Below are 72,089 nucleotides of genomic sequence, written 5' to 3'. Positions count from 1 at the left end.
CACACTGAATCTTAGCATAGGCAAATTGTTTTCAGGAATTACTAGGTCTAAAAATGGATCACAATGTATCATATCACAATGAGCACAGGCATATTTGTATCCCTTCAGAAATATTATGAAAGACTTCCAGTTGAGAATAAAGAATTTACAAAGGAAATATCTGGGCTATAGAAATGCCAGTTAGCTTGGATCTGTGTAACAGAAAAAAATGCCTTTTTTTTTTCTTTTTTCTTTTTTCTTTTTTTTTTTACATTTTATAATTGGTTTGCATAGTGTTTTGGTACATCACAATTTGGGAACAAGAGCAAAGAGAAATGAAGAGATTAAATCTTAAGACATGAGAAATTAATTGAAAAGAGAAGTAAGGTCATCTTTGAAGGTTATTGACCTAACATTCATCATCTGTCGTCACATTTTCCATCGTTCCATGTATGCCTTATGGACAGCTTTCACTCAAGTTCACAGAGCATATAATGACTAGCCATCAATTAAGCATTATGGAGTGGACTTCAGGTCTAATAAGACTCAGTTCATGCATTTGAATGATGCATTTTAGGACATGTTTGTCATAGAGTGAGCCCTTCTTAAATATACAAGACACAGAAGTCTATTTTTCAGACAGACTAAGATAGTCCACTGGGGAAAAACATTTATTCAAAAGCCTAAAAAGTAAGGAATGTAAAGGACAGATTTTATTCAGTTCCTTTTCTACTTGCTTTCTATACCTCATGTAATTCAACTTGATTTCCTTCAGTTTCTGGTTAAGTGGAAAGTGCCATTTTCATTATTTTAAGTTTCCAGCACAATGAAATATTTTGTTTTTACATGAACTGTATCATAACTGAAAGTTAGGAAGAGTGTCCTATATCACATTTATTGTTCAACAAAACATTGCTTCTTGGGTTAAATTCAATTTAAAGAAAGAGAATTTATTGAACACATAACACATACATAAAAGGCAATAAAGAAAATGGAAAGAAGGCAGGATCTTGAGTTATACAGACTTTAATGCTGAGTTCTCTCTGTTGGTAAGCTACTTTGCCCTACAGAGGCTAAATTTCTTCCTATCTGAGATAAGGATCCTAATGGGTATTATATGGGTGTATTATAAATATAAATTTGATATTAAGGTAACTCTACAAAGCTTCGTAAGAGCCAGGAAATAGTAGGTATAATATCAATAAGCAGCTTTTTGCATTTGCACACTACATGCTGAGCAAAGGAAGCGAGACGTACAGCCACTGTGGTGCATTGGCACCATACTTTAATATTTAATATTTAAATAGAAAACAAAACTATGCATAATTAAATGCGTCAAAATGAATTTTCTATGAGTAGGCCTGTGCTCCTTGCACAGAAATTTTTCTTAGGTATTTGGGTTTTTTTTTTTTAAGTTTTATATGAGGTATCATATTTAAACTTCATTTTTCCAACTGTGTCTCTAAAGTGCGTTTTCAATAGAAGGAAATTATCCCATATGGAATCTCAGAGGTTCAGGGACAAATGATGGAAATTGATGAATGTGTGTGAAAATCTAAATGAATACGGACTGAATAAAGCCATAAGATGATGCTTTCTTGTCATCTATTATCTATCACCTGTCCGTCTATCCACCATATATCCACCACATAATTAAAATAGACTACATTTAGAGCACAGAAGACAGAATGGAAGTAAGAAAATTTAAAGTTTTAATATTCTCAGGTGGTCTTCTATCATTATTATAAGAATGGAAATTTGTGGGCCAGTAACTCTTATAAACATAGACACAATAATTCTAAAGATACAATTCAAGTATATTGACTTACAGAATGAATAATATGTCCCAATCAAGTTGAAAAATTAGGTTTATTTTATTGCAGGAATGCAAAAAAGCACATTTTGTTTAACAATAGAAATCAATACATATGGTGAATATATATGTATATATATGTGTGTGTGTGTATAGAGAAAAAGTTATAAATATATTATTAATATATATATTAAGTTATATACAATATATATACAGTTATATAACATATAACTTAATGAACATATAACATATATAACTTAATGAACAGAATTTAAAAAATAAAATATAATGTATATGTAATTAAAAAAAAAACAGAATTTGTCCAGGCCAAATATTTATAATAAAATAAAATTGCAAATAATATTACTAAATGATACTCTCCTAATAATTGTGGTGTTGAATAAGAAATAAAAATTAAAATTTCAGATAAATTAAGGCAATCTCTCTGATATTTAAACATTTTATTCTGGGGGCTCCTGGGTGACTCTATAGGTTGTCTGACTCTTGATCTCATCTCAGGCCATCATCTTGTGGTTCATGAGATTAAGCCCCACGTCAGGCTCTATGCTGACAATGCAGAGCCGGTTTGGGATTCTCTCTCTCCCTCTCTCCTTGCCCCTCCCCCACTTGCTTCTGCTTGCTCTCTCTCTCTCAAAAAAAAACTTTAAAGTAAAATAAGATAAAATAAAATAAAATTTTATTCTGTTCAATCATATTGTTTGTTATTGTTTCCATTTTATTTCTTCAAGGTTTCTGTCCTGAAATACATACAGTTCAAAACTTTGGTCTCTGCTTTCTTTACTCAGGGAATAAATCTTTATATACCTTTATCTGATATTTTAATTTAGTTATACTTCCTTTCTGTATTATTGGAATTTTCAAGTTGGTACTCAACCACTTTTGAGTCCCCACATTATCAGTTCAGCTTTTTATCTCCTTAATATTTGAAGATTCTTTTCCCTATAATCATTTGTGCCAACCCGATTTCCTTTCCATCTTGCCTAAGTGCCTGCGTTTCTTCTGGTTTTCTTTCATGAACCACCTTTCTTCCTATTTTAAGCTCTTCTCTTCTATATTTTATCTTGTTTTGTAAAGACTATACCTCCTTGCATTTTACAGAAGAGGTCAAAAAGCTTGTTGAAATTTTTATTTATTTTGAGAGAGAGAGAGAGACAGAGAGAGGGGAAGTGGGGGAGGGGAAGAGAGGGAAAGTGAATACTAAGCAGGCTCCTCATCGTTAGCTCAGAACCTGACCTGGGGCTAGAACCTACAAACCGTGAGATCATGACCTGAACTGAAATCAAGAGTCAGAGGCTTAACCACCCCAGCCACTCAGGTGCCTCAAAAAATTTTCTGAAATTTTTAAACGATGCACCGGATTATGTTACTTTCATAAATTTTCTTAACTGAGCCAATCGTCTCCTTTTCAGTGCTGTCCAGTGTTGGTCATACCACCCAAATCAGTTTTTATTTCTTTATACATTAGCAGTAAGAAGGTATTTGTCTGGACTCTTGCTTTGGTTAAGTTACTTTGGCACTTTCCTATGGCTGTGTTCAAATAACGCAGGGTGGTCAAATAGGGTGATCAAATCTCCTTTTGCGCGATAAAGGTGGGAGTTTACCGTCCTCTATTCTTGTGTTTTATGTCTGAGCCAATGCAGTGAATGAGAGGGAATGATCTTGGGCTGATCAGCATACATGGTCTGTGTACTCATCAGTCAGATGATGGGGTGTGTTCATGGGGATGTCCCACTCGAACTTAATTTGTGTTCTGATTTCTGCAAATCATCTCTTGGCAATAGCAGTGCTGTGAAATTATTAAAATAGAGCATCCACGTGATGAAGAGATTTGCAGAGTATGGGACTTCATTCAGGTGACAAACTGGATAAGTAGAAAATAGAGACTTGGGATTGCTCCGCTCTTTCTTGAGTATATTTGCTGTTTTCGTGACTTTGAAATAATTTTACCAATCTGAGCTGTTTTTGATGTGGTACAAAATGATAATACTAATTTTCATCTGAGATTTGTACAACATATTTGCCCTGACAGGCCATGGCTAGCAACTCACTTCGCAGCAATTTGTAGCATATCTACAATAAATTGAATTATTTTTAAATAGATTGCCTTTGCCTTAATAAAAATGTAGAAAAGCAATAGCCTTTTGTTAATTAGGTTCAAAAGTTGACATTTTCTTTCCTGGAATGGATAATAATGTAAAACATTGCAACACCTTGTCTGCTTTTGCAAACACACACACACACACACACACACACACACACACACACCATAATATTCAAAGTTTATTCTATTCTATAACTTCATTTGTCTTACACAAAATAAGATGATCACAATATATACTGAGTACCAAATTTTCCGTATGAATAATTATAGATCCTTTCTTTTCAAAATATTGGAGTGCTTTGGGGGTTCTTTTTTTAGATTTTTTAAAATGTTTTTATTCAACAGAGAGAGACCGAGTGCTAGCAGGGAGAGGGGCAGAGAGAAAGGGAGACACAGAATCTGAAGCAGGCTTCAGGCTCTGAGCTGGGCTTGAACCCACATACCATGAGCTCATGACCTGAGCTGAAGTCATACACTTAACCAAATGAGCCACCCAGGCACCCCTGGGAGTTCTTTCTGTATTGATTTGGAAATTACCTGAACATAGGACATAGGAAACAGGTAGACTTTAATCTATAATATGTTACCATCAGAATAGAAGACTGGTTCCCTGTAGTCCACACTGCCAACATGAAGAAGAGTAGTAAGGATTCTCCAGTGAATGAACATGGAGACCCACCCAGAACTGGCTGATGAAAAGCTGGATGAGATTGAGAATCTTGTCTTCCTTCCATTATGAGAGGCTATGCTTCTCACAAGCTATCTCTCCACAACAGCTGTTTCTGACCTTCAAGGTCTCCAGGTGCTGGAATTTCTCCACTAATAATACATCAAACAACACACGGCCTTGAATTTGACTGTCTGGTCTCACAAGGTCACGCTCTGTTCACCACATAAAACAAGAGAGCAGGAACAGGAGCATTTAGCTTCACCCTGACTCAAACCTGTCTTTTCACGGGATGCTAAGAAATGGCACCAGTGCACCTGCAACTTTCTATTCCTGGGTTCTTGTCTGATACAAAGGATGTTGATATCATCTCCAAAGAGCCTCCTTAGATCCACAGTCCAAGAACATATATATAGCATCTCTATGCACTTTATATATGTGAGCCTTGAAAACCTAATTTATACATGTATATATGCTTATCTATCTTTATGCACCTATCAATTAACCTATCATCTACCTATTCAAAAAAAGGACTGCCATCATATATTTTTTTAATTTTAATGTTTATTTATTTTTGAGAGAGAGAGAGAGAGAGAATGAGCAGGGAGGGGCAGAGAGAGAAAGAGAGAGAGACACAGAATATGAAGAAGGCTCCAGGTTCCAAGCTGTCAGCACACAGCCCAATGGCCCAATGTGGGGCTTGGACTCATGAACAGCAAGATCATGACCTGAGCTGAAGTCAGACGCTTAACCAACTGAGTCACCCAACCGCCCCAGGACTGCCATCACGTTGACAGTGAAATATTTGGGGGCATGTTTACAACAATCTTATATTCAATTTTGTGAAAAATTTTAAAGAACTGCTATCATTCTGGCTTTTTATGTTAATTATATTAGCATTATACAAATAATATATTGTTATTATTTTTATATTATAATAACTTTACTAATATCAAGTAATAATTTAAAGTTTGTAGCAGAAAAGCTGTGATGCCTTGTGATATGTGTACTCTTATGGATTAGAGAGATTGTACAGGTATCAATGCTATTTAAAATTATACAAGGCTATTGGAAATAGATATACAGATGTAAAAGCATGTAGACATAGATATATAGATATATGTATGTATTTGAGTAACCAAATGTAAGATCACTTGCCTTACAAGACATCCAATCCATTCAAATTGATTTCTAATATCAAGAATATTTCTTAATTAGTAACAAAAAAGAAAAGTTTGAAATGCTTACTTATATTTGGTTATTTGCTTTTTTTGGCCTTTTAAGTTTTTATTTTAATTCCAGTTAGTTAACAATGTTATATTATTTTTAGGTGCACAGTACAGTGATTCAACAATTTGATACATCACCTGGTGGTTATCATCACAAGTGTTCCCCTTCACCCCCATTACCTATTTAACTCATCCCTTTACCCCCTCCATTCTGGTAGCCATCAGTTGGTTCTCCATAATTAAGAGTCTATTTCTTGGTTTGTATCTCTGCTTCTCTCTTGTTTTCCAATGTGCTCATTTCTTTTGTTTCTCAAATTCCATATATGAGTGAAATTATATGGCATTTATCTTTCTCTGACTGACTGACTTTGCTTAGCATTATATTCTCTAGCTCCATTGATGTTGCAAATGGCAAGATTTCATTCTTTTTATGGCTGAATAATATTCCAATATGTATATAACATCCCATGTATGTATTCCATATATAATTTCTTTGATTTCCTAGTTGACCCATTCATTGTTTACTGCATGCTATTTAACCTCCATGTATTTGTGGCCTTTCCAGACATATTCTCATGGTTGACTTCTAGTTTTGTAGAATTATGGTCAGAAATGATGCATTGTATGATTTTGATCTTCTTGAATTTTGTTTAAGCTAGTTTTTTAGTCTAATATATGATATATTCTGGAGAATGTTTCATGTGCACTTGAAAAGCATGTATATTCTGCTGTTTTAAGATGGGATGTTCTGAATGTATCTGTTAAGTCCATCTAGTCCAGAGTGTCATTCAAAGGAATTATTTCCTTGTTGGTTTTTTGTTTAGATGATCTTTCCACTGGTGTCAACAGAGTGTTAAAGTCCCCTACTATTATTTTGTTATTATTGATTAATTCCTTTATGTTTATTATTAATTTTTTATGTAGTTGAGATGGGTGCAAAATTTTTACATTTTATCTTCTTGTATCTAAAAATATTGTCCCCTTTCATTATTATATAGTGTCTTTCTTTTTTTCCTGTTACAGTCTTTGTTTTAAAGTCTATTTTGTCTGACATAAATATCACTACTTTAGCTTTCTTTTGACATCCATTTGCATGACGTATGTTTCTCCATTCTCTTATTTTCACTCTACAGGCAACTTTAGGTCTCAAATGTGTCTCTTGTAGTCACCATTTAGATGGGTCTTGCTTTTTAATCCATTCTGACACCTTATGTCTTTTCTTTTAAGTTTTTGTTTATTATTTATTTTGAAAGACAGAGTGCATGGCAGAAGAGTAGGCATAGAGAAAGAGGGGGACAGAGAATTCCAAGCAGACTCTGTGCTGTCAGAGTAGAGCCCAATGTGGGGCTAGAACTCATGAACCCATGAGATCATAACCTGAGCTGAAATCAAGAGTTGGGCACTCAACCAACTGAGCCACCCAGGCACCCCACCTTATGTCTTTTGATTGGAGGGCTTAGGAACTTAATAATAATTATTGATAGATATTTATTTATTGCCATTCTCTCACTGGTTTTGTGGTTGTTTATGGCAATCTTATCTGATCCTTTCTTGTCCTTCTCTCTTTCCTTTTTTCCTCTCCATGTTTTAGGTATATGTTGTTATATTTTACATCTTTTTATTCTATGTATTCCTTGACTGTTTATTTACAGAAATACTCACTTTTATTTCTTTTGTGTTTCCTGCCTTTATATTGCCATTTTGGTCTCTCCTTTCCACTTGAAGTGTCCCCTTTAATATTTCTTGCAGAGCTGACTTAGTAACCATGAACTCCTTTAGTTTTTGTTTATCTGGGAAATTCTCTATCTCTTCTTCTATTCTGAATGTTAGCCTTGCTGGAAAGAGTATTGTTGACTGAATATTTTTCCCACTCAGCACTTCAAATATCATGCCACTCCATTCTGGGAAGTTTTTACTGAAAATTCCTTTCCTAGATTTATGGCTTTCCTTATGTATACGACTGTGTTCTTTTGTCTTGCTGCTTTAATTTTTTTTTTTATTTATTACTATATGTTACCAATTTAATTATAATGTGTCTTGGTGTGGATCTCCTTTCGCTGCTTTCTGATGGGGGTTCTTTGTGTGTCCTGAATCTGAAAGTCTGTTTCTTTCTCCAAATTAGGTGAGTTTTTAGCTATCATTTCTTTAAATTACTTTTCTGCCTCCCTTTCCCTCTCTTCTTCTTCTGGGAATCCTATAATGTTATTATGTTTGGCAGAATCATTGAGTTCCCTAAGTCTATTGACATTTTGCATAATTCTTTCTTTTGTTCAGCTTGATTGCTTTTCATTACCTGTCTTCTAGGTCACTTATTCCTTCTGCTGCTTCTTCCAGCCTGCTGCTCATTTCATCAAGTGTGTTTCTCATTTCATTTATTGAGCCCTTTATCTCTACTATGTCATTCCTTATCTTTGTGTTAAGAGGCTTACTCATGTCTTCCACTTTTATCTCAAGTTCATTGAGTATCCTTATGATCATTGCTTTAAATTCTGTCAGGTGTGTTACTTATATTTTGCTTAGATCCCTGGCCATGGCCTTGTCTTGTTCTTTCAATTAGGACAAATTTCTCTATCTTCTCATTTTGTTTAAGTCTCTGTGCCTATTTCTCTGTGTTAGGCAAATCAGCTATGTTTCCTGTTCTTGAGCGTAATGTCTTTCTAGAGAAGAAGTCCTTTGGTGCCCTGATGTGCAGTCTTCCTTATTTTCCAGGACCTGGTGCTTCCAGGAGTGCCTCCAGTGTGTGTTTTGTGTCCTCTGCTGTTTTGTCTTAGCCACTTATCCTTTAAACCAGTCATCTGCAGAAGCTCTTTGTGTGCTGTGAGCAGTGTTTGGTTCCTAACCAGAATGTGGCATGATTTGACAAGGTGTGCTTGGGTCTGTTTGTGAAGTAAGACCTGTCATCACTGCTGCCAGAACCAATGCTCCACAGTTTGAGCAGAGGTTTGGGCTGGTCTTCTGGGGGAGAGGGCCCACCACATTGGGACTGGGCCAAATGTGGCTGGGAGAAGCAGTTCCAACAGAGCATAGAGGGGATGGGGCTTGGTAAAAGCAAATCAGGTAGCAAGTGTAGTCACAGTGCTGGTTCCCACAGGTGGCTTTGTGCATGTGCTGAGGGACAGGAGAGGGAAATGGTGCTAGCCAGCCAGTCCCTTTGTTCCTGGAGGGGTGACTTTGTGAAAGCTGTCTCTCAGGGACATGCCCTGAGATGAGTGAATAACCTTCCCACTCTGTTCCCCAGACATTCTTCAGATTAATGTTTCCATGTTGTAAGTCTGCAGGTTGTTTGACTGTCTTTGCATCAAGGAAAGTGCAATCCCATACAGGCTCTACCTAAGCCATGCCCATTGACCTTTAAGTTTTTAGGCTTTTAAGCCGTACTGGTTGCAAGAACTCACAAAATTTGGTCCTTCTTGCTTTCCAAGCCAATTGCTGTGGAGATTCGTTTTCCCTATTCATGCTTCCCTGTGTGCTAGTCTGTCTCTCACCCTTCTCTGTGACTGTGGCTCCCTCCCTACCACAGTGGTCACTATTTCTGTATCTCATACACTGCATTTTTGCACTTCCTACCTTCTTTGATGTGGCCTTTTCTCTTTTAGTTCTGGAATTTTTTTCATCAGTCTTTTGGCCAATTTTGGGGTTATTTAGGATGATTTGATAGTTAGCTAGTTGTATTCATGGGACAAGGTGAGCCTAGGGTCATTCTATTCCACTGCCATCTTCCTAGATGTATATTTGGTTATTAGTTATAAGCTTACGTCCAATGTGTTCAGAAATCATCCTGAAATAAGTACTTATCTGTATAACTACATTTATTTAGACCTACATTGATAGATAGGTGTATTGGTTTTGTTAACCTAGCTGTTAAATCTCACTGTTCAATCATGCTAATCATGCTAATCTTCTAGATCCTTATTGATTTTTTTTTCTGTTAACTCTATCAGTGACTCAGAGAGCTGAATTCAAAATTTCCTGTAGGATTATTTGTTTATTTTTCCTTTTAGTTTCTCAACTTTTTTCTTAGTACAATTTAAAATATTTCATTAACATATATCAAACATACAAAAAAGTACATTGATCAAACATGTTTAGCGAACCCAGCAAACCTCAAAAATAAACCCATTCATTTGTCCATAAGCCATAGATGGAAATAGAACCTTACTGAAAATTAATACTTCTCCTGCTTCTTCCCAAGTACAAATCACCCAAAGGCAATTTATCCTCGAAGAATATTTTTCTTTCTTTTCAAAATTGATTAAATGAAATAGAATATCGATGTTTTCAGGCTATGTCTTCTTCTGTTCATTTATTTCTTTTTAAAGTTTATTTATTTATTTTTGAGAGAGAATGAGTGGGGGAGGGACAAAGAGAGTGGGGTGGGGGGAGATCTGAAGCAGGCTCTGTGCTGACAGCAGAAAACTCAACGTGGCACTTGAACCAACAAACTGCGAGACCATGACCTGAACCAAAGTCGGACAGTTAACCAACTGAGTCACCCAGGCATGCCTGTGTATTTATTTCTATTGAGGTTATTTTACATATATTATTTATCTGTTCTACTGAGAATGGTCTTTTTAAATTAAATATGGTTGCATATACTTTTAAAGTTAATGTACTTTTTGAGCAGCTATAGATTTAAAGAATATTTGAGCAGAAGGTGCAAAGAATTTCCAAAAAACCACTTCATGCTTTCCAGTTTCCCTTATTAATATAATATATAATATAATATATTATATTATATTATATATTATATTATATTATATTATATTATATATTATATATATTATATTAATTATATTATATTATATTATATTATATATAATATATATAATTATATTTTATATATATATTTTTTATATATATATTATATAATTATATTATATTATATTATATATAATTAATTATATTATATTATATTATATTATATTATATTATATTATATTATATATATAATATATATATAATATAATATATATAATATATATGATATAATATAATATAATATATATTATATTATATATATATTATATTATATATTATATATATTATATATATAATTATATATATATATTTATATATATTATATTATATTAATTTATTTATTTATATTTATATATGTATATATTACAATTGATTAACCAATATTAACGCATTGTTATTAATGTCAATAGTTTATATAAGAATTCAGCCTTTGTGCTATATATTCCATGGGTTTTGACAAAGACAAACACAATACCATATATCCACCATCACAGTATTTTTTTTATCAAATAAAAATTTTTAATGTTTATTTATCTTTACAAAGAGAGAGAGAGAGAGAGAGAGAGAGAGCGCACGAGCAGGGGAGGTGCAGAGGGAGAGGAAGACCGAGAATCCAAAGCAGGGTCCAGACTCTAAGCTGTCAGCACAGAGTGGGACGCGGGGCTCGAACTCACAAACCATGAGATCATGACCTGAGCTGAAGTCGGATACTTAACCGACAGAGCTACCCAGGCGCCCCTCCATCTTCACAGTACCATATGCAATAGCTTCTCTGCCTTAAAATCACCTGGTGCTTCACCTGTTCATTTCTCTCCACCTATCCCCAACTACTGATCATTATACTGTCTCCATAGTTTTGCCTCTTTGATAATGGTGTATATTTGGAATCATCGGGTTTGCAGCTTTTTCAGATTGGCTTCTTACGCTTATCAATGGGCATTTAGAGTTCCTCCATGTCTTTTATGGCTTGATGGTTTATTTATTTATTTTTTTATCATTGAATAATGTCTCCTTATCTGTATGTGCCACAGTACATTCACCTATTGAAGGAGGCCTTGATTATTTGCCAGTTTTGTCCATTTTGAATCAAGCTGCTACAAACATTCACGTATGGGTTTGTTGTGGCCAAAGTTTTATACTCATTTGAATAAATACCTGGGAACACAATTGCTGAATGGTGTAGTGGGACTATGTTCATCTTCATAAGAAGCTGCCAAACTGTCTTTTGAAGTGTCTATGTCAGTTTTGCATTCTAACTGGCAGTGGACTGGCCTCCAGCAAAGAGGGACTCTCATCCCTGTTCCTCCAAATCCTCACCAGCCATTTTAATAGACATGTAGTGATATTGCATTATGGCTTTAATTTGCAATTTCTTAATGACATGGGGTGTTGAACACCTTTTCATATGCGTATTTGCCATTGGTATATCTTCTTGATGAGGTGGTACCTCTTTCACCCATTTTTAAAGTGTGTTATTTATCTTCTTATCGTTGAGTTTTAACAGTTCTGTGTATGTTTAGGATACCTATCTGATATGTGCTTTGCAAATATTTTTTTTCCCACTCAGTGGCTTATCTTCTAAATATTTTACTAATGTCTTTTGTGGAGCAGAAAATCATACTTCTGATATCCCTGACTCATGGAGAGATAGTATCTTTCTTTCTTTCTTTTTGCGTTTTGAGAACTCTTTTGTTCTTGGACTAATAGAATATGGAAATGTGAAGCTGGAACAATTTTTTTTTCCAATCCCAGGTGTTAAAAGACACATAGCATATTCTCTTCCTATCTTTTCAGACACTCTCTCTCAGTGCCCTGAATTGCCATAGAAGACATCTGATTATATTGTCATGTAACCACTGTGATATAGAGGTCACATGTAGGTGCACAGGTTAACAGTCCAGCTGATACACACTTCGGATGTGCCCACTAATGGGCATGCAGTGAAGCCATGTTAAACTCTCTAGAATGACCCTTCCACCAACTAAATATTGTACAGTGACTTCAGTTGACAGCACTTGGAGAAGAATTGCTTAGATGATCCTATTCCAAATACCTTACCAACAAAATATTGTGGTTAAATAAAGATGTGGCCTTAACACATTCAGTTTTATAGTGGTTTCTTATGGAGGAATAGATAAGGAGAAAAATGGAAATCTGGATCATTTCCAGTTAGGGGTTAACTTGTATGTAGTATGTGTGTGTGTGTGTGTGTGTGTGTGTGCATACGTGTCTATCACACACAGTCATTCTGTTTGTGTATAGACTGCCAAATATTTATCCCAAGTGTTTTTTTTTTACCATTTTATTTTCCATATATAAAATATACAATTGATCCACATCTTTGCCAAGACTTAGTATTAATTCTAGCCTTTTTTTTTATATCACCAGTATAGGGAATAAATAATATAGAGGTTTTAATTTCCATTCCCTTATGTCTCATCAGATTGAACATTTTCCACTAGGCAGTTAGACATGTACTTTTGTGAAGTACTTATGAAAACTTGTCATTTTTTTCAGATATCAGTGAAGTCTTTTGCCTGAAATGATGCATAGTAACCTAGGGAAACCATTTTGTTCAGAAAATAATCAAATACGGATACTTGTTTTGAACTTATGTTTGAAGCCGTCAGAAAGTTGACATGGCAGAGAGGAATTAAATGTCCCAAATTAGAAAAAAAAAATTAAAAAAAAGGAATTCCAGAGAAAGAGATCAGAATCTAGAACTAAATTTTGCTCGAATTTATTTCCTATATTCTGTCTGACATGGCCGGCAACCTGAGAAGAACTTTAAATGTAATTATAAATTGAGAAGGATGTGGAGAGACAGGACTGGATCACAAGGCTTGCCAAGGAGGAGGACACATTAGGAATTACTTCAAGCTTTACACTGTACTGAATTAGCTGGTCTATAAATAAGAGGAAGCAGTAAATAGGGCAGCTTTTGCAGGGGCTTAAGAATTAGCTTTAAATATCTCATTCTTGGATTACTTGTAGAAAAATGGTGATTGTCAGTCTTAGCTGCCTGTAGAAAGCAAATATAAATCCAATCAGGAGGAAGTTAGCATCAATCTAGGTCTCGAATTGGACCTGAAATTATTCATGATAAATATGCGGCCTTCCAGTGGAAAATATCCAGGCAAAGGAGAAGATACCAGAACATGAGTAAAAACAAATAAAAATGAGGGGCTCCTGGGTTGCCCAGTTGAGCGTCGAACTCAATTTCAGCTCAGGTCGTGATCTCAAGATTTGTGAGAATGAGCCCCCTGTGGGCTCTGTGCTGACAATGTGGAGCCTGCTTGGGATTCTCTCTCTCTCTCTCTCTCTCTCTCTCTCCCTTTATTTCTCTCTCTCTCTCTTTCTTTCTCTCTTAAAATAAATAAATAAGACTTTTTTTTTAAAAAAAGAAACATAAGAAAATGGCAGATACCATAAACACATAGGATCCAAAAAGCAAATTTATTAAAACTGACTTTCAAATAATTTATATTATAGCAGAAGACAAGACTGAGAATTTCAGCAAAAATTTAAGTGTTATAAATTTTGAAAAAGAGAAATTTTCTGGATCTGAAAAGCACAATGATGAAAATTTAGACAAGAGGTCACTCATTTGAGAGTGTATTAGAAAAAGAAGAGTGACATGTAAAGTAAGTCAGAAAACGTGTTCAGACAAATGCAAAGAATATTAAAGAAAGGACAACTGGGAAAATTTTGTGATAGAAGTAAAGATATGCATGCATTTCACTGGTGATGAGTGATATTGAACATCTTTTCAGGTGCCCATTAGTCATCTGTGTGTCTTCTTTGAAAAAAAAAATGTTTGTTCATGTCTTCTGCCTATTTTTAGAGTATTTTTTTCTGTTTTTGGTGTTGAGCTGTATAAGTTCTTTATATATTTTGGATATTAACCGTCTATCAAATCAAATATTTGCAAATGTCTCCTCTGATTCAGTAAGTTGCTTTTTGTCTTGTTGATGGTTTTCTGGATTGTGCAAGTGTTTTATTTTTATGTGGTCCCAATAGTTTCTTTTTCTTTCTTATTCCCTTGCCTTGAAAGATATATCTAGAAAAATGTTACTACTGCTAATGTCAAATAAATTACTGTTAACATACGTTCTCTTCAAGAAAGGTTATGGTTCCAGGTCTCACATTTAGGTCTTTAATATAGTTTCAATTTATTTTTGTGTACAGTATTTAAAAATGGTCCATTTTCATTGTTTTGAATGTATCTGTCCAGTTTTCTCTTTGGTCTATGTCTCTATCTTGGTGCCAGTGCCATAGTATTTTGATTACTACAGCATTATAATATATCTTGAGATCTGGAATTATGATATCTTCAGCTTGGTTCTTTCTCAAAATTGCTTTGGCTCTTTGGGGTCCTTTGTGCTTTCATACAAATTGAGTATTATTTGTTCTAGTTCTGTGAAAAATGGGATTGGTATTTTGATAGGGATTGCATTGATTTGAAGATTGGGGTCGTGTGGACATTTTAATAATATCAATTCTTCAATCCATAAGCATGAGATATTGTTCCATTTGTTTATGTCATTGCAATTTCTTTCCTCAATGTTTTATAGTTTTGCGAATACAGGAATTTCACCACCTTGGCTAAGTATATTCGTAAGTATTTTGGGGGGAGGGTGCATTCATAAGTGTAATTGTTTTCTTAATTTGTGTTTCAGATACTTTCTTATTAGCGTGTAGAAATGCAATGTATTTCTGAGAAATGCAAATTAAAACCACAAGGAGATATCATGTTCCTTACTTCAGAATGACTAGAATCAAAAAGATAAGAAATAACAAATGTAGGTGAGGGTATGGAGAAAAAGAAACCTTTGTCACTATTGGTGGGAGTGCAAATTGGCACAATCGCAATGAAAAGCACTATGGAGGTTCCTCAAAAAATCAAAAATAGAAATACTATAACCCAATACTTCCACTACTGGATATTTACTCAAAGAAAATAAAAACAGTTTTTCAAAAAGATACATGCACCATATCAAAAAGATACTGCAGCATTATTTACAATAAGCAATATATGGATGCAACCCAAGCATCCACAGCTAGATGAATGGATTAAAACATGTGATTATACACACACACACACACACACACACACACACATATATATATGTATTGCTCAGTCATTAAAAAGAATAAAATCTTGCCATTTGTGACATGGAAGGACTCATAGGGTATAATGCTAAGTGAAATAAGCCAGACTACGAAAGAAAAGTACCATATGATTTTACTTATATGTGAAATCTAACAAATAAAACAAATGAATAAAAGAACAAACAAAAAGCAGAATAAGATCTATAAGGACAGGGAATAAACTGATGGTTGCCAGAGGGAAGGGAAGTGGAGGCAAAATGGGTGAAAGGGAGTGGGAGATCCAGTCTTTTATTTATTAAATGAACATATCATGGGGATAAAAGTTACTGCATGGGGACTGTCGTCCATAATGTGGTACTGTGTAGTGACAGATGGTAACGACACTTGTGATGAGTGTAGCATAACATAGAAACTTGTTGAATCACCATGTTGTACCCCTGAAACTAATGTAACATGCATGGCAACTATAGTCAAGAAATTAAAAAAAAAAAAGAAAAAGAAAACTAAAGAGTGAAAATAGAGGAAAGAGCATGAAAACATCGGATATAGTCAGCACTCCAATGCGTTAGCATCCCAGGAGAGGAAAGAGAACTGAGCAGAACAACATCTCAAATGGAAATGGTAGAAATTTTACCAAAAATGACCAATGAGATCAAATCACAATTTCAGGAAGTGCTACAAATAAGAGAAAAGTAAATACATATATAAAACACCAGAAACATAATAAAACTTCTGAAATTTTCTGAAAAGTAAATGTATAAAGAACAGTTGGAGGTAAAAAAAAAAAAAGCTGACTCTAAAAGAGAGAGAGCTAAACTTTGTCACTTCGTCAGTTTAAAATTAGACAGTGAAAGCCAACAAAGGATGTACCAATACTTTTAAAGTTCTGAAATAACATAAATGCCTTATTCTTGATATCCATCAAATATCCATCAAAAAAAAGACAAAATAAAGAATTTGTCACCAACAGAACCACAGTAATGAAAATACTAAATTTTATTTTTTTAGGCAAAGAGTAATGATCTCTGATGCAAGTGGTTAGTTATAAAGAGGATTTCTTTAAGGGAATAAATATGGGAGAAATTTAATTGTATAATTGATTGTATAGCATAATACAATTTCATGAAATATTAAAATGTATACTGTATTATAAACTTTTGAGCAATTTAAAATGTATCTAATACACAAAGCAATAGCGTATAGTTTGAGAGTGGGATAAATTGGTTTTAAAATATTGCAAAGTATTTGTACTTTTTGCGAATAAACCAAAGTAGCAATTTATATTATATATGGAAGAGTCAAGAATGCACACTGTAATTCTATTAACTGACGAAAATATTCTGATACTGGATTTCTTTTGAAAGAACACCTTAAAGATTTTAGAGTTTACATGTAAGTTACACCTGTTGAAAGTAAATAGTGAAAAAACATGCAACACAAATATAAACTAAAATATAACTTTCGATTCATCTATATTAACATAAAAATATTAGACACAGTTAAGTCTCAGCCATTTCCCATATGATGGAGGCAAATGTGCGATTTTCACTATATTATGTTGTTTAGCTGATTACATAACAGAAGAGTTCATATGGTATATTGACAGGATGAGGAAACAGGCAGATGGATAGATGATAGATAATAGATAGATGATAGGTAGATAATAGATGATACATAGATAGATAGATAGATAGATAGATGATAGACAATAGATGATTGAGAGATGATAGATAGATAGGTAATAGATAGATGATAAATAGAATATTACTCATCCATTAAAAACAGTACAGTAATAGGATTGGATTTATTCTTCCACAGGAAAAAATAGAAAACTGGTCAAAATATATAAGACACATATTTTGAAACATTAGGTATCAGACACCATAGGACTGCAGTCCCTGAGAGAGGAATAATAGCCAAAATGAGTCCCACTTTCTCCCCAGGCTTCCGTATGGGAGCAATATTGGAACCCACACTTAGGGAGAAGAATCCCAGAGAGGGCAGGATCACCTGAGTTGAGAAAACAACCAAAATTCAAAGCTGAAGAAAATGCAATATGTAGGAAAGCGATAAAGACAGAAGGAAGCCAGAGATCATCATTATGATTCCTTTATAACTCTTGCTAAATCCTAAGCCAGACTTACACAAGATGAAATTCCAAGAAGCTCAGCAAAGAACAGCCTCCAGGGATCTGGAAACTGAATGATTCCTAGACCTCACACTGCAGGATGGCATGATAGCTTTGACTAGACAAAGTGGAGAATCCTCACTCATCATCCAGGATGTCTTAGCAGGTACTATGAAAGTAAGGGTCATGGCCTATTAACAGTGCTAAACTAGCTCTGGGTTAAAGGCTGCTCTAAATTGACCTCACTGAATTTAAAGAATAGTGTCACACACACACACACACGCACACACACACACACACACACACACACACTTCTCAAGTTTATAAACTGCTTGTTACAAAAAAACACAAATACCGTTCAAAGGAAGGCAATAAAATCTAAGTACTCAATAAGGTAATATCCATTAAATGTAATAATACAATAAATGTAATATCTATTATATGATTAAAAAATAACCTAAAATGCCAAGAAGCAGAGAAATGAAACCCATACACAGGAGAAAGTTAGTGACCCATAAAATGACAAAGAAGAAATAATTTGCAAGATGTTAGAAGTATTATACATATATGAGAAGATCATGTGGTTCTTATTCTTTCTTTTATTAATGTGACATATCACATTGATTGATTTGTGGATATTGAACCAGCCCTGCAGCCCAGGAAAAATCCCACTTGACCATGGTGAATAATTCATTTAATGTATTGTTGCATCAGGTTTGTTAGTATCTTGTTGAGAAATTTTACATCCATGTTCATCAGGGAAATTGGTCTGTAGTTCTCCTTTTTAGTGGGGTCTTTGGTTTTGGAATCAAGGTAATGTTGGCCTTGTAGAATGAGTTTGGAAATGTTCCCTCCATTTCTAATTTTTGGAACATTGTCAAAAGAAGAGGTGTTAACTCTTCTTTAAATGTTTGGAAAAATTCCCCTGGAAAGCCATCCAGTCCTGGACTCTTGTTTGTTGGGAGATTTTCGACTACTGATTCAATTTCTTTACTGGTTATGGGTCTGTTAAAATTTTCTCTTTCTTCCTGTTTCAGTTTTTGTATTTTATATGTTTCTAGAAATTATTCCATTTCTTCCAGATTAACCAACTTGTTGGCATATAACCACATGATCCTCTCAATAGATGCTGTAAAAGCATTTGACACAATACAGCATCCTTTGTTGATTAAAAACCCTCAAGAAAGTGGGGATAGAAGCATCATACCTCAAGATAATAAAGGCCATATACCAAACACCTACCGCTAATATCATCCTCAATGGGGAAGAACTGAGAGCTTTCCCCCTAAGGTCAGGAACGTGATAAGAATGTCCACTCTCACTCTCACCACTGTTATTCAACATAGTCTTGGAAGTCCTAGCCTCAGCAATCAGACAACACAAAGAAATAAAAGGCATCCAAATTGGCAAGGAGGAAGTCAAACTTTCACTCTTCACAGATGATATGATACTCTATGTGGAAAACCCAAAAGACTCTACGAAAGAACTGCTAGAACTGATAAATGAATTCAGCAAAGTCGCAGGATATAAAATCAATATACAGAAATTGATTGTATTTCTATACACCAATAACGAATCAAGGAATCGATCCCATTTACAATTGCACCAAAACCCATAAAATACCTAGGAATAAACCTAACCAAAGAGGTGAAAAACCTATACATTGAAAACTACAGAAAGCTTATGAATGAAATTAAAGAAGACCCCCCCCCAAAATGGAAATATAATCTGTGCTCATGGATTGGAAGAATAAATATTGTTAGAATGTTGATACTACCCAAAGCAATCTGCATATTCATATTCAATGCAATTCCTATGAAAATAACAGCAGCATTCTTCACAGAGCTAGAACAAGCAATCCTACAATTTGTATGGAACCAGAAAAGACCCTGAATAGCCAAAGCAATCCGGAAGAAGAAAACCAAAACTGGAGGCATCACAATTCCAGGCTTCAAGCTGTATTATCAATCATCAAGACAGTGTGATACTGGCACAAGTATGATAGATCAATGGAACAGAATAGAGAACCCAGAAATGGACCCACAAACATATGGCCAACTAATCTTTGACAAAGCGGGAAAGAATATTCAATGGAATAAAGACAGTCTCTTCAGCAAGTCGTGCTGGGAAAACTGGACAGCAACATGCAGAAGAATAAACCTGAACGACTTTCTTACACCATACATAAAAATAAACTCAAAATGGATGAGAGACCTAAACGTAAGACAGGAAGACATTAAATCCTAGAGGAGAAAACAGGCAACAACCTGTTTGACCTCAGTCACAGCAACTTCTTACTTGACATATCTCCAGAGGCAAGGGAAACAAAAGCGACAATGAACTATGGGGACCTCATCAAGATAAAAAGCTTCTGCACAGTGAAGGAAACAGCAAAACTAAAAGATACCTGATGGAATAGGAGAAGATATTTGCAAATGCCATATCATTAAAGGGTTAGTATCCAAAATCTATGAAGAACTTATCAAACTCAACATCCAAAAAAACATATAACCCAGTGAAGAAATGGACAAAAGACATGAATAGACACATTTCTAAAGAAGACATCCAGATGGCTCATAGACACATGAAAAAATGTTCAACATCACTCATCATCTGGGAAATGTAGATCAAAACCACAATGAGATACCACCTCACACCTGTCAGAATGGCTAAAATTAACAAGTCAGGCAACAACAGACGTTGCTGAGGATGAGGAGAAAGAGGAACCCTTTTGCACTGTGAAAACCTATTAACTTGATAACCAGTGAAAATATCCTTCAAAAATTAAATCCAATGAGAGAATGAAAGTACAAGTCAACTAAGGTAAAACATTTGCAAAACTGATATCTGATAAAGAACTCTTATCCAAAATAAGCAAAGAACTTTTGGGATGTCCAGGTGGCTCAGGCAGTGAAGCATGTGGCTCTTGATTTCAGCTCAGGTCATGATCTTGCAGTTCATGGGATCAAGCCCCACACTCTTTGCGTGGACCCTGCTTGGGATTCTCTCTCTCCTCTCTCTCCACAATAAGAAAACAAACAACCCAATTGAAAAAGAGGCTGAAATATCTGAAGAGACATCTCACCAAAGCAGATATATAAATATCTTCTTGATAAGTATATGAAAAGATGCTTAACGTCCTATGTCATCAGAGAATTGCAAATTAAAAAAAGGAAAAAAACAAGATACCACCACACACCTACTAAAATGGCTAAAATCCAAAACATTGACAACACCAAATGCTGAAAAGGATGCAGATAAAGAGTAACTCCTTATGGGAATGGAAAATGCACCGCCATTTTGGAAGACGATTTGGCACTTACTTACAAATGCGAAACATCGTCTTATTGTACAAGCCACAAATCCTGTGCCTAGAAATTTAGGGTTATGATGAAATGAGATGAACACTTGTGTCCGCACAAAAACCTTTACACAGATATTACGGCAAAGTATACAAAAGTCTGGAAGAGGCAAAACTATGGAGACGGTCAAAACATCAGTCTTTGTGAGAGATTTGGAGAGGAAGTAGAAGAGGGCTCACAGGACAATAAAACTATCCTGTATAATACTATAATGATGGATACAGGACATGATGCATCTGTCAAAATTCACAGAACTGGAAAAACAAAGATTGATCCTTAATGTATGTTATCGGCCTTATATAATAACATGGTATCCATATTTGTTCATTATTTAAACAAACGCACCACACGGGCAAAGTGTTAATATCAGGGAGGATGGATGTCTTTCCATGTGTCTGTTGTCCATATACATGTTTTCTTTGGAGAAATGTCTGCTCATGTCTTTTGCCCATTTACAAAAATGCTTATTTACTTTGAGAGAGAGAGAGAGAGAGAGAGAGAGAGAGAGAGACTGTGCACAAGTTGGGGGGAGACAGAGAAAGAGGGAACGAGAGAATCTGAACCAGGTTCTACATTCAGCACAGGGCCTGATGCGGGGTTGGATCTCACAACTGTGAGGTCATGACCTGAGCCAAAATCAAGAGTCGGGTGCTTAACTGACTGAGCCCCCCAGACTCCCCTCTTTTGCCCATTTTTTATTGCATTATTTGTTTTTTTGATGTTGAGTTGTATAAATTCTTTATATATTTTGAGTACTAACCCCTCATTGGATATGTCATTTGCAAATATCTTCTCTCATTCAGCACTTGTTTTTTTTTTATTTTGTTGATTGTTTCCTTTGCTATGTAGAAGATTTTTGTTTTTTGAATTTAACATTTATTTATTTTTGAGAGACAGAGCATGAGTGGGGTAGGGGCAGAGAGAGAGGGAGACACAATCCGAAGCAGGTTTCAGTCTCTGAGCTGTCAGCACAGAGCCTGATGGCATGGCTCAAACCCACGAACCACGAGATCATGACCTGAGCTGAAGTCAGACACTTAACCGACTGGGTCACCCAGGTGCCCCTGAAAGCTTTGTATTTGGACATCATCCCGATAGTTTAGTTTTGTTTTGTTTCCTTTGCTTCAGGAGACCTATCTAGAAAAATGTTCTTATGGCCAGTGTCAGAAAAATTACTACCTGTGCTTTCTTCTAGGATTTTTATGGTTTCAGGGGCCACATTTAGGTTCTTAATCACTCATCATCAGGGAAATGCAAATCAAAACCACAGTGAGAATCACCTCGCACCTGTCAGAATGGTTGAAATAAAAAAAACACAAGAAGAAAAAACAAGTATTGGTGAGGCCGAGCAGAAAAGGGAACACTCGTGGCCTGTTAGTAGGAATGCAAACTGGGGCAGCCACTGTGAAAATGGTATGAAAATTCCTCAAAAAATTAAAAATAAAACTACCCTTTGATCCAGCAATCACAGTACTAGGTATTTACCCAAAGATCAAGAAAACACTAATGTGAAAGAATATAAGCATTGCTATGTTTACAACCCTAGCCAAATTATGGAAGCAGCCCAAGTATCCGTCAATTGATGAAGAGATAAACAAGAGGTGGTACGTATACACACACATAAACACACACACACACACACACACACACACACACACACACACTGGGATATTATTCAGGCCTGAAAAGAATGAAATCTTGCCATTTGTAGCAACATGGATGGAGCTAGAGAAATTTTAAGTGAAATAAGCCAACTTACAGACAGACACATACCATATGATTTCACACAGAGCCAAAACCTAGTCGGACGGATGCTTAACCAACTGAGCCACCCAGGCGCCCCTATTTTTTTAATTTTTATTTTTCAATGTTAATTCTAGTGTAGTTGACATGCAATGTTATATTAATTTTAGGTAACAATAGAGCACTTGATGCTTTAGGAAGCAACCATTTCACGTATATGCAAGGCATTATTTCTGTCCTAGAAACAGAGGTAAGCAAGACACAAAGTCCCTGTTCTCAAGCAGTTTACATTTTAGTAAGGAGGCAAAGAATCAGCATAAAATAGTAGTAAATAAATGTCAGATGCAACAAATCTATAAAGAAATTAGTATGTTGTCTCAAAAAAAAAGTGTTCTTAACCATAGAAAATCAACCCTTATCCGGGTGATAGACTGTATGATAATAAAACATAATATTCATAAAATATAGTTGATCACATCAATAACAGTAGTGAGAATTTCATTTAAAAATTAGTAAAATGATGGTTTTGCCATAGATAAAGACAAATTATTCAGCCTATGTTTAAGGAGCACAATCGTATGTAAAGCAAAGGGCACTTTGTCTCTGGAATGTAAGTTTGGTCAGGAGTATTCAATTATAGCTGAAATAAAGATGAATGAAGGCGACAATAGGTGACTAGTGGAGACAACCAACCCCTGTATTTTAGAACCTAAACTTTGTGGAAGCATTATGGATTGCTTCGACCAACTCATTACCACTTTACATTTCTCTCAGCTTGGAGACTTGAGTTTTTCGTGTTTTGTTTCGTTTTGTTTTGTGTTGTTTCCTTAAAACAGAAAAATAATCCAGATTATCTGAGACCTGTCAGACAGGGTTGGCCATACAGCATTCTCTGGGAAGAACTAGTCTAAGCATAAAGCCAATGTTTTCAACTCTTCTGTGCCCCAAAGACACAATGGTCTACACTTCGAGTTACTTAAGGAACAGAGCATAACCCAAAGTCTTCATTTGGAATTTCAGGGGGGAAAAAAAAAGTCCAGTCAACTGGATGAGTAATCCTCTGAGGATACCAAACATTCACCACTAACAGAGAGCTTGACAGAGATCCATTTGTCTGACGGTATCCATAAAGTTGGAGTGTTTGGGCTCTACTGCTATTATGTCTGAATGAGGAACATAAAGGACTCTCAGCTGGTGACACGGGGAGGAAAAACCGTTTCCTCAGAAATGAAACTATGAACACACCTGCCAGTTATATGGGGCGGGGCGGGGGGCAGAGGAGCGATAATCAGTTTGAATGAATTCAAAATAATGCACTAACAAAATACACGGAGAAAAACACAAGTTGAAAATAATTAACCAGAAGAAGACAACTGTAGATTTTTTAAACGCTGATAAGATTTTAATTTGCTCCAAGTTGAAAATAACTACATTGCTGGTGGTTTAAGGCACATAATGAGCAATTAGATCACACATGATAGATTCAGCAGTGAAATATTATCCGTTAACAGCTGGAACTCATAAAAGCATAGCACAGTGTGAACATGAAGTTTGTTAGAATAAACCATCTGCTGAAAAATACTATTCTGCAAATTAAAAATAAAGTTAAAACATTATTTGCCTTATTTAATAGATTTGTGAAAAAATGATGAGCTATTGAAAAAGTAGGTACTACGTTAATTAATTCCCTGTATTAGTTGGCTACGGTATGCAGTAGGGTGCTGCATACAAATATTGCTAATTTTCCCATACATATATATTGTGCATTTAGCATAAATTCTTTGAAGATAAATTTCATAGTTAAAGTAGTAAATGTATATTCAAAGTTTTTACTGCATATTGCGAATATAGCTTTATTAAGGTTTCAACAATTTACATTCTAAACAATCGTATTAGTCACATTTATTTGTTTTCTCCCTATACCTGCAGTGCCTATTTTATGACCTTTAACCTTCACTGTTTTTACAGGAGGGAACACACAGGTTTAATTTCCACTTGTCTGGTTTCAAGTGTAGAACATCTTCCTAGATTTGTGTGGCCAGGTTGCATTGTGTTTATAGGTGGGTGTGCATGAACGTGGGTGTGAATTTGCCTAGATGGCCTTCACCTACTTGAAACCACACATTCTCACTTAATGATTACTAAAGTAAGAATATTAACTACTCATATTGCAAAATGTATGTTATGCAATAGTTATCCATGCTATTCTATGCTTTATACTTACTTTAATTTTGCCACTACAATGCATATTTGTAAAAAAACAGAATTATGTCTGTCTTTTTATTTTGGTGTCTGAACTTTTGTTAATAAAATCCTATAACTGCAAAGGATTATATACATAATTACTTACATTTTTAAGTAATTTTCTAATTTCATTTTTAATTATGTTATTAAATCCAAGTTTTATTTGGATTAATGCTATTATCTGAGTTCAAGATCAATTTGTTTTTCTTGTAAGTTATCACATTCTCCAAAAAACATATACTACCTTTTATATGATGTATTCTAAAAACTTAGGATTGATTAATATAGAAAGATGAAAATATGAGAAAGGGTATTTCATCATAATATTTAGTAACCTATGTATTAATTTAAAATTGAAAAAAAATCTGTGGGTTGGAAAATCCCTATAGTAAGCAAAAGAACATAGTAAATATGTAACGATAATACAAATATTAGAAAATTCATAAGTAAAAATATATTGTAAGTAGAATGGACATTTAGAATATTATAATCAATTTATCAGGCTAAGAAATTCAATTCCTAAGAAAGAAATATGAATATCAATAATGCAAAGTGGATATGTGTCAAGAAACATTTTAAGATTTGTAGGAGAAAAATCACAGAGACAGTAGATAAGTTAGAATAAAAGTGTCAGAATAATGCAGCTAATCATGTTGTCCAAATGGATAAATATATATATATATATTTAAATCCCCTGAACTCCAAGAAAATTGAGTTAAAAGCACATGTAGAATCTATTAAATTATCTATATGTTAGGCCATAGAAAATATCAATAGAATTTTGAAAAGTCTAATAAAGCAGACAATACACTTTCTGTCCCAGATGCAATAAACTTAGAAATGGAAGTACAAAATAAATACTTAGATATTGAAAGAGTTAAAAAAAATGTTTTCAACAACAAAAGAGCAATTTGCAATTGCCAAATATCAAGGACTATGGTTCTCTACTGGTAGCGATTTTGTCCCCATAGGGACATTTGTTAGTATGTAGACAAGGCGAGTGGTGTCAAGGCGAGTGGGGGCTGAATTCTAGAAGGTAGAGGTCAGATTGAGCATTCACCCTTGCACAGAGCAGCCCTCCTACAACATAAAGTTATCTGACCCTATACACCAATAGTACTAATGTTAAAAAAAACTCTTGTCTGGAAAAAAAAAAAAAAAAAAAAAAAAAATATATATATATATATATATATATATATATATATATATATATGTTCTTAGCTGTTTGAAATTCCCAGGAATAAACATCAATATCCAAAAGGAAAAAAGTGTAAACATTTTAATTGCTGTGTGAAGTCTCAGAAATCCATGCCAACACAGGAGAAGGAATAAATATACAGTGATATTTTGTAAAATTAAGTAAGTGGAGTTCAAAAAAAAAAAATCCAAGCTGATCAGAAATCATGGAAGAGAAAAAAGTGTGTCATAAAGATATATATTTTTGAAATATATGGGGAGCCTGGGTGGCTCGGTCGTTTAATCATCTGACTCTTGATTTCTGCTCAGGTCATGATCTCACAGTTCATGGGATCGAGCCCCACGTCAGGCTCTGCGTCAGGCTCTCTCTCTCTTTCTTCCCTTTCCTCTCTCTCTCTCTCTCTCAAAATAAATAAACTTAAAAAAAATAAAAATTTAAAAAATTAAAAATATGTATATATATGATATTATTAAAAAGTTCTTTTAAAATAGAAAGAATTAAGTAATTTTTTTGGTTGTTGTATGCTAACACAACATGAAGAAATAATAATATTTTTTTTTGCTAATTCCTCCTCCAAATTCAACATTGCAGTAATTATAACATGGGACAGATATTACAAAAATAATGTAGAGTACAAAATCACTTATAAATACTGATACAAAAATTCCAAAGAAACTAAAAGTAATACCAACAATATTGAAACATGAATACCAAAAAAAATAGCAAGGTTAAACCAATCTCTATCTTTTTTTTTTTTTTTTTAATTTTTTTTTTCAACGTTTTTTTATTTATTTGTGGGACAGAGAGAGACAGAGCATGAACGGGGGAGGGACAGAGAGAGAGGGAGACACAGAATCGGAAACAGGCTCCAGGCTCTGAGCCATCAGCCCAGAGCCTGACGCGGGGCTCGAACTCACGGACCGTGAGATCGTGACCTGGCTGAAGTCGGACGCTTAACCGACTGCGCCACCCAGGCGCCCCTAAACCAATCTCTATCTTACGAATTCAAGTGTGATTCTGAATCAAATGATATAAATAGCCCTGTTAATTAGAACAATTAAAAAATAAACAGGAAGGGTGCCTGGGGGGCTCAGTTGGTTGAGTGTCCGACTTCAACTCAGGTCATGATCTCACGGCTTGTGCGTTTGAGCCCCCACATCGGGCTCTGTACTGACAGGCCTGGAGCCTGCTTCGGATTCTGTGTCCCTCTCTCACTCTGCCCCTTCCTTGCTCATTCTCTCTCTGTCTCTGTCTCTCTGTCTCTGTCTCTGTCTCTCTGTCTCTCTGTCATAAATAAAACATTAAACGAAATTTAAAAAAAAATTAAAACGTAAAAAATTAATAGATTCTCAATACATATTGAAGATATATTTATTAGAAAGTTATACTCAAGTCTTTGAAATTTCTAAAAGCCGAAAAGAGTCTGATTTTTTATGCATGCATACATACTCGTGTGTGTGTCAAAGAGAGGGGGAAAGAAGTATTTTTATTTTCATATTTTATTAATTAGAGATAGAGAAGAGGATATATAGACATTAATTTGCACATTCAAAGAGAAACCATCACATAGAGTCTATTATCGTATCTACAGGAAATTGAAGCTGATCAAAACATTTAATGGTAGATAAAATAAAAGTACAATCATTGGAATTGAAGTTGGTATAAAGATTTGAGTTTATACTATTATAGTTTTATAACAGAAAAATTCAAACTTAACCTAAAAATTTGTAGAAAATGAGAGAAAAAATGAAAGTAGTTAACTCCCTTAAAGAGAGTTTTAACTTGCTATATCTATATGTTTATCTATTTATCAATTTTTGTATCTATTTATTCAGATATATAAATGTAGGCCTGAGTAAGTAGAAAGGCATAGATGATCCTCAGAAAAAGATTTAGCATCATAAAGACACATTCATCTATCAATTTATTGCAAGCCGAAAGTAAATTTCATCAGTATGGTTCAGCAAATTTTAAATAACCCCAAGATTAAATAACAAACATGTATACTAGCAATAAAGGAAAAATAAAGGGTACATGAAACTCAACAGCTATTAAAATAAATTATTAAGTCTTAGTAAATAAAATGATGAAGCATTGATTTAGCGATAGATATATTGGAACCTGCAATAGAATAAAAGCTAAAAATACACCCATGTAAGCATGTGAGTTTAGGATGCACTTTTCAGATAACGTTACCGAACAAAGGTCAAAAGTTGGGTTTTTTTTCTTATGGTCTTACTGGCTTGAAGAATCGGGGGAGAGCCAAGATAACTATGACAACAATAGAATAAAAGCACAGTGCGAGGCATCTTTAGAAGCCTACACATTTCACATATAGTTGTAATAAGCACTTTAAATAAACTGACAAGTTAAAGATATAGACACCGATTTTTCTAATAACTACAGTACAGTGCTGTAAATCTGTTTTCTCTTCCTTATGATTTTCTTAATATTTTCTCTTCTCTAGCTTGCTTGCTTTATCGTAAGAATAGAGTATATAATACACATAATGTGAAAAGTATGTGTTAACTGTTTATGTTATTGGTGAGCAGGGTATTCGTAGCTAAGGTTTTGGGGGAATCAAAAGTTTTATGCAGATTTTCCACTTCATAGCGTCAGTGTCCCAACCCCTGTGTTGCTCAAGGGCAATTGTATCCTAATCAGTAGAACAACCAGTAAATGAATATACAAGTAGATATTGACAAAATGTTAATAGAAAATGAAAGTGGGTTTCTAAAAGCATTATTAACACTCATGATTTCCTAAATATATTCAGGAACTAAAAGTTATTATATTTTAAATTCATTAGTGCCTATTTGGTTAAAAACAATAATGTATGAAAAGATGCTCATTATCACTCATCATCAGGGAAATACAAATCAAAATTACGATAAGGTATCATGTCACACCTGTCAAAATAGCTAACATTAACAACACGGGAAACAGCAGATGTTGGCAAGGATGTGGAGAAATGGGAACATACCTGCGCTGTTGCTGGGAATGCAAACGGGTGCAGCCACTGTAGACAATTCTATGGAGGTTCCTCAGACAGTTAAAAATAGAACTACCCTATGATTTAGCAGTTGCACTACTAGGTATTTATCCAAACAATACAAAAACACTAATTCAAAGGGATAGATGCACCCCTATGTTTATAGCAGCATTATTTATAACAGCCAAATTATGGAAGCAGTCCACATCTCCATCAATGCATAAATGAAGAGGATGTGGCATACACACACACACACACACACACACACACACACTGGAATATTATTCAGCCATAAAAAAGAATGAAATTTTGACAGTTGCAACAATATGGATGGGGCTAGAGACTATAATGCTAGGCAAAATAAGCCAGTCATGGAAAGAGAACTACCATATGGTTTCACTCATAGGTAGAATTTAAGAACCAAAACAAATAAACAAAGGAGAAAATGACAGAGAGAGAGAGAGAGAGAGAGAGAGAGAGAGAGAGAAACCAAGAAGCAGACTTAACTATAGACAACAAACTGATGGTTCCCAGAAGGAGGTGGGTGGAGGCAGGATTAAGGTGATGGGGCTTAAGGAGGGCACTTGTGATGAGCGCAGGGTGATGGATGGAAATGTCGAATCACTATTGTGTATACCTGAAACTGACATCACACTGTATGTTAACTACACTGAAGTTAAAATTAAAAAACATGATTAAAAATAAATGTCAAAATATGATAATAATAATAATAATAATTAATAATATTGTCTTCTATCCTCTCCTCTTTTCTTTCCTCCGGTCTATAAATGTTCACAAGTATATTTTTTATAAATGCTAACACATATACCAAACGGCTATTTTTAAAATGTGTCATTGAGTATGCATCAGGCCTACTCACTCTTCACAAAATTCTAGATCTCTCATATTTACCTGGAGTCCATAATAGTTTGGACTTATCTTACAATTTCATTGATCCAGGAGGGACACGTTACTTCTCTACGCTATGAATTTCTCTGATTGGTAATACATCTTACGTAGAATTCCATGTCCGGTTTGCGTGTGGCCTGGGCTCTACCTCAAGCATGGCTTTTGCTCAGCTCTGTTCTAGTACAACTACCTGTCAGTTTGTGGTCGCATCCTAACCCACCCACAGGGAAGCCGGCTGGTAGAAAAACTGTCCATTATGGGCAGAGTGAGGCCCAAATCTTGATGTGCCAGGATAATCTGCAGAACTGTTTTTGTTTTTGTTTTCAGTTTTCAAATATGCTCCATTTTGTATGCTAAATTTTAGGGGTATCTGAGTAAGAGATATGGGCAGGAGAAAGTACCTCACACCAATTTTCTATTTGGTGATTAACTCACTCAGGTTTTCCCCACCCACCACTGTCACCTCTAAATCTCCAAATCTTACTACACTCCAAGACAACAGACAGCACTGAGCATATATATTCTCCCACTGGATTTGCCTGTGTCATTAAGCTTAGTGCTCGATGGGGTTTCTGTTAGAATTTTTTTTATTTAATGGAATCCTGGGTCATCTTCTTCCATCTGGTTCCATCTGCACCATATCAATTTGAAATCACATGCTTATAGAATGTGAAATGTGACTTTTCAATTTCAGCAATATATTTCCCCCCATATTTAGTAGTTGTACTTGTGAGACTCGTTGCTTATATTTAATCAATGGGGAGAAGAGATAGTCTGATTCTTGTCTTACAGTTTGATCTTTCCCCCAAATGAAAAGAATCGTTTTTGTTGAAATATTTGAGCTTAATGAAATTTTGAAAATGAGATGTGATAGAGTATTGTTTGACCATATTTTTCATTTCATTTCTAGTTTTGCACATAATTCTATCATTGCTCTATCCTTCCTCCTACCAGGGTAATTTTTCCAAAGTCTATATTTTGTCACTCTCCCCGTCATTATTGGTAAACAATTAAGTGAAATGAAAACCTAGAGTTTGTATCTTTATCTGGGACAAAAAAAGTAGAATCAAATCTATGTTCACCAATAAACCCAATCAGTCAGTTACATAGATTATTGTGTATTTTAAGGATAGCATGGACCCACTGTCAGAAAAATGATCGCTTCTACCTATATGAATGCCACCGATGTGCATCTATGCAGACATCGATGGAAATTAATTTTTTTTCAAACACTGAATCATATAGATGACAGTACCAAAAAACTAGAAGACACCAGTCTTCATGATAAAGGAAACAGAGGAAAATAATCATTTATGTGCATTAGGACATTATGATGGAAGAGGATTAAAGAACTTTAAAAATCGATGAATTAAAGCTGTTGACACACTAATGCAGATTTAATGCGTTTAACAAATGTTGTCTGGAGGGACCTTATATAGATATCTATGATCGCTTTATTCATAAATGTGCTAGAGGGAAAGATGTTTTCGAGGAAACTAAAATTGAAATTGGGCTATACTTGCTTGAAATAAGAAAAGTCCAAGATTACTGAATATTTTAGATGCCAGATAAAAGAGAATGACAGGTGTGCTATGATAATCAGCAATGGTTGTTAACACAATATATCAGATCAGTATATGAATTAGCTTTTGAATTACAAGGACAAATGGATCAAGCCTTAAGTCTTTAATAGATTGGTCTTCTTATTATGCTGAGATGTCTTTTTCCCTGGTTTTCCACAAGGAGATTACAAATTTGCAAACCTCAGCTGGTCTCATTTTATGCTCCTGCTAAGCCAGAAGCTCTGTAGTTCATCAATCAATGTCTCTAAGTGCTCACAAGTTATATACAGCTTTGTAGCTAAAAACTGCCTTTCCAACTTCCTAAATTATCACCTTCATTTATTCTTGTGTTTTTTTTTGCCATCACTTACTTATTAATCATTCCGAACATAAGAATGTAAGTCGCTATGCCTTTATTGTTCAATGTAGTCAAATTTCTCCAAAGTTAATAATCGAATTCTATTTGCTTTTCAAAGATCAGATTAAGTCTGAGTATGAGTGAATATGTGCTTTGTACTTACATTTTTATGGTGTGAATTTGCTGTACTCCTCCATAAACACATAAGTAGAGACCAGATCCATACCCACAATTTCAAAGGTCCAACCGAGGAGGCAAAAGGGTTTAAGTTGTATGACCAGTGGTAAATTATAGTCACCTCTCTTGAGAGCTTTTGGGAACCGGTGGGAGACAAAAGAATATAAATCATTTTAGTCTACAGGTGAATGGACTTATGTCTATCCATGGGAGATAAAATTATGATACCTGTAAAATGCGTACATCCTAATCATCCTGATCCTAAACTCCAGAACCTAGAGCTATGTCAGCTTACATGGCAGTGGGGAGTTAGATTATAAGTGGAGTTGAGGTTACTGAGCAACTAGCTTTGAGATGGGAGGTTGTCCTGGGTGGGAGGACCCAATGTGATCGCAAGTTTCCCTGCAAATGGAAGAAGGAGACAGAAGAGAGATAACTGGAAAAAATAACAACATGAGAGATACTTGGCTCAACACTGATGACTTTTAGATGGAAGAGTGAGGCCGTGAGCCAAGGAATGCAGGCAATCTCCACACACTGGAAAAATTAAAGAAACAGAGTTTCCCATAAAGCTTCCAGTAGGACAGCAGCCCTGCCAATAAATATAAATTTCTGCCCTTGAAGGGTACCTGGGTGGCTCAGTCAGTGAAGCCTCTGACTTTGGCCCAGGTCATGATCTCACGGTTTGTGGGTTTGAGCCCCCAGTCAGGCTCTGTGCAGATAACTCAGAGCCTGGACCTTGCTTCAGATTCTGTGTCTCCCTCTCTCTGCCCCTCCCCTTCTTGCATTCTGTCTCTGTCTCCATCAACAGTAAATAAACTTAAAAAAAAATTCCACCCTTGAGTCTTATTTCAGACTTTGACCTTCAAAACTATATGATAATAACACTTCTTCATTTTAATTCACTAAATTGGTGGTAATTTGTTACGACAGGAAGCTAATACACTAATTTTATCTCCCTCCTGACAGTGCGGAGTCTGCTCGGGATTCTCTCTCTCCCTCTCTCTCTCTCTCTGTCCTTCCCCTCCTCACTTTCTCCATCTCTCAAAAGAAATAAATAAATTTCAAAAAAAAATTTTAATTAAAAAATAGATTTGGGAGAAAAAATAGCTATTATAAACATAAAGAACTAAAGGAAACCATCTTTTTATTTTATTTTTTAAAACTTTCTTATGTTTATTATTTTTGAGGGAGACAGACAGAGAGACAGAGTGCAAGCAGAGGAGGGACAGAGAGAGAGAGAGGGAACCACAGAATCTAAAGCAGTCTCTAGGCTCTGAGGTGTCAGCACAGAGCCGGATGTGGGGCTCAAACTCGTGAACCCTGAGATCATGACCTGAGCTGAAGTTGGATGCTTAGCTGACTAAGCCACCCAGGCGCCCCAAGGAAGCCATCTTTAAAGAAGTAAGGAGAGTATGATAATAATGTTGAATCAGGCGAAATTAATTAAGATCAGGTCAGAAGGATGGGCCCTAATCCAGTATGACAGGTTTCCCTATTAAAAGAGGAAAATTTAGATAGAGATGTATAAGCACACAAGGAGAACACAACATGAACATGAAGGCAGTGATTGAAGAACCCCAAAGATGGTTAGCAAACCACCAGAATTTAGCAAAGGAGCATGGCACAGATTTTCCCTCTCAGTCCTTGAAAGAGCCATCCTGTTGGTACCAGATCTCAGACTTCAAGCTCCCAGAACTAGGAGGCAATAAATTTCTCTTGTTTAAGCCACCCACTCTGGGGTACTTTGCCATGGCAACCCTGGGACACTAATGCTTGAATCTAACGCCAGAGGGCTACATACATGGAGTAAAAACTGACCGAAGAGCAGCATCAGCAAAATGGCGGATGAGGCGGCTGCACTTTTTCATTCCTCCAAAGGGGAAAAAAAGAAGAACAAACATAAACTGTCAGAACCAACTTTGTCCAAATCCTGAAAAATAGTCGATGGATGACAGCAACCAAATGAAAGTGGACTTAAGAACCAACAACTGAAAAATCATAAGAAAATGCGTCAGTTTTGCTTGCCTTCGCTCCAACATCTCTTCAACGTAGTGGCAATATTGAAGCCACAGAAGTTTCTGTTCTTCATGTGGGTTCCTGGTCTCTGGTTCCAGAGGGAATGGAGTAGATTTTATTGTTAAATTGTTGTGTGGGTCTGTTCTAAACTGTCTGGGGGGGCCTGATGGAAGGCTCTCATCTCTGTGTTGCCAGAAAGCAGACCAGAAAAGGGCAGGTATTGTTCAAAAATCCTGCAAGGAGAGTTACAAGATATATGAGGCAGAAATTTGAAGTCAAGACATTCTACAGGACACTAGAGAAAAAGCACAGAAGAAAATATTCAGTGGGTAATGAGCACACTCAAAACAGGCCATGTATATGGCGGGATTTACAAAGTCACATGCATGCATACTTCAAGGCACATGCTCACAAAAGACCCAAAAAGACCCTAAGCTTTCAGCCTTGGGCTGGGCCCCAGGCTCAATGTCAGGGAAACATGATATTGAAAGAGTCCTGTAGCACAGACTCAACCTACAAAGCCTGGAGAACGTGTTTGTTTTGTTATTTTTGCCTGTTTTATTTTTGTTTGTTTTGTTGTGTGTATGTTTGTTTGTTCAGCTAGAAAGTCTCTGTCAAAACATTAGCTGAACATGAGTTAAAGGACAAAAAATTCAGTGACCTCACCCTACAAGAAATACAACTTTATAGAAGTGGTCCGGAAAATTCCACCAAACAAGTGGGCTGCTAGAGCTCTTAACAATGAAACAAAGCAAAAACACACCCACACAAACAAAATAAAACAAGACAAAGCAAAAACTTAATAAATCCCAGGGAAAAGAGAGAATCTGTTTTCTAGATTAGCCATCTAATACTCAAATATCCAGTTTTCAACAAAAATCATGAGGCATGCAAAAAAAAAAAAAAAGAAAAAAGAAAAGAAAAGGAAACTATAACCCATTCATACAAACAAATTAAATCGACAAGAACTGCTCCATACATCAAACTTACTAGACTAAAACTTTAAAACCACTGGCTTCACTTTGCTCAAAGGGCTAATGGAAACCTGAGAAACAAAATAAAGGAATCAGAAAACAACATATAAGGTAAGGAGAATATCAGCAAAGAGGTAGAAATTATATGGAAAAAAAAAAAAAAAGGAACCAAATAGAAATTATGGAGCGGTAAACGACCATAGTGGAAAATCGAAATGCACCAGAGCAATTCACTTCAGTGAACTTGAAAAGGAGACCATGGAAGTTATGGAGTCTGGGGAGAAAGAAAAATGAATGAAGAAAAGTTAACAGAGACTAAGTGACCTTTGGGATATCATCAGAATGTCACCCCCCCCCCTTTCTTCCTTCCTTTCTCTCTCTCTTTTTTAAATATCTCAATTACTAAGAGATGTGCTAAGTACCTCCACTGTATGAGTGGAGATACTCTTCAGCTTTCTTTGGGAATTGATAACAATTCTAAGGAAAGGGAAACCCAAAATGTATGGTGCAACGAACTGAATATTTGTGCTCCCCTAAATGTGCACGTTGAAATCTTACCACAGGTGTGACAGTAATAAGATGTGGGCCTTGAGGAGGTGGTGAGGTCACAAGGATGAGATAGATTCTCTTAAATCAGATCTGTCTCTTCTGACCCCACAGAGCTTTCCTGCCTTCTTTGTGCTGCGTGAGTGCAGAAGCAGAAGTCACTAATCTAAAATCTGGAACGCGACTCTCCTCTAAACCTGTCCAGGAGAACGCCTTGCTCGTGAATTTCTGGCCTCCTGGACCATGACACGAATTTCTACTGTTAAGCCGCTCAGTCTGTGGTGCTTTGTTGTAGCCCAAGCTGACTGAGACACCAGACTCACATCCAGGCCGCCATACCCTCCCTAACCTTGGCCCCATAACTCTTCGGGCTTCGTGGCTCACTGGTGCTTTCACAAATGTTTTTCAAAATAATTGTTCAACATTTTATATTTTTTAAAATTTATTTATTTTTGAGAGAGAGAGAAAATGAGAGAGAGAAATAGAGCATGGGTGGGGGAGGGGAAGAGAGAGAGGGAGACACAGAACCTGAAGTAAACTCCAGGCTCCGAGCTGTCAGCACGGAGCCCGACGCGGGGCTCGAACTCACGGACCGTGAGATCATGACCTGAGCCGAAGCCGCATGCTTAACCGACCGAGTCACCCGGGTGCCCCTGTTCAGCTCTAGTTAGTGTAAAGCTTATTTTGAATTCTCTGGTCCACATTGCAATTATGGGAAGTTTTGATATAAAAATTATTACATGGATACTTGTGAAATAATGCATTCATCCATTTAACAATTACATTAGTTGCCAAGCTGTGACTGGGGACCTGAACACACAGTGATAAAAATGACTTATTGTCTACCCTCCTAGAGTTTAGGTAAAAAAAAAATACCTAAAGAGATGAGTGATTAATTACTTAATCAATTAATTTTACAAAGAATGGAAGCTGTATACACAAAAGAGCATAGTAAGAGGGCGATGAATGATTAAAGCTATTATATTTACATAGAAAATAAATCCTTCCAGAGCAGACTTGAAAGAAGTGAGGAGTGGCCCATGTGAGAAAAGAGAGCTTCTGTGGATAAAGGAACAATTGAAAACGTTATGAGTCAAGTTTTTGGGCAAGGGCAAAAATGTGAGGATACCTTATGCTCTGGCCCAGTAAAAGACAAGTCAGAGAGATATCTTAGAATCAGACCATGATGGAAAAGAGTGTGTAAGTTCTTGTCAACCATGGTATTATTTTGAGTTAATTTCATTTCATTTGCTTATTTTATTTCAGTGCCTATTTCTTTTTATTTATTTTATTTTATTTACTTTTATTTATTTCAGTGCCTATTTATTTTATTGTCGATTTATTTATTTTTTGAGGAAAGAGAGAGTGCGAGCAGGGAGACAGAGAATCCCAAGCAGATGCCGCTTGGGATCATGACCTGAGTCGAAGCAGGACGCTCAGATGACTGAGCTATCTAGGCGCCCTTATTTTGAATTAATTTTACATGTGATAAGAATACATTAGATAATTTTACCAGGGGATAATATGATCTTGTTTATGTTTCAAGAGGATCTGTCTGGTGCACTTTGGAAAATAAAGGATATGGGTACAGAAAGAACCAAGGAACCAAGTCCTCAGGCTCCAGGAACCCAGGACCAAAGGGCAGTGACTCAGATCGGAATGGCGATAGTGTGGGTGATGGGCCGTGGTCAGCACAGGGATGCATTGTGAAGGCAGCACAAAGAGGAGCTGTGGATAAGTAGCATGTGGGGAGTGAGAGAAATGGAGTAGTCAATGGTGACCCCAAGCTCTGGGAGATGAGTCTTGTCAGTGGAAGAAAAACGATGGCCTTCATTATGAGATACTTGGAGAGCGGCGCGTTCAAAAGAAAACTTGTTTTTAATTCTGATTTGGAAATGCATGGCGACTGTTGTCTCCAGAACCAAGGATTTTGGGGTCCGGAAGCTAGCATTCCATTACAGCCTGTGACTACACAGGCTCGGATATAATCCACGAGAACAAGTTAAAGGATTACGGAGTGATTCTGGAGACAGAAATTAGTGCAACAACATTCTGGTTTGGACAGAGGTGGGCAGTTTCCTTTCTAGACTGAGACTCATTTGTTTGTTTGTTTGTTTGTTTGTTTATTAATTTGTGTATTTTGTGTTTACGATTTATTTATTTATTTTGAGAGTGAGACTGATTCACAGACAGAGAGTGCAAGTGGGGAAGGGGCAGAGAGAGAGAGAGGGATACAGAGAGAGAATCCCAAGCAGGCTGGGCACCACCAGGGCTCCTAATGGACCAACTGTTGAGATTATGACCTGAGCTGAAGTCAGACACTTCACCGACTGAGCCAGCCGGGTGCCCCTGAGACTCATTCCTTAAAGCCCAGCCAAGAGATTCCACCATCATTTCCAACAATCATTTCAAAGCATGGTCAGAACCTGAATTTTCTCTTCCCTTTTTTTTTTAAGTGCATTTATTTATTTTGAGAGAGCTAGAGACAGCACGAGTGGGGAAGGGGCAGAGAGAGGGAGAGAGAAAACCCAAGCCGACTCCAAACTGTCCACAGAGAATGGTGAGACCAGTTCACAAACTGTGAGATCATGACCTGAGTCCAATCTAGTGTTTACTCAGAGGCTTAACCCACTGAGCCACCCAGGTGCCCCTCTTCTTAACGCAGCCAACCATCTCAGTAGTCAGGCACATTTAAGCAAATATCAGAGAGAGAATCTGATCCTGAAGACTGCCAAATTACAACAGTCATTCCCAAATTTGCCATGTTTTTGAGTCAAAAAATTAGGTCTTTGCTCAGGAATGAATGATACTTTGAAGTTTTGAAATAGAAAGATTTGAGAGAACTCAAATAACTCTAAATACCTTGATCCTTCAATGCCATGGAGTCCCTTGTGTGCAAAAGTCAGCTTTTTGGATAAAGCTAATCTTTCCTGATTGAAGAATTACGTGTTTGCCTTGCAAAGATACATACATTATCTTCGTGCACCAATCTCTCCTAACCTGAAGTAGCTCCCAGATCTCCAAGTAATGCCAGATAATAGCACACGCAGCTATATATTCAAAAGAAGCCAGTTACAGGATCAGTCTAGAATAAGAAAACTTATCAATATAAATATGGACTTTTTCCCAAGTTACAACCTCAAAAATCTCCGGACGAGTGACAGAATGGATTCTGTGGTGCTCAACCTGGCATGGAAACATAATTTTAAATTAAGGGCTGGAGTGCTGTCTTCATAACAAAGTAGGGAAAAAAAAATGTAATATCACGCCCCAAGAGGGATTTAAAAAATTAGTGTCAACATCAAAACTTTAAAATGCAAAGGATAATTATTCCTAGCAGATTCACAATTACATCCTGTGTTCGTTTTGCCCAGAGAAGGTATAGTTCTGGGAGAATGACACTGAATTAATGGGAGTGGGGGAACTCTGTGCTTTCGATTATGACTCCCCACGTCCTCTTTTTGCTGAACAAATTAACAAGGCTCTTGGCATGTGGTATGTGGTTATTGATAAAGTTATTGATTTTTTTTCTCTATGCGTGCATTATTCAGTATGGGAGATGTTAGACAAATATGGCCCTTTAAATTTAATTACCATTAAATAAAGTTAAATGTTTATGCTCTCAGTCACTGATTAGCTCACTAAAAACTATCATCAGCCATTGCTTGTGTAACCAGAGACCCCTCATCTAACGATCATTGGAGCTCCCTTAGTTAAGAGGCGCCCTCACCAATGTTGAAGATGTTAACTCCTGACATATTTTCTGTTAACAGAATACTCATGAGCCTCTTCCTACAACCAGCGCCTAAGGAATTATTTTATAACTTGGTTCATTTTGAAAATTTATGCTCTTTAACTGTTTCAAAATATTAGTTTCCCAGCAGTGAAATTCAAATTCATAAAATACCTCAGGACAATGCAAGTCAAGAGGTTCAAACCCGAAACGATCCATTTTACGACATGTGGTAAAACCCTCATAATCACCTAAGTGAAAACAAGAATTGATCTTAAAGTTCTGCCTTTCCCTCATCTCCTCAACTAATCAATATTCAGATCTTTTTATTTTGCCTCCAAATACCTATGCTTATGCCAGCTGGTCTCTGGTTTCTAGATTTTCCACATTCTGTGATGTTACCCCTGCCTCCCTACCTTCCTGTCTTCAAACGTATTATCCACATATCCACTGAGTGCGAGTATACAAAATAAATATTAGTATGTCATTTTCCTGATGTAAACTCATACTCAGCGGCTTCCAGGTAAAATCCAGGCTCTTAGCTGCATATACTCCAAGCTTACCTGCATTTTTTTTCTTTTTTTTATGTTCTACCAGATTCTTCTTTTCAATTGTACTCCGTGGGGCTTCTATTTTGTTTTCAGTGTATTTGTTCACTACTCAAATACCCCCACACACTTTTATTCCACTGGCTGGTTCTTAATCATCTTTAATGACACAGTCGTAGCAGCTAAATGAAAGGTAGATGTGCTGTGTCTCAGCCAGACTGATCCCTAACATCCTAGTGTCTGAGGGAAGGTTATACACAAAGACTTACATATCATATAATTAAAATCAAGCTAATAAAGTGTTAACTAAAAAGTATCCCCCCTACTAGAATGACAAAAAAACCCCTGCATAATAACAAATTAAAGAAATATATGCAGATTTATGCCTGTGTTGTCAAAAATTGCCAAACTATATAGGGCTATTGCATTGGTCGATTGATTGATGATTGACTGATTGATTGCACATGTCTGGGTAGACTGTTTATGGGCAGGAGATGTTTGAATGCATAAAATAGGCAAACACATCACTGAAAAATGTATATGTTGATTTCACATCATTTATTTACCCAACCCCTATAGTAGCAAAATTGCAAATGATTTTTGTCAAGATGTTTATGTAATGTGTGTATTATTGAAAGCAATAGTCAATATATCCCAAAAGTACAAAACTGGAATATATTTTCAAAAGTAGAGTAATTAAAAAGCTAAGACTTTTATATAGGTTCTCAAAGATATTATTCTTTTTTTAAAAAAAAGTTTATTTCTTTATTTTGAGAGAGAAGGAGACAGAGAGTGGGCGGGGGCAGATAGAGAGGGAGCGAGAGAGAATCCCAAGCAGGCTCTGGACTAATCTGCATGGGGCCCAAAGTGGGAATTGATCCCACAAACCGTGAGATCATGATCCTACTGAAATCATGAGTGGGACGCTCAACTGACTGAGCCACCCAGGCGCCCCAAAGTTATTTTTCTTCAAATATCCAAAATTGTTTATTGTAATAGGAGGGCAAATGCAAATTATAACTGACAAATATCTAAAAATTAAATCCAAACTAAGTAGAGCTAATATTTTTATTTTTTTATGATATTAAGTATAGCGTAAGAATAAAAATATGAACAAAACCAATGTGAAGGCTCATGTAAATAATCAGTATGACACTTGAAGCATGTTGCACATACAATGGTACTTATGCAAATTTAATAGTATATGAGTTGTTTAATATAGTAGACCCCTTGTCCGTTCCAAGATCCCCAGTGGATGCCTGAAATCATGGATAATACCCAACCCTATATATATATATATATATATATATATATATATATATATATATATATATATTATGGTTTTTTTCCTATCTGTACATACCTATGATAAATTTTATTTTAAATTTTTTTAACGTTTATTTATTTTTGAGACAGAGAGACAGAGCATGAACGGAGCAGGGGCAGAGACAGAGGGAGACACAGAATCTGAAGCAGGCTCCGGGCTCTGAGCTGTCAGCACAGAGCCTGACGCGGGGCTTGAACTCACAAACCGTGAGATCATGACCTGAGCTGAAGTCGGACACTTAACCAACTGAGCCACCCAGGAGCCCCTATACGTTTTATTTCATAAATTTGTCACTGTAAGAGATTAACAACACTAATAATAAAATAGAACGATTATAACAATACAATGTAATACAAGTTGTATGAATGTGGTCTTTCTCCCAAAATATCTTGTTGTACTGTACTCTTGTGCTGATATGAGATGATAAAGTGTCTATGGGATGAGAGGAAGTGAGGTGAATGACGTAGGCATTGTGACACAGCATTAGGCTAGTACTGATCTTCTGACAATGCGTCAAAAGGTGGACCATCTCCTTCTGGACCACAATAGACATTGGGTAACGGAAACCATGGAAATAGAAACCATCTATAAGGGGGGGAAGTCTACTTTATGTATTTCAAAATACACCTCAGGATTATTTCTCATTAATAGCATAAGTGAAATAGATGCTTACAAGTAGATTATAATTTTTCAGTAATATACAGCATCCAATTCCACATTTCTCTACATTTCCAAGTTTGTGGGTCCTAAGGTTCCCAGGAATCAGTGTGAGTATCACAACAGTTGTGATTCATGGAAAATGATTTAACATGTTAAATAACTTACCTTTCTTTTAACCAAAGACATCTGTCATTTGAACTTTCCCAAACTTCTAACACTGATCCCTCCATGAGCCTGACATACATAGGGTTTGTTCAAATCAATTGCCTATTGATTAGAGGTTCTCGTCATGATCCATTCCTGTTGGTACAGGCACAATGCAGAGGGTCTCCTGGCATTCTTTTTCTTTTGGGGACATAAGGCAAAGATACAGAGAAGTAGGTCCTTGGTGACTGAAAGGTATTACTTAGAAAAGTGAATGTTTATGAGTCGCCTGGGTGGCTCAGTCCATTAAGCATTTGACTCTTGATTTAGGCTCAACCACTGGTCCCCCAGTTCATGGGTTTGAGCCTCGCATCAGACTCTGTGCTGACAGCACGGAGCCTGCATGGGATTCTCTCTCTCTCCCTCTCTTTTTGTCCCTTCCCCGCTTTCTCAAAATAAATAAGTAAATACACATTAAAAAAAGTGAATGTTTATGATATGGATCACACTGAGCCAACAGTGAGCATGAAATTCTGAGTAATGGCACTGCCTGCACATTCTATATTATTGATTGATTCATTCTTTCATTTATCCATCTATCCATTCATTTCTTCACTTATTCACTTATTTGCATGGAGAGGGGTGTTTGCTGAGGCCATTTCAAGCACAGAGACCAGAACGGGACCTTTCTTGTCTGTGTCTAAGAATTGTACAGTCAATTGAAAAACGGTAATAAGTTTTGGAAAGAGTGTATTTCACACTGGGAACATCATTAAATACATCCATGTGGCATCTCTTGTAAGCTGATTGTCAGAACAACTCTGTAACATAGGCAGTCTGAATACCACTCACCACCTAGTGAATTAATAAGATGTTTGAGAGTTGTGTTAAAGAACCTGTATTTTTAACTGGCTCCTAACTGCAGAATACAGTTTGGGAAACTTGTCCACATGCCATCAGCAACTTTAAGTTCCATGGTACGTTTTACTCCCTTTGCTTAGTGGGAGCCTGGCACCTAGCAGGTGCTGAATAACAAAAGTCTAGGTCAGCAAAAAAAGCAGTTTGACCCTCAGCAAACAAACACCTGCTAATACCTTTCAGATAAACATTAGCGAGGTATTCTTCTATTACAGAAACGAAGAGGTTATTTCTGGCCAGGCAAAAGTGGAGCATCTTGAGAGGAAAGAAAAGACTGGTGGCCGCTGAGCTCTAACACTAAAGAAGGACTCCACAGAGTTACGGTATGTGCCAGGGTTTTATTTTAACAAAAAGAAAAATCACAGAAACAGGAGATAAAAGAAGTTTTCATTTTGATGTGTGACATTTGAACTAAGTCGAGGAAACTAATTTTTAAAAACTGACATGGACAATCAAGACTAATACTTTAGGGACGCCTGGGTGGCTCAGTTGGTTCAGCAGCTGACTCTTGAGTTCAGCTCAGGTCATGATTTCACAGTTTGTGAGTTTGAGCCCCACATCGGGCTCTGTGCTGACAGCACAGAGCCTCCTTGTGATTCTCTCTCTCTCTCTCTCTCTCTGCCCCTCCCTCACTCATGCTTTCTCCCTCTCTCAAAATAAACTTAAGAACAAAAGAATAATACTGTAAATAAGTTATTACATATTTCATTTTAAAAATATTCTAATTTTGGGGCCCCTGGGTGGCTCAGTCAGTTGAGTGTCCGACCTCGGCTCAGGTCATGATCTCACAGTTCCTGAGTTCAAGCCCCGTGTCTGGCTCTGTGCTGACAGGTCACAGCCTGGAGCCTGCTTCGGATTCTGTGTCTCCCTCTCTGCCCCTCCCCTGCTCACGCTCTGTTTCTCTCTGTGTTTCAAAAATAAACATTAAAAATTGTTTTCATCTTCAAATTTTATTCTAATAACTAAATATGTTGATTATAAAAATATAATACAAAAAAGGGAAAAAAGGCGTGTATGTCTATATATTTATGTATGCATATATGATTATCTATTTACTTTTTTACCAGTTCTATATGAATTCTTTTAAAAACCTATTTTAATGAATTTAGCATACTTAGGAAGAATTGGTGCATATATTTCTTCATTAATTGCTGTACATTCCAACATCGACTTTAATTTTGAAACTATATTTTTATCTCATTCCACACTCATAGTAGTTGAATTTATTTCCAGTATTCTACTTTTATTACTATATGTCTCGCAACTAATATTTTTCCCCAATGAACTTAATTATGTTTTGAGGAACATTCCTAGAAGATGGCTATGTTAAGCTTTTTTTAAGCTTTTCTTATGCATTTCCAAATCGCCATCCCAAAACATACACTAATCTCTAATCCCATCACCAGTGTCCGAGACTATCCGGGACTCTCATTCTTCGTATATCCATCTGCAGTGTAAGCCTTAACACTCTTTTGGCACAGCCTGGAGCAGAAGGTGACATACAGGGAAGAAATATCACGTAGAAGGCTTTGGTTGCTTGAGGAATGTTAGTTAGAAGCTCTGCTCTTGGGCCACCTAGAAATAAACTTCTCTAACATTCTGTAAAAGCTGTTTGCCTCATTTTGGGCCAGGATCAGGGCTGCACTGGTCAGGGATACATGCATGGCACAAATATTTTCTGTCAATGCTGCTTAGGGATAAACAAAATAGGTATCGTGGCAAGGCAATAATAATTTTGGAACGTGCTCTTACAGTTTATAGCCTAAGCACCTTGGATAAATACCTGTACAAGCAGAGAGACAGGGGACTCCTCTCCATGCTGGAGCGTGGCAAACAGAGTCCTGCCTCTGGGCCTTTGCACCTGCTTTTCTCTGTGCCTGTGGTTCTCTACTTCCAGGTGCTTTCTTGACTTACTTTATCATTTCAGACCATTCTCCTTAGCCATTTCTCTAAAAAGATTTTTCTTACCACCTGATTTAAAGGAATGAAGTTGGAATACTAAGTTTAATTCTTCATCACTCAGCAATAACTGAAAACCACAGCCAAGATAATAGACTGTGACTTCCACTGGTCTTTCAAATTCTGCCTGATCTAATTTTTTCACCATATACTCTTAGTGAGGGCTGGTTTGGTTGCTTTCTTATATTGCAGCTCTTATGGTTGTTTTTTTTTTTTTTAATGAGGCAGTTTTTAAAAATTCTTTTCAAGTATTTACTGTTACGGAAGGGACTAGATTCTCTCTTAATGTGATTTCTATCTTTGGAGTCAGTGCCGAATCACAAAAGCTCACCCCATCTCCATGATTACCACACTAGACTAGGTTGACATCATCTCCTACAAAGATCATAGCAGTAGGCACCTACTGTTCTCCCTGATTAGTTCTCTAATCCTTCTGGTATTTTCCCCTCTCCTCCAGAATAAAAGCCAAAGACCCTACATGGACTTAAAGACTCTTTTACTTCGGTTCCTGTGGCCAACCTGACCTCAGCCTCTAACCCACACTCTGTTGGCTTCGGGTTCATTAGCCTCCTGAGCATTTCCAATTTTTTTTTTAATGTTTATTTCTTTTTGAGAGAGAGAGACAGAGCATGAATTGGGGAGGGGCAGAGAGAGACACACACACAGACACTGAAGCAGGTTCCAGGCTCTGAGCTGTCAGCACAGAGCCCGATGCAGGGCTCGAGCCCATGAATGGTGAGATCATGACCTGAGCAGAAGTCGGACTTTCTACCAAATGAGTCACCCAGGCGCCCCTCTCCTGAGCATTCCTAAAGCAGTCCAAGCTCACAGCTGCCTCAGGGCCTTTGCACTTGCTTTCCTTTCTGACTATAGTATTATACCTTTCAGAAATTCACAGTTTACTGCCTCACTCTCTGCAGGTCCCTCCTCAATTGTTACCTAATTAGAGTGGCATTTCCCTAAGTACACACGCACGGGCACACACGTGCACACACATGCACATACACTATCATTTGCTAATCTCCTACCCACTTTTTCTTAGAACGTGCAATTAGCAGAGAAGATATTTGCTTGTTTATTGTTCTCCCCACCCCATCACCCCGCCACCCTTGAGCACAGCATCTTAAAAACAGGACTGTCTGTTCTCCCTCCTGCTGTATCTTTGAGCATATGATTGGTGTTTAATAAATATTTGAATAAATGAATTAATAAATTCTAATGGAATCTACAACATTTTGACATGAACTAAGTCAGAAATACATTATTTTCTTGTGCTTGTAGAGCCCTGAGGGTCTCTTGACACGGTCTAATTAAAGATCTCCATTTAATGCCTCCATCATTCTACAAGATTAATGCTGTCACAAAGAAGATGACAGAAATAAGTGTTTAAATTTTTGCATTAAAACTTGCAGGACAAAGCTTAAAGAATACGATACCCAGTGCCAGAAATATAGCTGTCATTACACTTTTATAATATAATTAATTCCTCTTTCCTTGTTTTATGTATCAAGAGTTGTTTTGTTTTACCCTTTAACTCTAAATCTCTATACTTATTTAAATAAGTGATTATGCAATCGGTGAAGTGATTTTCCTGAATTATTTCCAGATTGGCAGGACACTGATTAATAACTCATTATAATGTGCTTTAGCAAAACTACCCCATTTCGTTCTCAAAAGAGTTCCTTGCGAAAGGTCCCATTTATAGTTAGAGAAACTGAGAACCATACTCCTGGAATAGCTAGGATGATTTCATTAAATAATTACATTAAATGTGATTTCATTGTGATTTCTTTATTTTTTTAACTTTACATCTCTCCTACTGTTATACGATGATTTTTACAGGAATAAGATTTTTTTTTTTCTAGCTCATAGCCTCTCGGTAAATTAAGAGCAATCCTGCAGTCCAAAATACATAAATAGGGGTCCTTGGGTGGTTCAGTCGGTTGAGCAACTGACTTCGACTCAGGTCATGATCTCACCATCCATGAGTTCGAGCCCCACGTCGGGCTCTGTGCTGACAGCTCAGAGACTGGAGCCTGCTTTCAGATTCTGTGTCTCACTCTCTCTCTGCCCCTCCCCTGCCCATGATCTGTCTCTCTCAAAAATAAACATTAAAAAAAATAACAAATACATAAATAAATTTGCGTCCTGCTGTTGTTGCATAAAATCTGGAAAATATTGCACCACCAGGAAAACTCATTTATATACATACAACACACTGAATTTATCTCACTGGTTTCAAGAAGCTCTCAGCCTTTCAAAGAACACATGTAATTTAGGTTTTTGTTTCTTGGTATGAGAAACAATACCAACCATGAAATTTAAATTCCAATCAGCCAATCTTCTCATTGTTTCCTGAGCACAATGTATGGACTTTTTTGTGTCTTGTTTATGGAGGTTTTGTGTCCAATGATGCCTTAACTTTTTACACACACCGTTCTGAATCCTACCAATCTTCAGGGATATTTTACAATCTCCATCACAAAATCATGAAGTTTTGAGCCTGCATTGAGCTATCCAATCTCAGAAAGTTTATATTAATCTGTTTAATGTAATAATATATGTTAATATTATATACATATATATATAGGCTATGTTTATATACTTTGTGTATACATATATAACTTATTTATACACAAAATTTTATAACACAGAGGCAACCAATAAGCAGATTTCTTCTTTTCTTTTAAACATTTACTTATTTTTGAGAGACAAAGAGAGAGAGGGAGGGACAATGAGAGAGGGAGAGACAGAATCCCAAGCAGGTTCCACACCATAAGTGCAGATCCTGAGGCGGATCTCAAACCCACGAATGGTGACATGATGACCTGAGCCAAAATCAAGAGTTGGCATTTAACTGACAAAGTCACCCAGGCACCCCAAAGAGATTTAACAAATGTTAATTTTATGCATTTTTTTTGGTAAGGTAAATTGATTTTAAGAACATAAGATATTACAGATATACATAGATGGTTGTATCTTTTCTCTATTTCATTCTTCTTAACCTCAGTTCCCCATGAAAACTTTGTTACTCAATGATCTAGAAATAAATAATTTTTTTACGTTTCCTACAAATTGTGATTTATTACCATAACCTTATGGCACTATAGATACTGTGTGATTATTGAATGTTTATAAATATGCCATAGTAGACATGTCTCTAAGAAATATTTTAAAAATGATCACTGTTAGGGGCGCCTGGGTGGCTCAGTCAGTTAAGCGTCTGACTTTGGCTCAGGTCATGATCTCGTGGTTTGTGAGTTCGAGTCCCGGGTTGGGCTCTGTGCTGACAGCTCAGAGCCTAGAGCCTGCTTCTGACTCTGTGTCTCGCTCTCTCTCTGCCCCTCCCCTGCTCACACTCTGTCTCTCTCTGTCTCAAAAATAAATAAAACATTTAAAAAAATGATCACTGTTTTCAAGATTTAAAGTTGACACATATAGATCTAGTTTGCTGTGTTACGAAATGATGATACGATACTATAACATTAACATTTAGAGTTTTGCTAAATTTCTATTGCTAGAATTGGAAATTCAGGATCATAGGCACTTCTTTTTAAAATTGATTCATTCTTGCCACATGCATCTTCCAAACTTGGATTTCCCAGTTTACAGTCTTCTCCACAGAACAAGTGAATTTCTGTAACCCTGCATCTTTTCCAAACTTATGAAAATGAAACGGCATTACCTTTTGCCTACTCCGATTATTATTAAGTTGAGCATCTTTACATGTTTATTAGACATGTGGTTGTCCTTTCCTATAAATTATCTGTGTAACAACCTGTGCTAGTTTTTCTATGGGTTATTTTGTTTCTTATCTATGTAAAATTCATCTGTAGGTATTCTCTGATTTTTTCATCATAGGTCATACTGATGTTTTCTTCTTAAATTACAATTTTGGTCATATATTTAAGTCATTAATTAGTCTATACTTCATTTGTTTTTTTTTTTTTTAAATTGTGTATGGTAGGGATTAAATTTCTTTATCCTAGGGGCGCCTGGGTGGCTCAGTCGGTTGAGCGACCGACTTTGGCTCAGGTCATGATCTCCCGGTTTGTGAGTTCGAGCCCTACGTCGGGCTCTGTGCTGCCAGCTCCGAGCCTGGAGCCTGCTTCGGATTCTGTGTCTCCCTCTCTCTCTGACCCTCCCCCATTCATGCTCTGTCTCTCTCTGCCTCAGAAATAAACATTAAAAAAAATTAAAAATAATTTCTTTATCCTAGAGGAGATTTTGCCAGAAAAATTTATTTTATTATCCATTCATTTCCAGTGGTTTATTTTGCAATATCCGGTTGAAAAAAAACAAAAACAAAAACAAAACAAATTTCCATTGCTTTTCCTGTCTATTTCCCTGATAATTCTGTACTATTATGATGATTACAGCTACATAATAAGTCTTATAGTCTTACAGGGCAAATTTGTAATTATGATACTTTCAGATTAAACATAGTGTATGCGTGCATAGATAGATTTCAAATCCTTAATACTTTTACTAATTTTAAGTCTGCTTGGTCTATAAATTACTAAGAAAGCTGATTTTAAATTTCCATTGCTAAATTTATTTATACATTTCTTATTATTTTCAACATTAGCCATCGTTTCTATATGCTTATAATTTGAGGAGGGTCTGTCTGAGAATTTAGCCTGACATGTTGTGAGAAGTCTTATTCTTTTCTTTTTTTTTTATTTGTTTTATGTTTCTTCTTGAGGGAGAGACAGAGTGCAGGTGTGGGAGGGGCAGAGAGAGAGAGGGAGTCACAGAATCTGAAGCAGGTTCCGGGCTCTGAACTGTCAGCACAGAGCCCGATGTGAGGCTCGAACCCACGAACTGCGAGATCATGACCTGAGCCCAAGTCAGGTGCCCAACTGACTGAGCCACCCACGCGCCAAGAAGTTTTATTCTTATTTAAACCAGACATGTTGGCTCTAAAACCTGTTTTTATTGTTTTCCACTTGAACATAACATGTCTCCCTAAGAAAACAGTTTCTACAGCAGTGCAGCCATAGCTTAAATTATTATACTTATATTGCCCCAAAGCTTTTTATATACAAAATATAAGTATATATTTATTATAAAATTGGACAACTTGGAAACGTAGAATATGGAAATAAAACATCGGTCTACATCCTGTTCTTTAAATATTATAGCATTTTGTTACTTTATTATTTTGTTTGATGTTCCCCCTACTAAAGTTCCATTCAGATATGATACAGCTGTATGCATATCTGATTGGAAACCTCATTATTATTTGCAAAGTGAAGTGAACCAGTCTTAGATAAATAACATACACCTGATGGATAGAAACCACGGTAAAGGAAAAGTAAAGTGTCTCAACATTTCAGTGAAGACAAGATTAACACTTAACACAGCACGAAAGAATCAAAATTTCCAAAATAAAACGTTGGTTTCCCAGGAATTGTTAAAAGGATCTCTTATAATAATCTATTTTATTAACTTGTGAATTGGTAGGAATAGTGAAAAATGATGTTTTGCTTCTTCACAAAAGAAACTCTTATCTAAAAAAATTACTTTTATAGAAAGTTCCAGTTTTCTTTGTCATGATCTTTCCTCCACCTAGCCGGGTTTCACAGTGTTGATATAGTTATTGTGATTAAAAGAAGAAAACAAACAAAAATCTATTTCAAGGCCCTGCTTCAAATCTGTTTAAGACAGCCAGATAAATAAAATACAAATCCTCTGGTCTGGTACTTTCGATCTGCAAACTTCATCTTCAACAGTAATCCCACATATTTATTTCTTTTTTGTTTTTTCCTTTTTATTTTTTCTTTACAGTTGAAATACAAGGCCAAGTCAGTTTCAGGTATATAACATCATGATTGGACAATCCTATACCTTAGGCACTGGTCCCTGTGACAAGTGTAGCTACATCTGTCACCACACAAAGTTGTTACAATGTTATTGACTGTCTTTCCTATGCCATACTTTTTATCCCTGTGACTCATTTATTTTATAACAGCAAGTTCGTATCTTTTAATCCCCTTTGCCTATTTTGCCCATCCCCCAATCCTCCCTTCTGGCAACTACCAGTTTGTTCTCTGCATTTGAGTCGAGTTCTGCTTTTGTTTTGTTTTTTAGATTCCACATATAGGTAAAGTTATTACCCTTATATTTATTGCAGCTTTATTTACAAGAGCCAAAATATGGAAGCAACCTAAATATCCATGATTAGATGAATGGATAAGGAAGTGCATGTGTGTGTGTGTGTGTGTGTGTGTGTGTGTTTAAATATATAAAATGGAATATAATGCAGGCGTATGACAGGATGAGATCTTGCCATTTATGACAATAGGGATGGACCTAGAGGGTATTATGTGAAGTCATATAAGTGGAACTAAGAAAGACAAATACCATATGATTTCACGCATAAATGGAATCTAAAAACAAAACAAATAAACAAACAAACAAAAAGCAGATTCAAACCTGTAAATACAGAGAAGAAACTTATGGCTGCCAGAGGGAAGGGGAATGGGAGAGACAGGCTTCCAGTTATGGAACGAATAAGTCATGGGGACAAAAATTACAGCAGAGGGAAAATAGTGAATGAAATTGTACTAGCATTATACGGTGACACATAATAGGTACAATTGTAACGAGCACAGCACAATGTATAGAGATGCTGAATCACTATGTTGCACGCCTGAAACCAATGCAACATTGCGTGTCACCTACACTCAGGTAAAAATGTAAATTATAAGATAAGAAGAAGTCTTGCCATTTGTGACAACAGGGATGGACCTTGAGGGTCCTTAAGCGAACTAAGTCACACAACGAAAGAAAAATTCCACATAGAATTTAGATTTCCACCCTACCTTTTTCTGGGGCATCACTGGACACCGTTGCAGGCCAGTGTGGCCTAGTGGTAATGAGTTTTCAAGGGTAAAGATTGGTTTGCTCTGTCACTCCCCAATGAAATCTAATAAACAATATGGTACTACCCAAAATTTCCCTGAAGGGGAACACATTGCTCAGTCTAGAATGATGGGTAAGTGGGATGCCCACTGGAATAGCTATAGGCCTGTCTGTCCGAAGATGCATTCATACTTTGCCAATTTTGAGCTTAGTATGTCTCCTCAGCAGCCCTGTGATTGCTGTAGACATCACATTGTCTCTGAAGAAAGAGGACTTACAAAGAATTACAGTCTTAGGATTCAACCGTCCCCGTCCATTCTGTCCTACAGAACTGGGTCGAGTCTACGTATCCAAGAGGTGGTGGCCATAAAGCTTATGAGCATTTAACTTCCCTGCACCCTCCTTTCTTCCCTTGGCTTGACCAACAGTATCAGATTGTTGTGGATGTGGATGGGTGTGGGGGTAGTGAAGAGGGAAAACTAATGCTTAAAACACAGTCCTATGAAAGTATTCTCTGCCAAATAATTACAAGCCCTTCCAGAATACACAGAAACTACTTTTCTTTTAAACAAACCAAACATTGTCCTTCTCTTTGCATGTTTTAAAAATTTCTCAAATTTCAGTTTAATGAATCCTTCCTCTGCTACTGGGTTATCTGTTGTTCTCTACCTGATGATCCCATATTTGCTCACATTGTGCTTATAGACTGCCTCCTTTCAGAGATTTGAGGTATTTAAAGGAAAATAAATGGCAAAGTTTGTTGCCAAAGGATAATATTTTTAAAGAGATAAAAATCATGACTCTCATATGAATAAAAATAATAAAACACGGGGCAATGAAAGACCTGTACTCTGAAAACTATAAACCTGATGGAAGAATTGAAAATGACACAGGTGGAAAGATATTTCATGTTTATGGGTTGGAAGAACAAATATTGTTAAAATGTCCATATTACCCAAAGCAATCTACAGATTTGATTCACTATCTATCAAAATACCAACGTCACTTTTCACAAAACTGGAATGGATACACCGAAAATTTGTATGGAATCACAAAGGAGCTTAAATAGCCAAAGCAATTTTGGAAAAAGAAGAACAAAACTGGAGGTATCACAATCCCATATTTTAAGATACTACAGAGCTGTGGTCATCAAAACTGTACGGTATTAAAAAATACACACATAGATCAATGGAACAGATAGAAAACCCAGAAATAAACTCACGATCATGTGGTCAATTAATCTTCAACAAAGAAAGCAAGAATATGCAATGGGAAAAAGAAAGTCTTTTCAACAAATGGTGATGGGAAAACTGGACAGCCACATGCAAAAGAATGAAATTGGACCACCTTCTTATACCATATACAAAAATAAATTAATTCAAAATGGATTAAGAACTTAAATGTGAGACGTGAAATCATAAAAATCCTAGACGAGAGCACAGGCAGTAATTTTTCTGACATCAGCCACAGCAACATTTTTCTAGATATGTCTCACATGGCAAGGGAGACAAAAGCAAAATAAACTATTGGGGCTTCATTAAAATAATAATAATAATAATAATAATAATAATAATAATAATAAAAAGCTTCTGCATGGTAAAGGAAACAGTTGACAGAGCTAGAAGGGAACTTACTAAATGGGAGAAAGTATTTGCACATGACATGTCTGATAAAGGGTTAGTATCCAAAATATATAAAGAACTTCTACAAGTCAACACAAAAGCACCAAGACATTCCCCAACCGAAGGCAAGTGCCAGCTTTCATCAACTTAAGAAAGCAGCCTTGATTGCAGGAGGAGCTTGGGAGACAGGCAAGGGGGAGATGGAAGCAAATTTGTCTAATTCTAGTAAGGAAGCAAAGCTCAACTTGTTATGAAATGTTGACATTCAAATGATGGCGAGGCATTTTCAGTGTAAATGGGTGGGTGTAAGTGGCCACTGCACACGTGTGCATGTTTACACTCTTGGAACTGCTTGCTTACACGTGTCCAGCAGCTGTATGCAACAATCTGTAAGACAGTCTACGGGAGCCGGTAGACTTGGATTGGAATCCTGGCTTCCCCGGCTCTAGCTCTCTGACCTTGGGGGAGTTAATTGCATTTTTCGGAGCCTCCAGATTTTCCTCTCTAAACTGAGAATAATGGTGTCTATCACCCTAGTTTGTTCTGACGGTCAAATGTTATGATAGAGGTGACCTAGGTCTGTAAACTGTAAATTCCTCTACAATTGTGTTACCATCCTGATAACCTCCTCCTTCCACTTTGGTGCTCTTCTTCATGAATATACAAAGCCCCTGGGACAAGGGGACCCTTCTGGTCCCCCAAATCCTTTCCACTGATTTCTCACCCCTTTCAGTGGGACCTACGATCCCATGAAAATTCACATATACCTTCAGAATAGATGTAACATTTCAGGATGCTTCCAAAGCAAGAAAGTCACTGGAAAATGACACCATCTGTGGATTTAGCTGTGGTTTCAGTCACCAGCTAATGGAGCTTCCTAAATATCTCTCAAAGCTGTAAGACCACTTAGAAACCAACTTGCGGCTTCTTGCATTGAGGCAGTTTATGAAGTAGAAAGGATGCAGCCCATATAAGTCAAAGGGAGAGTCTGGTTTTTATCATCTTTTTTTTTTTCATGATTTACTTTGTGATATAGTGTAAACCGCTGTGAAACTGAATCAAGGAAGCCTCCTTTAAAATGTATTTGGGAGGTAAGATGGGGAGCATTCCTGCCTACTACTCATGGTCAACTGCAGACCCAACGAGAAGAGACTTACCTTACATTTCCCACAGGGAGTGGCCTACATTACCACCCATGCAGGAGGAAGTTTTTCTCCTCACTCAGCAATAAGCCTAGCCAATAAGAAAATTCTGCAACTGTGTCCATGAGAAACCATCACTACCCTGAACTCTTGTTTCTTCCAACGGACTTCTGTTCAGAGCAACTCCTTCCATCATCCTTTTTTCTGTATCATGTTGCTCTTCTCTGATCTCTGGACTTGAACGTGGCTGCCAAGGCTTGCATGTCTCAAGCTGCAGTTCCTTTGCTGTTCCCAAATACACCCATTTTGCTGGTGAAATAACTGGCTCTTTGACCTTTAAGGCCAATAATCCTGAGCTGCACCGTTGCTGATGTTGTGGTAGTGGTTGTTGTATTTACATATTACGAACAATAATGTTATAACTGTCCTCCATAACTTTTAGAAATGATGTGAAATCAGCTAAAATGGTGGAAACATGAGATTTGGAAGCACGATGCCTGTTCAGAAAACCTGATGCAGAGGAAATCTTTCCTTCCTTCCTTCCTTCCTTCCCTCTTTCTCTCTCTCTTTTCTTTTCTTTTCTTTTTTTCTTTTTTCTTTTCTGAATTTTTGTTTTTACCTGTATTAGTGGTACCTCCCAGGACATTCATTATGTCCCCAAACCAGTGCCTTCTAGGACACAGTACAGACAAACAGAAGGTGCATTTTGGTTCTGCAAAACAAATCAGCACAGAGCTGCCCTCCAAAGAATTCTCACAGCTTGCTGTAAGCTTTGTGGATCCTTATCTAGAAGTTTTTTTGGAAATGGCAATAAAATAAAAACTGCCATCAAAAGCATTTCGGTGGCAAATGGACTGCTACTGACATTGTGATGCTTTATTATACTTTTTTTCAGAGTAAAACTTATCCATTAAAATGTGTCTTTTGTAAAAGTTCATCAGTGAAGATCATTATAGTTTCCTTAATTGAACTTTTAATTAGACCACAGAGATTATTTTAAATGTTTCTTTTGATTATGTGTTGAGTACTGTGACTTGTTGCCTTTTATAGAAATAGCAGAATTGACATTTATTTCCTTATCTCCTTTAAGGCATTCAGATAAGGATAATTTCATTAGTTCCTGTCTAAATGATATTTCACATCTAGCCCCTAGTGCTAAAAAAAATGGTTTTCAATAGACTGCACAATACATTCTATTCATGTAGACAGATTAACTTAATCACAATACTGATACAAAGCCTCTGAAAATCCATAATTACAAACAACAAAAAAAATCTTCAACATTCTCTTTGAAAAAAGACCATCACACTAAGAAAAAAATATATATACCATATTTGGAAGAAAAGTTTCAGTTCTTGTCAATCTTTAGTGAGTTTGCCAAAAGGAAATGTCAATGACATGCTGGTTTTCATCTTTAGATAGTTGCTTCACTACCCACATAATTAATTATTTATTCTGTAGCTCAAACTAATTAGCTTTCTTGTAAGAACAGTATCTTGAAGTTGTAATATTCTTCTAATATTAATGCGATTCTATCAAACAAATCAAACCTGCATGTGATGATTAAGCATGAGAGGTTTTACATTAAATGATGGACAATTAAAAGTCTGTGAAATCCAACGATCAAATTGCTAGGATGCATTAAAACAAAGCACATCACTGAATTTTCATGACTTCTAAAGAGGAAAGTGTAAAAACTGTTAAATCTATTTTGCTAGATTTTGATTTAGGGGTGAATTGTGAAGCATGAAATCAGGAGAAGTCCTGGGTTCAACTTCCTATTCAAGATCCTTGGGTCAAAAGTATTTGACCACAAAACCTGTATTAAATTAAGCACCTGAAATAGATCTATAGATAGATGGATAGATAGATAGATAGATAGATAGATAGATAGACAGGCTTGCAAAATGTGAGGAATGATCATTTTGAAATCCTTTTAAAAAAGTATATATTACATGGAAACTTTTTTTTTTTTTTGCATCAGAAATCATGGATGTATACTAAATGGAGAAACAAAATTTATGTAATTAAGGGAGAGCATACATGACTATATAATCCTAGAATAATCTTTATTATGTTTTCTATTTTTTCTCTATTGTAAAAACTTCGTAGAAATGAAACCATAAGATGGGAGAGCAATGGTGTACATTTTTTTCTGATTAAAACAGTATGTGAGGGGCACCGGGGTGGCTCAGTCGGTTAATCGTCCAACTTTGCCTCCGGTTATGATCTCGCAGTCTGTGAGTTCAAGCCCTGTGCCAGGGTCTGTGCTGACAGCTCAGAGCCTGGAGCCTGCTTTGGATTCTATCTCCTTCTCTCTCTGCCCCTCCCCTGCTCAAGCCCTGTCTCTGTCTCTATGTCTGTCTATCTCTCTCAAAAAGAAATAAACATTAAAACAGTATGTGAGAATACCCTTCCTTACAGAGTCTCAGAAAACCACAATGTAAAGCATGTATGGTTAAGGTCTGGGTTTTGCTGTTGTTGTTATTGTTGTTTTGTGTTTTCTTTTAATGCTTATTTTTAAGAGAGAGAGAGTGTGTGTGTATGTGATGGAGTGTGAGCAGGGAGGGGTAGAGAGAGGGGGAGACACAGAATCTGAAGCAGGCTCCAGGCTCGGAGCTGTCAGCACAGAGCCGGACATGGGGCTCGAACTCACAAACCCTGAGATCATGACCTGAGCCGAAGTCAGACGCTCAACAGACTGACCCACCCAGGGGCCCCTATGCCCTGTTTTGATGTTTAACAGTGAAACCACTCAAAATTTAGTCTGCCTGGGGCCTGGCTCTCTTTGTGTAGTTACTTGTGTAGATATTTTCCCCCCTTGTGGTTGGGAAGGCTTATGCTGTGGGTTACGAACTGGGTTGTCATGAGTAAACATGCAAGGACACCCCCTGTGAATGTCATTGCTAGGAGAAAAAAAAAAAAAAAAACCCTCCTCCTGGGAGGATGTTTAGGGTTTGTTTGTTTGTTTCCTCTTTCAGGACATTTCACTGACACCCAAGCTGGTGTGGCCTCCATGCCCTTGTGGTCTCCACAACATGTACCTTTGAAACATGGAATTTACTTTTACTTTTCACGCCATGATTTCTTTGTGAGGTAGGGATGGTTTGAGGGAGACTCATCCCAAGATTCTGTAGCTGCCAAAACCAAAATCTTGAAAGCTGCATCAAATAATCTACACACAGTTGTCAATAAGACAGAATCCTGAAGCCCGTTTGCTCATTGTGCTTCTAGAGAACTAGGCACGAAAATGTCCTCAGGAAATCGGTGTTGTAGCACATGCATTTCCCCTGCCGGGTGGCCTGAAGGGTTAACATGAGGCTGATTTGCCTCATCCTTGTCAGGGGCATGTGGGACATAGTAGACAGTGTTCCAAGATAGGGGCCGGCCCTCCAGGGTTGCTTGGCGTGAATCTTTCAGTTTTCTGATGGACCAAACAGCTGTACCATATGCACACGTCTTCAATTCCCTGCTTTAATAATATCAGCTAAAAATGTCTCTCAGCTAGGTGTCTTCTATTTTATTTTTATTTAGAGAGTTGAGACGGAGAAGGAAGGAAGGAAGGAAGGAAGGAAGGAAGGAAGGAAGGGAAGAAGGAAGGGAGGGAGGGAGGAAGGAAGGGAGGAAGGAAGGGAGGATGGGAGGAAAGAAGGAAGGAGGGAAGGAAGGAAGGGAAGAAGGAAGGGAGGGAGGGAGGAAGGAAGGGAGGAAGAAAGGGAGGATGGGAAGAAAGAAGGAAGGAGGGAAGGAAGGAAGGAAGGAAGGAAGGAATAAGGAAGGAAAGAAAGAAGAAGGAAGGCAGGGAGGGAGGAAGGGAGGAAGGAAGGAAGGGAAGGTGAAAGAGAGAAGTAGAGGAAGGCCAAGGGAGGAAAGAAGAAGACAGACGCAGAGGCAGAGAGGGAAACAGAGAGAGAGAGAGAGAGAGAGAGAGAGAGAGAGAGATGTGTGGTTGCCAGAGCTGTGACTAGACTCGAACATGTCGGTATTTCTCACTGCAGCCAAAACTGACAGCTGGCCTGAGTCTCTTCGGGGATGTAGATGCAAGTTATTTCTGTGGCACATAATCTCTGCAACCCTCCACCCTGCCATCCCCGAGGACTCAGTCACTCCCTGTTTTGGCCGAGTTCTTAATGCCAAATGTCAACATCTGCATAATTTGTCTCCGAAACCTCTTTGCTCCAACACAGATGCGTGCCAAAAACAGATGGGTGGATCCTTCACATAAGCAAATTCTTTTCTTCGTGCCATAAATATTTACCGGGCCCCTACTACGTGCTTGTCCCTGCTTTAAGCGCTGGAGTTACAGCATGAGCCAAGATTTCTCTTCTCAGAAAGCTTGTGTTCTAGTTGACACATACAACTGTACATCGCTTTTGTCAATATTGTTTTTGTTAGTGGAAAGTTTATCACGTTTACTTCAGACACAAAGAACGATCTGGAATTAAAAAACAAAGAAATATGTTTTATTTTCCCCCAGTAACCATGCTAAACTTCTTACAAACTAAATCATTAAAAACTCAAAACTATGATATTAAAAAGAAATCCTTAGGTGAATCGTTGACAAAAAATATCAAATTACATAGGAATATTTTTTCCATGTTTATTTATTTTGGAGAGAAAGATAGAGTGTGGGTGGAGAAGGGGCAGAGAGAGAGGGAGACACAGAATCGGAAGCAGGCTCCAGGCTCCAAGCTGTCAGCACAGAGCCTGACGCGGGGCTCGAACCACAAACCATGAGATCATGACCCGAGCCGAAGTCGGACGCTTAACCGACTGAGCCAACCAGGCGCCCCAGGAATAATTTTTAAAATGGAGAAGGTTTTTACTTACAAAAGTACAGAACTCTGCAGTAAAAAAATATTGGGAGAAACCAGTAAACAGAGGGGGAAAAAAAACCTAGTATTTCCTTATTTGTAGCTAAAGAAAGTGATTGCGAGACAGGTTAAGACACTTGCCAAAGAGTAAAGGGTAAGTGACACTCAGGAATTCAAACTCAGCTGACTTTGAGTTTGTTGTGCTTGTTTTATGCCCCGCAGGTAGCTGCCTCAGGGTCACTGCTCAACTTCTCAATTCCTCAGTCTTTCTACTCTCTCTTGGATTCTCTGTGATCATATTGAGCACATCTATTTATTATCCTCTGTTCTTGTTGAAAATTTATCTCATTGCTCTAATCCAACCAAACACAGACTAGATTCCTCAGAAGGCATCCTAAACTGGATGAAAGCCCAGGCCACCCAGATGAATTCAGTGGGGTTCCTCTAGGGGTCCAGGCTTCCATATGTCTCTCCTTCCCTTCTGGTAAAACCGAGTCTGTTAAGGGTATATGGTTTTGGATGTGGATGAAGAGATTCTGGGATCCAGAGATATCTTTATGGAAATACAAACTATTGCTACTTCTGTATGGATTAAATGGACTCTGATCTTACCGTCTAGAAAGCATGGAAGGGATTTCTGCCAGGTCACTGAACAGAATATGTGCTAATTCCAAAAAACAGACACATAGACCAATGGAATAGAATAGAAACCCCAGAACTAGACCCACAAACGTATGGCCAACTAATCTTTGACAAAGTAGGAAAGAATATCCATTGGAAAAAAGACAGTCTCTTCAACAAATGGTGCTGGGAGAACTGGACAGCAACATGCAGAAGATTGAAACTAGACCACTTTCCCACACCATTCACAAAAATAAACTCAAAATGGATAAAGGACCTGAATGTGAGACAGGAAACCATCAAAACCCTAGAGGAGAAAGCAGGAAAAGACCTCTCTGACCTCAGCCGTAGCAATCTCTTACTTGACACATCCCCAAAGGCAAGGGAATTAAAAGCAAAAATGAACTACTGGGACCTTATGAAGGTAAAAAGCTACTGCACAGCAAAAGAAACAACCAACAAAACTGAAAGGCAACCAACGGAATGGGAAAAAATATTTGCAAATGACATATCGGACAAAGGGCTAGTATCCAAAATCTATAAAGAGTTCACCAAACTCCACACCCGGAAAACAAATAACCCAGTGAAGAAATGGGCAGAAAACATGAATAGACACTTCTCTAAAGAAGACATCCGGATGGCCAACAGGCACATGAAAAGATGCTCAACGTCGCTCCTCATCAGGGAAATACAAATCAAAACCACACTCAGATATCACCTCACGCCAGTCAGAGTGGCCAAAATGAACAAATCAGGAGACTGTAGATGCTGGAGAGGATGTGGAGAAACAGGAACCCTCTTGCACTGTTGGTGGGAATGCAAACTGGTGCAGCCACTCTGGAAAACAGTGTGGAGGTCCCTCAGAAAATTAAAAACAGACCTACCCTATGACCCAGCAATAGCACTACTAGGAATTTCCCCAAGGGATACAGGAGTACTGATGCATAGGGGCACTTGTACCCCAATGTTTATAGCAGCACTCTCAACAATAGCCAAACTATGGAAAGAGCCTAAATGTCCATCAACTGATGAATGGATAAAGAAATTGTGGTTTATATACACAATGGAGTACTACGTGGCAATGAGAAAGAATGAAATATGGCCCTTTGTAGCAACGTGGATGGAACTGGAGAGAGTTATGCTACGTGAAATAAGCCATACAGAGAAAGATAGATACCATGTTTTCACTCTTATGTGGATCCTGAGAAACTTAACAGAAAACCATGGGGGAGGGGAAGGGAAAAAAAAAGTTAGAGAGGGAGGGAGCCAAACCTCCCTTAGTTTTAGGAAAAACTAAAACAAGCCATAACAATTCTTGTCTTCATGGAGACTTGTACATGCATAGCTTCCATTTTCATATGCATAACTCCTTGATGGTAAATGACGCAGATAATAGGTGACATTGTTAAAAATACTATGAAGAGTAAAAATAAGCATTATCACAGGGAACTAAGTGTTTGGAGAGGTATTTTTTTAAGTTTATTTATTTTCAAAGAGAGAGAGAAGAGTAAAAATAAGCATTATCACAGGAAACTAAATGTTTGGAGAGGTATTTTTTTTTAAGTTTATTTATTTTCAAAGAGAGAGAGAGCCCACACAGACATGCAGAAGAGGGCCAGAGAGAGGGTAGAGACAGAATCCCCCACGGGCTTTGCGCTGTCAGGGCAGAGCCTAGACCCAGGGTTCAAACTCACAAATGGTAAGATCATGATCTGAGTTGAAATCAAGAGTCGGTCACTTAACCAACCACCTGGGCACCCAGGTGCCTCCCGACAGGTATTTTATATTTAGAAATAAACCACACTGGGGGTTCCTGGGTGGCTCAGTTGGTTGAGTGTCCAACTTCAGCTCAGGTCATGATCTCACGGTTCATGAGTTTGAGCCCCACATCGGGCGCTGTGCTGACAGCTCAGAGTCTGGACCCTGCTTCGGATTCTGTGTCTCCCTCTCTCTGTGCCCCTCCTCCACTCATGCTCTGTCTCTGTCTCAAAAATAAATAAACGTTAAAAAAATAAAAGAAAAGAAATAAACCACACTGATATTTGAGAATGGACAAAGTTGAAATAGTGTTTATTCCTCCAGGGACTAAACGGAAATACACAAAATAGGGAAATGAAATTTACGTTGCATTTATATACGTCTTAAAGACATTGATGCTTTTAAGTATTAAAATGTATTGAAATGCTATTCTCAATTCTCTGGTATTCTAAAACATAGAGCATTGTAACTGTTACTTAGAAAGACAAAGATAACGCAACCTGTATTTTGAACCCAAAACGATGGCGCAGGGCTTATAAAAACAGCCAATATTCTCAGTCACATTCTTTCTTCTAGGAAATTGTCACATTTAATGTCTGTATCAGGTGAAAATACATGAACTAAAATAACAAATGTAGCGCTCAGGTCACATGATTTTCGACTTGGGCTTTAAATTCTCTGACTCAGAACTTGAGCCAGGTTGGCTAAACATTAAATGAAATGACTTTTTCTATGTCTTTCCTTTTCAGCTTCTCCTCTGTCATGTTTACACCGATGCTGTGTCTATCTGTCTGTCTGCCTTTCTGGAGTCCATGTAAGCCACACGGCTGAGCAACATGTTCTTGAAGGGAAAACAATCCTTTGCTAAGAGAGCCAAAACATACCGTTGTGAGAATAGAAGAATCAGGACTTATTCAATAAGGCGCAGAGTTCTCGTCTGTTTTCTGTGAAATATGACCATTGAGACACGGTTCTTGGCAAAGGGTCTTACTTGGCTGGAAAAGAATACCTCTGCAGAAAGATTAAGAAATATTCAACAGAGGGGGAGGGAGAAAAGGCAAGGATGGCGGGGGGCGGTGTTGGCTGGAATAGGGGCTCACTCACATATAATGTGACTGTTGTTAGTGACACGCTGCATGCCACGTGCCCAGAAGAATAGAACACAGCACGCTGACAGTGTCTTTTATTAACGGGCCCAGTAAAGATAATTTGAACATTATAAAAATGATTATTTTAAGTGTAAAAGCTAACCAAGAGTGGTGGGCTCTTAATTCAAGTGGAATTATACCGATGGGTGGGTTGCACTTGAAAATAAGTAGCTACTTGGAGGAAGAGACCAAGTGTAAGAGTTTGGGAAGATAAATTCTGATGAGTGGTTAAAAAAGAAGAAGAAAAGGTCAATGATCTAACCATGCGTGACTTTATTTCGCAATGCGATTCTCACCTTGAAAATCGTTATATTTTTATTAAAATTGGAGTATATTTTCCATAAATCATATGGAAAAAAAGCAAAATAATAACGGTAAGCACCTTCCTCCTCTTTGCCCTTTTAGAGGCTAACTTTGCTTTTTCTTATATGAATGTAACTAGTCCTCACAGGGCCCTTCTGCTTCTTTGGGTGCACCCCTTATGTTCCTAAGAGTCACCTCTCCACTTGACTCAAGGGCGGGATAATGTGCCAGCTACCCCACTCAAGGACAAGATTCAAACCAGATGGCTTTCGCTCTTTTACATCGCCATTTTTTTTCCCTTCCACTGATTCATTTTTGTCTACATGTAAACATGCTGCTAATAGTTTTTTAAAAAAAATCAATTTAAAAATATCACCTTGGGTGATATCACCTTGCCTGGGTGGCTCAGTCGGTTAAGCTTCCGACTTCGGCTCAGGTCATGATCTCGTGGTTCGTGGGTTTGAGCCCCGCGTGGGGCTCTGTGCTGACAGCTCAGAGCCTGGAGCCTGTTTCGAATTCTGTGTCTCCCTCTCTCTGCCCCTCCCCCACTTGTGCTCTGTCTCTCTCTGTCTCTCAAAAATAAATACATGTATATATATATATAAAAAAAATCGCCTTGACTACACCTCCTTCACCAGCTCCAACCCCACTTTTGCATCTAAAGCCGACCACTTACTGAGGATGGTCTAACGAACTCTCTGGACTTTCTCTTGCTCTCATTTTCTCTTGAAACCATTTCACTCAAGTCTCAGAAGAGCCAACTGAAACCACTTACAATAATGTCCCCAATAACTGTTGTCATTTAAATCTAATAATCAATTCTCATCCCCAGATTCCCCTCTCCTCCTTGAAAGACCTTCACACATCTTCTGTGGTATCACATTATCCTGGTGTTTTTTTCTACATTTTTCTACATTTTTTCTGCACTGGCTTCCTCTTACTTTTGCTGGTTCCTGCTCATCTTCCTAAACTCACAGCTCGTGGAAATCCATGACTCACAACCCACAGTTCAGTCCTTCAGTGAACTCATACATTCTCAGATGTTTAAAATATCCTCCAAGCACCAAGGACATCCAAAAACATATTTCCAAGGCAGATTTCTCTCTTTAAGTTTGGATGTCATACACACCTGCCCACTCTATTTTCCCGGGAATGTTTCTCAGGCAACCACCTTTAACATGTTGTGATCTCAACTCTGAACCTCTCCTCTTTCAGTGTTTTCCAACTCTGCAAATAATACCTCCTTTTTTTTTTTTTTCAGGTACTCAGGAATCGTATTTGATTCCCTTTCTTTTTCACATCTTAGAATGTTCATTCAAGCCCCCACTGACTTTCCTTAGTTTATAGGAATAATCTTGACTAGTCTCTTTTATGATCACTGACTTTTATTTATTTTAGTCCTTGCATGGGTACACACACACACACACACACACACACACACACACTACAACAGAGTTTCCATAATCTTATTTTACCTTTTCTAGTCTCATATTCTACTGTCGGGCTCAACCTAAATTTATTAACCTATCGATTCTTGATAGGATATTTGTTTTCAACTTTTGCCATTGGAACAGCGTTTTGAAAAAGTGACCTTGCATAAAATGTCATTTTCCCTTGTGTTCATGAATTTAGGCAAAGACAACTCCTAGGTGTTGGATTATTAGGCTAAAGGTTAAATGAACCTACAGTTGTGGTCCCCTCCCTCTCTATAGGTATTGTACTGAATTTTATTTCCACAAGCAAAGTATGAGAAAAATTGTTGCCCACGATTCGCCAACAGAGAGTTATTATCAAACATTTAAAATGTACTGTTCACTTTACATAGGTAAAAAATATGTCCTTGGGGAAGTTTAATAGGTATTTGTCTTATTATGTAAAAGGATCAATATCATTTCATGTTTAAATATCGTGAATATTTCCCTCTTTGTGAACTTTTCTTAAAATGCCTTTTGCTTGATTTTCTTTTGGCACATTTGTCTTCCTAATCATTCCCTAGAACTCTTGAAATGTTAAGAGAACAGCTTTTTGTGACACCATTGAACCTATTTCTTCCCCCTAATTTGTCATCTGCATCGTAACATTGTCAATGGTGTCTTGAACACACAAAAAAGTTCCTTTTTGTTGTTGTTATTGTTATTTTTCTTATGTTGTCTAGTTCAGTGTGGTCAACATTTTCTTTAATGAATTCTGGAGTTCTGCATCCCTAAGGAAATTTTTTTGCCATTTTAATGTCAGAAAGAAATGCTTTCAGATTTTCCTTCATAATTTGAGGGTTTTACGCTTCATATTTAAATTGCTCATCCAGTCAAGAATTTATTTTGTTACAGGCTATGATACATAAATCGAAGTTTGTTTTGTTTTCAAATAGCTATCTAGATATCCATGCATCTTAATTGAATGATGACTTTGCATATCAAAATTTCCACGGCATAAGGTCCTATATGTAATTTTATTTTAGAGTGCATAATTTTAGAGTTTCTACTCCACCTGGTTTGTCTTAGTCTCTCTGTGCACACTGGAACTACCCTCTTTTGATACATTAAGCTTATTAATATGTCCTCATAAATGGCAGGATTAGTCTCACGTTGATATTTTTCACCCCTCTAAACTCTCTGGTGGTTCTTTTTCGCTTATAGCTCCATAGAAATTTTACGTTTTGATTTTCTAGTTCCAATGATCAGATACCTACGTTTCTACATTGGGATTTTACTGAACTTCAATCTTTACAATTAGGCAATTTTTATGCAAAAGTATGTCTTTTAGTTTATTTTGTCTGTATCCTTCAGGGTTTTTAAAACATTTTGTTGAATTCTAATTTGCATTTCGTCGTTACTTTATTATTGAGAAAACTACAGATATAAATAGATTAATTTTGTACCCTGTTTTTAGTAAATTATTTTCTGAGTATTTAACTGAATTCATTTTTAAATTAAATGTATTATATCTCCTGTAATTTTTGTACCTCAATTTCTTCCTTTCACCACCACCCCCGAGTTTTATTGGTTGGAGATTGCAGAGAGCATTAAACAGCAGTGACTGGCGTGGGTATACAGCTCTCATTGTTTTTCTTAATTTTTTTTTAACGTTTATTCAGGTTTGACAGACTGAGAGCCTGAGCAGGGGAGGAGCAGAGACAGAGGGGAGACAGATTCTGAATCAGGCTTCTGGCTCTGTCAGCACAGAGCCTGACGCCGGGCTTGAACTCACAAACTGTGAGATCGTGACCTGAGCCGAAGGTGGCTGCTTAACCGACTGAGCCACCCAGGCGCCCCTGCAGCTCTCATTTTTAGTCACAGGATTGCCTCCACTGGGTCCGCATTAAGCAAGGTACTGTGTTTAGCCTGAGAGATATATTTTATCAAGTTAAAAACAAGTCTAATTGACCTTTACAATGTCCACACAATAAATTTATTGTTATGTATTTTGCTGTTGGTGTAGGTTTAAATCAGGAATCCTTGTTTAATTTTGTCATAGCCCTTTGGACATCGTTAGGTATCTTTGATTTTAGGTATATTATAATAACAGATTTACTAATATCAAAACTGCCAATACTCTTTGAAGAACTTCACCTGCTCATAACTGTGTGGTTCTTTTTATTTCCTTTTATTCCAGTATTTTGAAATTATGTTTATTAGGAAAATTGATCTATGCTTCTATGCTTTCCTTCGTTTTGTCTTTCTTTCCAACACCTGTAAAATTGTAGTATCAGCGTTACTGTAAGTATGTCTTATAAAATGTACATGTTTTGAAACATCCTGAAATAAAATGAGAGATTAAAACCTACTGTAATAGTCTGTTGTTTTTTGTTTTATTTATTTTCTTTGGTTTTGTTTTTGAAGTGAGAGTAGAGTTTATTGAAGATATAGAAAGAGAGCAGATATAAGCAGTCTCTGGCAGGCTCGGAAAGAAAAGGAGAGAGGTTTGTCTTTCCTTGGGGTCTGGGTGTTACAGGTGGGTGGGAGACACGCTGGTCCTTGTCTCTTGGGAGTCCAAGAATTAAGCTCGAGGACAGCAGAGAGTGAGGAAACTGATAGAGTTTATTGAGTGAAAGTACAAAGCTCTCAAGAGTGAGAGGGGTCCCAACTGGGTTGCCGGAAAGAATTTTTCTTTTCATGATTTATTCACATTCTCTTCTAAAACAGTTTAATCCTACTGCTCTTTTTATGACCTAGATCTTAGAATATTGGTTAAATTGCATGATGCATTTATATATATTCTACTTTTTTTTATTTTATTTAATTGTATGAGAGAGAGAGAGAGAGAGAGAGAGAGAGACAATGCAAGTGGGGGAGGGTCAGCGTGGGAGGTGGGAGTACAGAGAATCCCCAAGCAAGCTCCACCCTATCAGCACAGAGCCCAATACCAGGATCGAACTCAGAAACCATGAAATCATGACCTGAGCAGAAACCAAGAATCGGACACAACCAACTGAGCCACCCAGGCGCCCATATATATATATATATATATATATATATATATATATATATATATTCTACTTCTGCAACTTTAGATCTTCTCTTTTTTTAGCAAGTGATAGTTTCATAAAAAAACTCTCGCTGGGTTTTCAACAGTATTTGCATGACGATAAGCCAAGGTACTAATTTAAAACCCTCGGTTTATGTATTTACATTTATTTTTTCATTTGAAATTTTATATTTTGTTCTCATGTTTAGATTTGTTTTCTATTTTATATTATTTCAAAGCTTTAATAAATATTTATTACTGATCTTTTTAACATTTTTTCTGGTGTTTTGTTTATTGGATCTTTCTGTTATATTTTTATTCACTTTATTGCTCATTTCCTAACATTTTTACCTCTATGCTTAAGTCACTTATTTTATTATTTGGTAGATAATTTTTTCTCCAAGCCTTATTTTGGTTATAGACTACCATATTGGATATATAACCTGTTATTTATCATCTTTCTTGACTTTTTCTATAAAATTGTTATTAATTTTTTTCTTGACTTATGATTCTTTTATTCATTTTTAAAATGTATATTCATTTTTGAGAGAAGGAGAGAGAGTGTGAGCAGGGGAGAGGCAGAGAGAATGGGAGACACAGAACCCAAAGCAGGCTCCAGGCTCTGAGCTGTCAGCACAGAGCCTGATGCGGTGCTTGAACCCATGAACAGTGAGATCATGACCTGAGCTGAAGTCCAAGACTTAACTGACTGAGCCACCCAGATGCCTGGACTTATGATTATTTTAAAAGAAAATCTCTTACGTTTCATAAGAACTTTTTTTTCTTTTCTTGTATTGATTTTGTTTTTAAATTTTAATTTTTATTTCTGTACTATATTTCTGTTTGTTCTCTATAGATAAGAGTCTGTTTCTTGGTTTGCCTCTTTGTTTTTTCACCTACCATCATTTGTTTTGTTTCTTAAATTCCACATATGAGTGAAATCATATGGTATCTGTGTTTCTCTAACTGATTTATTTCGCTTAGCATAACACTCTCTAGGGGTAGCTGGGTGGCTCAGTCAGTTAAGCCTCTGACTTCAGCTCATGACTAGTGAATTCAAGCCCTGAGTCAGGCTCTGTGCTGACAGCTCAGAGCCTGGAGCCTGCTTCAGATTCTGTCTCCCTCTCCCCCACCCTTTCCCACCCACACTCCACACTCGGTCCCTTTCTCTCAAAAATTAATAAATGTGGAAAAAAAATTTAATAAAAAAACAATACTGTCTAGCTCCATCCACGTGTTGCAAATGGCAAAATTTCATTCTTTTTCATGGCGGAGTAATACTCCATTACATACCATATCTGCTTTGTCCATTCAACAGTCCTTGGACACTTGGGCTGTTTCCATAATTTGGTTATTATAGATAATGCTACTGTAAACATCAGGGTGCATCTATCCCTTTGCATAAAGTATTTTTGTGTTCTTTGGGTAAATACCTAGTAGTGCCATTGCCGAATACCAAAGTAGTTCTATTTTTAATTTTTGAGGAATTTCCATAATGTTTTCCAGGGTGGCTGCACCAGTTTTCGTTCCCACCAACAGTAGAAGAGGGTTCCCCTTTCTCCCCCGCCTCACCAACACTAATGAGATTTCATTTCTGAGCTGCAATGGTTTAATGTTTGTTCCCTGAAAAAATCATATTGAAATCCTCACCCCGAAGGTGGTGGTATTAGGAGGAGGGACTTTCCAGAACTTGTGTATGTCAGAAGGGTGGAGCCATCATGAATAGAAATAGTTCCTTATAAAATGGCCTCCAGGGATCCTCCCACCATGGAAGGATCCAGTGCGGAGTCAGCTATGAACAGAGGAAAAGGCCCTCACCTAACCGTGCTAGAACCCTGGCTTACACTTTCCAGCCTCCAGAGCTGTGAGAAATAAATATGTGATGTTTATAAGCTACTCAGCCTGGTATTTTATTATCACAGCCTAATGGACTGATGGACTAAGACATACCCTTCTACATGTGTGACTTTTGAAGTATGCCAGGGACTTTTAAAAAAAGAATAGTCCCTTATTGCATCATCTAAGGTATAGATTTTGTGTTCAGTTATTAAGATAACAACTAAAAATGTTTTTCTTGTTTGTTTTTGTCTGTGAACAATATGATATATTAATATCTTCTATTCAATAGGTTTCCTTCAATTTCTCATTTTAATTTTTATAATTTTACTTTATAAAATTGCAGTGTTATTTGTTGCTTACATGAGTGTAGTTAAGTTACCACTTTGATCTTAAACTTTTTGCATATAAGGTGATTTTTTTTTAATGTATTTAAAGTGTGGCTTCTCTGGGCACCTGGGTGGCTCAGTCGGTTAAGCATCTGACTTGAACTCAGGTCATGATCTCACGGTTCATGAGTTCAAGCCCCGCATTAGGCTCTGTGCTTCAGATTCTGTGTCTCCCTCTCTCTCTGCCCCTCCGCTGCTCATGCTCTCTCTGCCTCTCAAAAAATGAGTGAAGGTTAATTTTTTTTTTAATTAAAAAAATAAAGTGTGTCTTCTAAATAGTACCTTTCTGTTTTTCAGAGGACAAGCTTTTGCTTAACTTTCATTTACATTTTCTGGTATGAACATGCACAAGTTTTTGCCTTTTGAATTGTTTTAATACTTTATAATAATGTTTTTCTGAAATTGTTTTATTTCAATATCTCATGTAGAATACAGAGTTGGACTTTACACGATGAGTCAAGCAAAAATCATCTTTTGAAAATTTTTTTAATGTTTATTCATTTTTGAGAGTGTGAGCAGGGGAGGGGCAGAAAGAGAGGGAGACACAGAATCCAAAGCAGGCTCCAGGCTCCGAGCTGTCAACACAGAGCCCGACAAGGGGGCTGGAACTCACGAACTGCAAAATCATGGCCTGAGCTGAAGTCGGTCGCTTAACTGACTGAGCCACTCAGGCTCCCCATAACGAAAATCATTTTTAATGGCAATTTAAGTGCTTTTATATTTAGTGATATGATAGCAATGCTTTATTGTTTGATATTTCTGAGTACATTTTTATTTTTATTTTTTCACACGGAGATACATTTGGCGCGTTTTTGTGCACAGCGTTCTGGGTTTAAGAGGATTTGTATTTTTCTTCTAGTAGTTGCCTTCATTGTCGTATCTTCATATTATACACCCAGTTATTTATTTTGTAACATAGCCTCTGTTTTTTCTTCTTGTCCTTTCTTTTATTCTCCCAAAGAATTTAGGAATTGTCTATTTGTGATTCTGGATTTATTTGGATCGTTTGTCTTCCTCGTGTAGCCTATCCACTCTATCTCTACCTGGTTTTCCCAGGTCGTGGATTTTATTGAAATCAAAATGTGTATATTTTGTATTGAGAGGTAGACCATCAGCTACAGGGTCTTTTTAGAGTTTTTGAAGATCTGGTGCCAAAAATGATTCGTTTTTATTTTTTTCTCATACATGGCAGCTTGCTGCTTCCGGGGAAGCACAATTTTGTCTCTCCCCTCTTAGGGTCTTTGGCTGGGCATGACAATTAATTTGACACAGACAGATGAACAGGAGGAAAGCATACAGATTTATTTGATGTTAGTTTTATGAGCCTAAGGAGACATTATAGGAAAATCAAGACCACGAAATGTGGCAAAACTGAAGTGCTTTTCTCTACTAGGTTGAACAAAGGGAGGCAATGGAAGAAAAGCAGGTGCATATGTGACGAGGCTACAGAAAGAGGAGTTACTTTAACAAGGTCTTTGTACAGAATTCTCTCAGCCTCCACTCCGTGTCTCCGGCAATAAGAATGTTCCTTTCTTCCTGGAAAAGGGAGAACATGTTTCACTTGGGAATTTGATCTCCCGCTTTCGGGAAGAAAATGGGAGGTCGGAATGTTCTCCATGTGCCTGCTGTGTTTAAAGTATCTTTAGCTCAAGTCGTCTTTATGCCAAAATGACACATTTTGGGCTGGCAGATTCATCCACTCTTCCCTGCTTTGTTCATTTGTGGATTTTCATCATTCTGAGTGGTTTGGGCAATTCTTACATACAATTTAACTTCAAAGTTCAAAGCAGTTCAGTGTAGCTGAAAATGGAGTTCACAGATTATTTTTCCACTGCAACTTTTGCTTCTGTGTGACATCCAGGAGGGAACAAAGGAAAATCCTATCCTCAAGCCACTGCTTCATAGGAGAAGCATTTTATTGTCTACCTTCTGTCTGCTTCATAT

The sequence above is a fragment of the Panthera onca genome, chromosome A2 (genome assembly GCF_046562875.1).
Source record: "Panthera onca isolate mPanOnc1 chromosome A2, mPanOnc1 haplotype 2, whole genome shotgun sequence".
Classification (NCBI taxonomy): domain Eukaryota; kingdom Metazoa; phylum Chordata; class Mammalia; order Carnivora; family Felidae; genus Panthera; species Panthera onca.
This window is presented reverse-complemented; position numbering follows the sequence as displayed.